Source organism: Ursus maritimus, unplaced genomic scaffold, assembly GCF_017311325.1.
Source record: "Ursus maritimus isolate PB19 unplaced genomic scaffold, ASM1731132v1 scaffold_10, whole genome shotgun sequence".
NCBI classification, from domain to species: domain Eukaryota; kingdom Metazoa; phylum Chordata; class Mammalia; order Carnivora; family Ursidae; genus Ursus; species Ursus maritimus.
Window position 1 is genome coordinate 49,175,206 of NW_024423344.1, and position 72,089 is coordinate 49,247,294.

Genomic DNA, 72,089 nt, shown 5'->3' on the forward strand with positions numbered 1-72,089 from the left:
CTAATAGTTGTATCAATCCATTTTATGTTGAAAGCAACTTATCTTCGATCACATATGAAAACTCTACCCTTTTGCTCCTCCCTTTTATGTTTTTCATGTCACAATTTACCTATTTTTACATTGGGTATTCATTAAGAAATTATACTAGTGAAAGGTAGTTTTAATACTTTAACCTTTATAATATAGTTAGTTAACACATCATCATATTACAGAATTAGTGTTCTGAATCTGACTATATATTTACTTCTACCAATGTGTTGTATATTTTTGTATGTTTTCATGTTACTAATTAGTGTCTTTTCATTTCAGTTTGAAGAACTCCTTTCAGCATTTCTTGTAAGGCAGTTTTGCTCCTGAAGTCCCTCAGCTTTTGTTTGTCCTTTGTTTCTGAAGGATAACTGCCAGATAGACTTTTCTTGGATGGCAGTTTCTTTCCTTCAACACTTTGAATACATCATCCCACTCTCTCCTGACCTTAAGGTTTCTGCTGAGAAATCTGTTGATAGTCTAAGGGGACTTTCTTTGTAGGTTACAGTCTTTTAGGATTCTCTCTTTGTCTTTGATTTTCGACAGTTTAATTCTAATGTGTCTTGGAGAAGATCATTTTGAAATAATGGGTGCTCTTTTAGCTTTGTGAACTTGGATGTCCAAGTCTCTTTCTGGGTTTGGGAAATTCTCAACCATCATTTCTTCCAATAAGCTTTGTGCTTTCTTTTCCCTCTCTTCTACTTCTAGAACTCTGATGATTCTGATATTGCTTCTTTTGATGGTGTTCCATAGATTATTAAGTTTTCTTTGGTTTTTCACATTTTTTTTGTTTGTTTTCCTCTGACTGGGTTATTTCAATGTTCCTATTCTCTAACTTGCTGATTCTGTCTTCTGCCTAATCTATTCTGTTATTGATGTCCTCTGTTACATTCTTCATTTCATTCCTTGATTCTTCAGTTCCAGAATTTCTATTTGGTTCTTTTCTTTATTTCTATCTCTTTGTTCGAGCCCTCATTTTGTTTGTGTATTGTTTTCCCAATTTTATTGACTTGTCTTTCTGTGTTTTATTGTAACTCATTGAATTTCCACAAAACAGCCTATTTTGAGTTCTTTATCAAGTAAATCCCAGATGGCTATTTCTTTGGGTTTGGTGATTGGAGCATTATTATGATCTTTTGTTGATGTCATGTTTCCTTGACTCTTCATGTTCTTTGAAGTTTTGCACTGTTTTCACATTTGAAGCAGCAGTCAGCTGCTCTAATCTTTACTAGCTGCCTTCAGTTGAAAGGTATCTTTTGTTGGTCCTGCTTACATTCTGGGGCTTTCTCTGACCTTGTATGGATACACCTTCACTGTTCTTGCTCCCTCTTATGGCAGAATTTTAAAATGTGCATGTCTTCTCTCAGTTTTACAAGACACCACCAGGCTGGCTGTTGATAACTTCTCTTTTGTTTTCCTAAAAGTGGTGGTACAGCTCAGGATTGTGATTTCTCCCTTGCCTGCAGATCCTGGCTTGTTTTCCATGTGTACTCCTTGTCTAGGAGCTCACACAAGGACCTGGCTGCAGAGTTGAGGGAGGTATAGGTTTGGCACTGAGGGCCTTAGGGGTGTCCATGAATCAACTGGGGAGATCCTTAGGTGAGAGTTTCCTAGCTCATGGGCAGGTTTCCTGCCAGAGTTGAGAATACTTAAGCAGGAACCATGTCCCTTTAATGCCCTTTGATAATCTTATCTACCTACCTTTTTCTCTCTCTCCTCCTTCCTTCCAGTCATGAAGCTCTTACTTTAATGCTCTGTGTGCTTCAGGAAAGGAATGAGTTTCTTTAGTAGCATCCTGCGCGGCTGGGTGCTCACTCACTGTTCTCCCCCGGCCCCTCCCCCCTAGTGTCCTCTAAACTGTGCACCTTTATAGGGAGGGGTGATGTAGGCAAAGTTTCTCTTACCACTTTAATGAACGCAAACCTTTTTTTTTTCCTCTGATGGAGTGTTGAAACTTCTCTAGAAAACTTGGACTTCCACAAATGCGCTCATCTGTCATTATCCACCCAAGTCAATGTTTTCCAGGTGCTTTTGGAGCACAGCTGAGAGGAGCTGGAGCCAGTTCATAGGCTCTGGCTAGTCCAGCCCACACTGGGGTCTGTCTGCCTATTACCCAACTCATAAGTGGGCTAGATGCCTCCTGGGTCCCTTAGTGTATGGTGCTGAATTCCACAGCTCCCATAGAGGCACTTTTGTTTATGCCCAGAGGCTGAATTTTAGGTGTTAAGGGGGGGATGGAAATGAGGGACATCTTATGCCACCGTGATGCTGATATCACCTATCTCCATATTTTTGATTATTGCTTTAAGAAATAATCTAGGGGTGCCTCAGTGGCTGTCAGTTAAGCGTCTGACTCTTGACTTCGGCTCTGATCATGATCTCAGGGTCCCTTTGTTGGGCTCTGCACTCAGCTGGGAGTCTCTTTCTCTCCCTCTGCTTTTCCTCCTGCTCGTGCGTGTTCTCTCTCTCTCAAATAAATTAATTAATTAAAAATAGTCTTAAAAAAGTAAATCTAAAAGTGGGATCATTAAGTCAAAGGGAATGACATATTTTCACTCTTTTGTTTATCTGGTATTTTTACTTTCTAATTAGACTGTGTGTTCTTTGATGATAAGTCCAAGTCTTATTTATGGATAAGTTCTCTTCATCATTGAAAGAATAACTTGCATGTAGCAGGCAGAGGGGCCATTGCTTCAGTTTTCTCCACATCAACTCTACTTCTCCATGGAAGAAATTGATAATTAAATCTCTGTTATCTAGAACAGTGTCTGGTCAATAGTAGATGCTCAAAATCTGTTGAATGAATAATTCTAGCTTAAAATTTTGATCAGGCTATGTTGACTGATGGGCAAGGTTTCTATGTGATCAGAATCATAACCCTACGCCTTTCTTCTCTTCAACATCGTTGCTTCCAGGAGCTAGAGGTGCATATATTAAGCCAGGCAAAACTTTTGGGAATAGGCTAGTTATTTAAATTTCCTCTTTTTTTGATGCTTGCCTCAGTTAATGTCTCATCATCCTGAGTTTATTTATCATGGGACTTGCCAAAGAATTTGGATTCTGACTTAGGATAAGGGAAAGGTCCTATTTTAGACTCTGGCCTGAACCATGAGCACTAAGCTTTTTTTTTTTTTTTTTTTTTTTTTTTTTCTCTTTATTTTTTTTTTTTTTTTTTTTTTTTTTACCATGTAATTCTGTATTAGAGGATTAGGATATGACTCAGATTATGACAAAATGGTGGGGTATTTTTTCCCCATATTGGTCACTGTGTGTGTGTCTGTGTGTGTGTGTTTCCACATGTCTCAGGAACCATGAGAAGGGAAAGTAGGGATTTTGTGGAGAAAGATTCAGGCATTCTTAGGCATTGGCTGCAATACGATAAATTTCATCTTATTTTTAACAGTAATCATGCAAAATCACTTTGACTTTAATACACTTGAATTCTAACAAGTTTAGGATAAGAATAAATTAGACATCACTGTGAATTAGTTTGGAGGGTTATGTAGGGTATATGCAGACCTAAGCAAAAAATTATTTTAGAACCAGTTTAGTCTTAACATGTTTTGGAGAATATCCAAGTTTGACTGAAAAACAAAATGCTGAACTAAATTAGTGCTGAAATTGAATAGTTTGTATGTCAATTACCATCAAAATAATCCTTCAGCCTTTTTCTTTTTAAATTCTTCCATTGGTAGCTTAAAACTTCACATTGTAGATTTCCCCCAGCCGTTCACTTTGAGTAGATCTTGCAAACTTTCGACGGCTTTGTCTTTTCACAAGATTTCAGGCACTATGGAGTCTGCCTTGAACATAGTTGGATATCCCCACCCTTTTTTTTGTTGTTGTTGTTAGTAATGTAAAAGAACATTCCTCTTAGCTTAGAAGGATTGATACTTTTTTGCATTCTACCTTTCTTTACAGAAAGAGTAGATTAGTAAAGATAAAATCAGAGAGAGAAATGAGAGTCTGGCCTATTTCAGCTCCCATGACTTTCTCTTCTGTTTTCTCCATTTCAGCTAGACTCTCAAGTTTAGTGTTTGTCACGCTTGAAGTATGTCAGGCAAGGGCAGGAGGGCTTCAAAAGGTGGTTAACTCAGCAGTTAGCTGGAGCACGCAAGGAGGGGGACTAAAAGATCGGGGAGGAAATGATGTGATGTTCTGAAGGAAAATGCACTTCCCTCTCTCTCTTTTTCCTTTGTGGCCTTGGGTAAGTGGGGTGTGAGAGATTAGAAAATACTGGAACAATAATTTTAATTTTGATTATTAAATTAAAAATTTTGAAAATGATATTACACTGAGAAAAATTCTGATCTAACTTTCTCTACTTTAATGTGGGAATTGTCCTGCTTCCTTTTTTACAATAATAATGTTTCAGGTGCTTATTTTTGACCATTTCTCTGGAAAAGTATTGAAAGTCTTATTCTTTTTTTTTTTTTTTTTCAAGATTTTATTTATTTATTTGACAGAGAGAGACAGCCAGCGAGAGAGGGAACACAAGTAAGGGGAGTGGGAGAGGAAGAAGCAGGCTCCCAGCAGAAGAGCCTGACATGGGGCTCGATCCCAGAACGCTGGGATCACGCCCTGAGCCGGAGGCAGACGCTTAACGACCACGCCACCCAGGCGTCCCTGAAAGTCTTATTCTTACCACTAGTCACAATAAAGATAGGTAGCTTATATGCTTTTGTTCTCAGATATTTTGGTATTATACCAAATTTTGAAACCTGTGATGCTTACCAAACAGGGAACATAAGAACAGAAACAGTTTTCTCATATCATAGTGCTTGATGCACAAGAATTTGGATATAAACATGTAGATCATATTTCAATAGTTGTGCATTTTAGAAGATCATATAGAACAAACCTAACTCTCTTTTGTCATGTAAGCTAAATGACATTTCCAAATTCCAAATCCATTTGGTTTATTTTGAAGATGGACACATCTCATTTTACATAGTAATGAAAAACCAAGAATAGCATATTTGTGTGTGAGTTTGTTACATATTTCATAAATGGGGATACAAAGGTTTTCTGAATTTTACCTTGAGTGCTAACTAGATAAAAATCTAAATGAACTGAGGGGGAAAAAACTAGTATAATTAATCAGGCCCTGAGAAAAAGTTTTATAGAATCCATTTTCCCTCATTTAGCCCAATAAATTTTTGTGCGGTGTACTATGTACAAGGTGCTATGAATAGAAGCTAGGTCACAAATCCAATTCTCAATGTGTTCACTCTTAAATTAGGATCACTGACAAATTTGCATAAAATTAACTTTTCATCTTATTCATTTTTCTTAGAAGGCCTATATAGCATATCTCTATTTATTGAATATTGCTTAGGATATAGTTCAAATATAATACATAATAATAAACAAGATGTATCTTTTTGATTGAATCATTTGGATTGACTGTTCAGTTATTTGGAATTTCCACTGAGAAGTGAAATGTTATACATACCAAAAAAAAAAAAAAAAGCCAAATTAGGCTGTATCAACCTTTTGGATCAATTGTTTTGACTGAATGAAACAAATATTTTTGACTACTTACTTTAGTTAAATTCATCTAGTAACTTGGAATTTATGTATTAAACAAGCATTTTTGAGCACCTATTAAGTGAATAGTAAGGCTAGATGCTGAGGATATAGTTAGAAATGCTTTCAAAAAGAATCCTAGAAAAGTATTTAGTCACCAAAACTTGCTTAAATTTCATATCAAATTTGTCAAGTGTCAGTGAGATTCTAATAATACATGATCATCTAAAGTATTTATGTAGGTTTGTAAATTAGTCCTTTTGAGTAGGTCTAGCCTATGAATAGCCATTACTCATGTTTGTAAATTGAGGGGTTTTGCGGATATCCCCAGTTGTAAATAAATATCTTTGTCACGGCTCTACCAAGGCTCATTGTCCACCATTAAAGTCATATTACTTTGAGTTATTGGTTTAATTTCACACATATTTACTGAACACCAATTATGTACCAGCCACTGTGCTAAATATCTGAGAGTACTCAGAAATTACTTAAGATTATGAGAAAATTATTAAGCTTTGCAAATCCTTGGAGTGAACACACTCTTCACGGGAGGTTGCACTGACTTTTATCTGAGAGCAAGAGGCAGGAAGGAGGTGTGCCACAGATGTTAGGAGGAAGGTGAGATAGTTGAATCAGAAAACTGGAGAGAGGCTTTTAGGATACTAAGCTAAATTTAATATTTGAAAGAAAATATCATGAAGTATCTCATTTCATTTAATAAAGTGATTTCATATATTTATGAAATCAATGATTTGCAAGTTGAAGATTCTGTAAAAAAATTCTCTCCAATCTTTGGTAGTTCTGATATAGCTTATAACGTTTTAGCGCAATCTAATTTTTTAATTGAAAAAGAATGAAGTTGCTTAATATTTAAATAAATAATAATCAAGTAGCTCAATAAGATGTTAACAGAATGAAACTATCTCTTAACAACACGGTGCCACTACTAAACTTCTTTTGCAATAATAGACTATTTAGAGTAAGATTATTCAAATGCATTGAAATTGACATTGAATTTATAGTTGACTTGGAACAGTAAGTCATTTTTACTTCATTTCCATTTGTTTCTATGAACTCTTGTGTTGCATAACTTCTAGTTCATCTTAAAATCATTGGTTTTATATGTTAAAAAAATTGAAAGTCATATATATTTCAGTAGCAGTGCAGTTATATCAGATATCCTGACTTTGGTTGTTTACATTACAAGGAAACCCATCAATTTCTCTGAATTGTCTGAGACAAATTGAAGTCTAAGTGTATTAAAAATGAAAGAAACAAAGACTCCCTGCCCATATTGAAGTTTCTGCTCTCAAATTAATATATTCTGGTTTCTTTTCTTAAAAGCAAAACAAATCTGGATGTATATAAATACATAGATAACTTATCTTCCTGTTGGGTGATTAATGTGCATTTTATTAGCTCTGTAAATATGAATTTACATAATAGTTGCTAATGGTTTCGAAGAAGTTGTTAAGGCCCAACAGGTCAATGATCCATGATTTCTAAATTCTTTAAACACATATTTGCATAATTTACCTTTCAAAAATTTCATAAATGCATATTTATAGGATAGACTAGGGCTTAATATTTATTACCAATTCTGTGCTTCATCGTATAGAAACCACCTTAGTTCATTGGTTCTTGCACATAAGCTCCAGGGACATTTTTGACTGTATTAAAATTTTAATCAATCAGAAGCCAGCTAACTGGAAAACTTCAAATATTTAGATTTTCCCATTTAGGTGCATGTGGTACATAATAATTTTATAAGAGGCGAGTCAGTAAATATGTGTTACATACCTACATACCTGCTATGTACACAGTGTTGGAAACCATGGTTACAAATTGAATAAGGCATTGACTCTTTCTTTGCTGAGCTCTCATTTAGTTGGTTAAGTTAGATAGGTGAACTGATAATATAGTTTCATTTTTCTAAAATTCATTCTAGGAGAAAGAGACATGTATAAATATGTGAGGATAAAGTCTTTATTTAAAAGTTAGTCTCTAAACTATGTTCTAGCGTCACCAAAGCTTTTGTCCTTTCTTGGACACTTCTGGCCTTTCTACCCTACTCCGTTGTGAAAATTACCAGCCAGAACAACGGGATCTCTCTTACTGGTTGCTGTGACCATGGCTCGCCTCATTTTCTTTTTCATATTGTTAAAAATCTCTCATCATTTTCTCATAAAGTCAGAGTTTAAAAGCATTGCTTAATTGCTGGTGATGTCAATTCAGATCACTTCACCCCACTTCAGTTCTGCAGAGTATAGTCTGGTTCTGATTAGTGCAGTTCATATCAACTCCCCAAAGGGTTGACGGTGAGCAGGGCTTGGCTGTCAGTTTTCTTCAGTTTTTCCTCTCTTTATCACAGTGGAAAAGCAGGTAGGAACTAGCATGAAGGTCTGTAAATATATCGTCTTCATGCTATGTGGTATGTTTAACTTACGTTAACGATTGACCTTGTCCTTTTTTACACTGTACAGTTTTTGTGGAATTCTCTTCATTAAGATAGTGTTCTAGAAATTCTTTTTATAACCCTACCTCTTCCTTAAAATTACATATCTATATCTATATAAGCCTTTAAGTATATGTAAATATATTCAAATAGAAACATACTCAAATATATTCACATATCAGGATACACGGACACACACACACACGCACATACATATATCTCAGTCTCTGAACAAAGCACATTATGTTCAACATAATTTAAAAATATATTTTATTCACTGGTTTCTTTATAATCCTTCAACTCCACCGACTTTCAAATACTCCCAATTTCTTTGTCCCCACACTCTCCCTATTACAACCCTAATTTTCATTTATTTTTTAAAAACATATTTATTTATTTGACAGAGAGAGAGGGAGAAAGAACACAAGGAGGGGGAGCAGTAGAGGAAGAGGGAGAAGCAGGCTCCCCGCTGAGCAGGGAGAGGAACTCTGGGGGACTTGGGACTTGATCCCAGGATTCTGAGATCGCAACCTGGGCAGAAGGCAGATGCTTAACCCACTGAGCATCTATCAGGTGCCCATATTACCCTCATTTTCAAATTTTAATTCTTTATGCAGTGGAAACTTCCATTTCTTAATGTTATTGACAAGTTCCTGGTAAATAAATGCTACTGTAAAGCTTTTTATTTCAAAGTTGGTTAAATATGTGCAGTTCAGTTCACCTCAACAAATGTTCTATTGTTTCCTTGTTAGTAAGCAAAATACCATAAATATTGGGTTTTTAAATATGATTTAAATTATTGAGCCTCTGTGTCTTCATCTGTAAAGATGTTTTGAAGAAAGACGCACTAGCAAGATACAGGAAATGTCAGCTCCCTTTCTTCACTGCAGAATTTTAAATCCTGTGCCTGCAAATTTTTGACTTATAAATGACAGGCTGAAACTTTTAGGGTTGGGAAGTCTTTCAGGAAGAATAAAGCATTTGTTTGACAGTGTCATCACAAGTTGTAAATCATAATTTCATGCTCCTTTCCTGGTTTTTGGCAACCTGGATGGAGGGAGAATTAGGATAGGAGAGCTGTCAGCAACATGCAGAACACAGAGCAACAGTCCAGGTTATGATTCCAAGTTTCTTGGTCTAGCCAAGGCCAGGTTAGATTCCCAACGTGGGCCTCCTTCGTTTTCCTGACTGCTCAGAACTGTCATGAAAAGCAGTGTCTGCTTCTATTGAAAGAATCCACGCAAACCTGCTGGCTGAGGTTTTCTTTCTTATTGTATTCTGCAATGTTTACTTTCTATTTTTTCCTTATTGCTTTCACTGTCTAATCTAGAGATGACGAGACATTGGCAGGTGCTGCAGTGACACCTTTTAATCTTCTTCTGTCACTCTTTAAGCTGTTATTTCAAGACTACTTCATTCACCTGCCATTCAGCTTCTCATCTAAATTTCAGCCACGTATTCAGTGCACCATTTTTTGGGGGAAGCATGTATGAGGGATCTTTTCAGATAGCCAACATATGAAATTTCTTTTGAATTGGAACATTTTTTGTTTTCTATCCACCCTTCCCTGAGCAGACTATCAGTGATCAGGAAAGCAGATAAGAGCAAAAGAATAAAGTTAAGGAAAATAAAAATTCTGGACCAAGTATCCAATTGAAGGTAGTCTATTGTAATTAGTTATCATGTTATCTTTTTAGTTTTCTTTAATCTGAAATAGTTTCTTAGTCTTTTTTTTTCATAACCTTGACATTTTAAACAAATACAGGCCAGGTATTTTATAGAATTTTCCTGAAATTGGGTTTGTCTGATGCTTCCTCAATATTAGATTTAGGTTATGTAATTTTGGGGAAGGGTGAGGGGTAATGCAGAAAGATACAATATTGTCTTCCTCACTGCAAGATACCAGCAGGCACATGATGTTGATTTGTTCCACTACTGATGATGTTACGTTAATCTCTTGGTTAGGGTGATGTCGCCAGGTTTCTTCACTGTAAAGTTACTACTTTTCTCTGTGTGATTCTTAAGGATCTTGTAGAGCACACAAAAAATTATGTCAGTGTCCTGCTTGCCATAAAACTTTTACCTACCGGTTTTAGTATCCAAATTCACAAAATTTGAAGACTATTAATTAGGTAATATTATTGTAATGTTAATTTAAGTATACCATGTTTATGTCAGATAATGTGTACATCAGAACTAAACAATGAAACATTTACCATGAAACAGATAAATAATTACTAATATATGAAGGACTTTGAAGGAGGCAAATAGGTTGTAGTGTTGGTGAATAATAAGAAATCTACTTATATAGCATGGTCAGGGAAGGCCTCACTAAGCACATGATATATAAGCCAAGTTCAGTATGATACTGAGTAATTTAGCCAATAAAAAGATTAAACTAATATCATATAAATAATATTTACTGAATTAAATGGCACATTAAAAAATCATTCACTATAAAAGGTTTATCCCAAATGCAATGAAAATTTTCTTTCAGGAAATCTATTAATGTAATTTATTGTATCTATATGTCCATTAAAAACAAAGATATTTGAATAAGGGATATAGCTTTTACAAATGAAGATTCAAATTATTATTTCAATCAGTATGATTATATGTAACTGGAAATTCCAAGAATGAATTAAACTCTTAACAATAATAAAGGCGTTCAAGATAATAGAAAGACACAAGACAAACATAAGAAATATCAATGTCTACACTATTTAGAGGTAATATCCAGCTAAAAGATGAAATGGTAAACATTTCTATGCCAATAACAATGAAAAATCTTAAGTAACTAAAAATTACTCTGGTAAGAAATGTGCAGGAGTTATTGAAATAAAGCATAAAATTTTATTAAGTAAATAAGATTAGAGTAAACAGGTCTGCTGTACTAAAGCAATAGTACTTTATCCTTCAGGCCAGAACTTACAAATTTGGAATTCCTGCAGATAATATTAAAGATTGAAGAGTACAAAGGGAAATAGTTAGCATTCTTTTAAAATTATACTCCCAAGAATCAATAGTCTGAACACCATAATGAACATCTGATTGGGCAGACAAAAGAGAGGGTAAGAAGTATGGCCACACAGAAATACGCATTCTGTGGAAAGGCAGCAGTGTTACTCAGCTCCTGTTGTTTTGATTCCATTTGGGAATTTGGGCACAATTCAAATTTGGTGTTGTCAGATGTTATACATTTTTTTTTTTGAAGAGATTCCACAAATTTAAAATTTTATGTGAAGTGATTTGTGACTTTTGACAACCATTTCAGTTTTTTAAAAGAGCATGTATATATACCAATACTGTGAAGACCAAACAAAATATATCTGAAAACTGGATTTAGATTGAGGAATACAAGTTTGTAGACCTCTTTTAAGCAATGGGAAGAATAAATGTCTAACCAAAAAACTTCATTGATATTCTTTATCTAGTTTGAAGCCCAGCCACTGATCAAAGTGTTGGAATACAATAACATGCAGTTAGTTACTAAACTGTAATATAATGTGAATCCCCTATTACTTTTGATGACTCTGAAGGGGCTCTAATTCTTGGTGAAGCCCCAATTTTGATAACTGAATTTAGTTTTTCTATAGAACAGAAGTGTAGTTGGTCTTATAAAGTGTCAGTAGAATGTGACACATCATATTTTTATTCACTAATTTAAAACAATTTTGAGTACTTACTAAATGCCCCCACTATTTAAGGCACAGGGGATGGAGCATTGACAAGTATAGCAAAAATCTGCCCTCAGGGAGCTTTCCTTTGACAGTAGATGAAGTCATCATTTCTGTACACTAGATCACATTGTCATATGCTTTAGAAATAGTAATGGTCCCTTCAATTATTCCTGTATTGAAAGATAATTACATTCTGTTGGGCTTTCATTAGCTTCTTCTAATGGTGTCATTGGCCCCAATGCTCAATTCATTAGCTTGTGTTAATTAGAATTCCAGAAATATACTTGAAATGCCATAACCTTAATTTTATAAATGAAATTATTGGCTGCATGTTTAAACATTAGATACTACACATAATTTATGAATGGCCCCTGTGAGGTGGCCTATACCTAGATGTGATTGTGGGAATTTATACTATATTTGGCAAACCATTAATACCAACTTAACTTTCTATATATATATTATATATATATAATATATATAATCCTCAAATTAAAAGGTGACTTAAGTTTTTACATTAACTTTTTTTCTTTAATAGGGCTAACATGGATTGGAAACGGAAAATATGTGAAATAATTGCTATTGGGGCATAACAGGAAAAATACTGAACATAGAACAGTGATAGGGAAACATTGCCTCTTTATCTGTTTACAGAAATCTCTTTCACAGTTAAATTTCTTTCAGGTTAGTTAAAGGGGGAAATTCTGTAGAGGTAGTTTGATATTCTTATATTGTACTTTCAGTCTTTAGGGAAGAAAAATGAGTAAAGAGTAATACTCATAGATCTATAAGATATATAAATAATCAAGGCATGTGCCACAGACATGAAACACTGTGAACAAGTAAAATGAATTTAGAACCAGTTTGGATAGATTGGGACCAGAAGTTGTATAAATGGTTAAAAATTTTGATCAGATTTTCTATAGTATCACTTCTCGAATTGGGTCTGGAGAAGGGACACGGGAGCCAAGGGAATTGGCCTGGAGCTAGAGTGTGGTAGCAGTAAATAAGGAAGGAAGGAAGCAAGACAGGAAGGCCAGAGACTTGGCATGAAAATGTAATAGATGAACATACTTTCCCAAATGTTATACAGTAATGAGAGACACAAGGTCTTTGTCTCACCTCTTTCCATTCCTAGTCCTGCTTCCCAGAAGCAGCTATATATACGTAGTTGAATTAGTAACAGCCAATGTTAAATTATGCCTAGATCAGCCGATATGCTGTCAGCTAATTGATTTACTGTGATATTCCATTTTCTATTTTTTTCTTCCTTAGAGTTAATATTAATATTTGCATTTTTCATTTGGATATGTTTCAGTATTCTCTGGTATTAATATATTTTCTTTTGTTTCATTTTAGTTTATGCTTTGAATTCATTTAATCATAATAACCAAAATAATTACAGTAAAAATATAGAGAACTTGTTAATTAACGTGTATGCTTCTACTTCACACATGGAAGAAACTGGTTAAATGCACAACTTCAAAACTTGTAAATTTATAATTTCCAACTTATTGTGTTTGGTTAAAAACATATTGGCAACTTATAGATTTAGCTAATGGAATCAAATGGCCAATCCCCTCAAACCAGTGCTAGTTTCCTAAAGATACCATTTATTCATTATTTTGAAAATAATTACTGTTCCTAAAAATATCAAAGCACATTGTTATTTTTTAAAAATTGAAAATATGAAAAAATGAAACATGCATTTTTATTGTATCATATAAGCCTTTTAAAAATTTAAATTCAATTAAGTAACATATAACATATTTGTTTCACAGGTACAGGTCTGTGATTCATCAGTCTTTTATAACACCCCGTGCTCATTACATCACATGCCTTCCTTAATGTCCATCACCCAGTTCCCCATTCCCCACCTTCCTCTTCTCCAGCAACCCTCAGTTTTTTTCCTATGATTAAGAGTCTTGTATGGTTTGTCTTCTTCTCTGATTTTGTCTTTTTAATTTTTCTGTCCCTTCCCCTATGATCCTCTGTTTTGTTTCTTAAATTCCACATATCAGTGAGATCACATGGTAATTGTCTTTTTCTGATTGACCTATTTCGCTTAGCATAATACCCTCTAGTTTTTATTTTCAAAATGCTCAACAAATGATATGGCCAAGCATAATTATTAGTTGCATTTCTTTCCTGGAAGGCACTGAACCAGCTATCCTTCTATCAAGGTTGGCAGATCCCTTAGTCTGCTAGCCAATAGTACCCTGGTATTCCCTTTCACTATTTCCTGGACCTCATGTCTTTTTCTTTCTTGGTTTTTATCCTTGTTTTGTTGGAGCACATCCTCTTCCAGCTTCCTAAAAAGACTGACATTAATGGAAAGTTTCAGTTTATAGAATGTGGAACAAACTTTTTATTTTATTCATTCATTCATTCATTCATCCAATCATTTATTCATTCACTCATTTATTCATTCGTTTGTTCACTCATCTAACATATCTTTTGAGCACTAGCCATATGCCAAACTTCCAAGCATTTCTCAGGAAAGTTTGTAGTAAGATGTTAACCAGATTATGCCACTTCTGTAAAACTCTTTGGTTGCTTCCTTTTAGCCTTAATATAAATTCCATACTGGCTTCTGAATGATTTGACTCCATTTCATGCCATGTCTCTTGCATCCCATGCACCTGTCACTCTGGTGATCTTTGGTTCCAGGAACACACCTGGCTGTTTAGCAGCATGGCCTCTTGAATTATGTTGCTCTTTCCCTGACTGTTTCTGTGATTGGCTCCTCATCATGCAGAACGTAGCTGAAATGTTATTTCCTAAGAGAGGCCTCTCTGAGCCCTCTCTAAAAAGTCTCCCACACCTTTTCATCTTTATCACAGTTCCTTGTTTATTTCCTTTAGGGCAATAATTAGCATTTTAATAAATTCATTAATTTATTGACTTGCTTATTGCCCACCTCCTTCATTAGAATGTAAACTTGATGAGGGCAGGGACTTCAGCTTATCTTCATTGTATTCTTGCAGACTGGCACAGTGTGGGGAATGAAATAGATTCCAAAGAAATATTTGTTGATGCATTAATCAGTTTGAAAAAATTAACTGAGGAGTGCCTGGGTGGCTCAGTAGGTTAAGCGTCTGACTCTCAGTTTTGTCTCAGGTCATGATCTCATGGGTCATGGGATTGAGCCCCTCCTCAGGCTTCACCCTCAGCAGGGAGTCTGCTTGAAGATTGTCTCCCCCCCCCCCCCCTTTATGAGTCNCTCTCAAATAAATAAATAAATAAATAAATAAATAAATAAATAAATAATTACCAAAAAGAAAAAAGAAAAAAATTAACTGAAACGGCTGGTTCATAGACTACTGTTTAGGGCAAAATGCGGGGAGAAAGGAGCTGCTATATATGTGGTCCTACTCTGATCTCTTCTCTCAGCACTTGGCCCTGTGTGCTCCAGCTGCCCTGAGCTTGCTCCAGTTTCTTCAATAAGCCATATGCTCTCCCGCCTCCCATCAGCAGCACAGTGCTGTATCCTCGATGTGCCTCATGATCTCCACTCTCCTGTGCCCCACTAATCTCCACTTCGTCCCCAGGCATCACATTCTAGACTGAATCGGGTGGTTGTTTCATAAGTGTCTTTACTCTCTATATTAAGCCTTTAATAGCACTTTCATATGATCAGTATTGGCTCTTTTATTTTTCTGTCATTCACATAAGAAATAAACTCCTAAAAGCAGAGAGACTGAGATTTGTTCACTCCTTTCTCAGCGTGTGCAAGGGATGCTTCAAGATAGGTACTCAGTTTATAACTGTTGAAAGAAAAACGTGTAAGTAAGTGAGTACTGATAGAGAAGATACTACAGAGGAAATATCTTTAGAAAAAATGTTTTGGAGATGGAATGGGCAAACAGCAATCTGGAGAGAACATTTTTTTCTTATTTTAATGAGGTGATAGGTCCTAAGAACATAGCCTGAGGGAATGGCAATAATAATTTTGTGTAGACATATCAGAAATGAAGGAATACATAATGCCCAGGCCACTGTAGGAAGAATCTCTTCGTGGGGTGACAGAGTTCTGATTGTAATGCAGAAAGGGATAGTGGCTCTCAAATGAGGAGATTATGTTGATGAATGCAGATATACCTGTACACGCAGTGGGGACAACTAACATACAGTAGGAAACTTGATGCAAATCATTACTATTACTCTAGAATGTGCTGGGTGTTGTATTACTGTGCTTCTGTACATCATCGCCACAGGACAATAACCTATGCTATCTCTACTTTAGAGATAAGACGGTGGGAACCAGGACTTGTTCCCATCTATGGCAGTCTTTAAAACTGGTGTTCTTTCCTTCAGCTCCATGACTTGTCACTGTGAATAAACAAGGAAACAACTTAAGCGAGTTTTAACATTGAAACAATGTGGTTACTTAATGTAACTGTCTGACTTGAAAATATTGAAATGAAACTCCTGATTTATAATCTACTTAGCTGCAGAGAATGATGTGTGGGCTCTGAGTCTTAACTATACACACTCTGATAGAAAATAATATTCATGGAGTTTTAATAGTTTGAATTTTAATATGAAAGTTGGGATTTAAAAAATTGGAAAAACCTGTTCATTGATTTATAGACTGCATACTGAAAAAGTACAGAAATTACAAGAGTGCAACTTGATTAATTTTTACAAATTAAACACATATGTGACTGTCCTAAGAATGTAGGTGTTGGATATAATCAGGTAAAGTCAGGATGGCCATAGGAAGAAGCAAGACAGGGGCTTGGAAGGAAGGCATTTTTCATGCTAACAGGTTCCAGAAGTGGGGGTCACCTTGTGCCATGCAGGTCCACAGGGGAAATACCAAGTAGTAGTCAGGTGACAGAAAACAGGAGCCAGGGGAAAATTTAGAGCCGAGCCTCTACTGGGTTTTTCACAGGAAAGGCAATGCAAGTTGGAGTAAACAGTAAATTTACAGATTTAAAATCCTTAGTGATATATGCCGATGAGATTGTTTCTTCTTGTGTGAGTTTTGGCAGATTGTATCTTTGAGGAACTGCTCCATTGCATTTAGGTTATCAAATTTATTGGCATTGAGTTGTTCATAGTATTCCTTGATTATCCTTTTAATGTAGGTAGGATTAGAGTAATGTACCCTCTTTAATTTTTGATATGAGTAATTTGTGTTCTCCATTTCTTTGTTTTCCTGGCTAGAGGCTTACTGATTTTATTGATCTTTTCAAAGAACTAGATTTTGATTTTGTTGTTTTTCTCTATTTTCTGTTTTTTGATTTCATCGATTTCTGTTCTAGTTTTATTTTTCTTTGCTTCCTTTGGATTTAATTTCCTTTTCATTTTCTAGTGTTCTAAGGTGGCAGTTTAGGTGATTGATTTCAGATCTTTTTAAAAAAATATTTTATTTATTTATTTGAGAGAGAGAGAGATCACAGAGGGAGAGGGAGAAGCAGACGCCCTGCTGAGCAGAGAGCCCCAGGTGGGGCTCAATCCTAGAACCCTGAGATCATGACCTGAGCCAAAGGCAGACACTTAACCGACTGAGCCATCCAGGTGCCCCATTTTTTTCCTTTTTAAATATGTTAATTCAATGCTATAAATTTCCTATTTAGTACAGATTTTACTGTATCCCATAAATTTAATACGTTGTGTTTCCATTTTCATTTAGTTAAAAATATTTTAAATTCTCTTGATTTTTTTCATTGCCTCATGTATTATTTAGAAGTCTGTTGTTTAATCTCCAAGTATTTTGTGATTTTCTACCCATCATTCTGTTACTGATTTCTAGTTTAGTTCCACTGTGGTCCGAGAGCAGACATTGTATGATTTTTTTTTTTTAATTTTGTTAATGTGTGTCTTATGGCCGAAAATGTGGTCTATCTTGGTGAATATTCCCTGATATTTTGAGAAGAATGTGTATTCTGCTGTTGCTGTATCATAGTCTATAGATGTCCATTATATCCAATTGATTTATGGTATTGTTGAGTTCAGATATGTCCTTAATAATTTTATATCTGCTGGATCTGTCTATTTCTGAGAGGGGTATTAAAGTCTACAACTATCTTAGTGGATTCATGTGTTTCTCCCTAGGGTTTTTCAGTTTTTTGCCTCATGCAATTTGTCATGTATTTTGATGCTTTATTGTTAGGCATATACACATTAAGAATCATTATATCTTCTTGGGGAATTGATCCCTTTATCATATATAAAGCCACTTTTTATCCATGATAACTTCCCCTGTAGTAAATATGGCTCTGTCTGAAAGTAATATAGCTATTCCCACTTTCTTTTAATTAGTGTTGGCATGGCATATCTTTCTCCATCCATTCACTTTTATTCTATATATGTCTTTATATTTAAATTTATTTTCTTGTAGAAAACATATGGTTGGGTCTTATTTTTGTTTTTGTTTGTTTTCTTTTTAAAATTTTAATTCCAGTATAGTTATACATAGCGTTATATTAGTTTCAGGTGTACAACATAGTGATTCAACACTTCCATACATCATCTCGTGCTCATCACGACAAATGCACTCCTTAATCCCATCACCTATTTCATCCATCCCCCACCCACCCCTCTGGTAACCATCAGTTTGTTCTCTATAGTTAAGAGTCCACTTCTTGGGGCGCCTGGGTGGCTCAGTCAGTTAAGCATCTGTTTTTGGCTCAGGTCGTGATCCCAAGGTCCTGGGATTGAGTCCCACATCAGATTCCTTGCTTAGTGGGGAACCTGCTTCTCCCTCTGCCTCTGACTGCCGCTCCCCTTGCTTGTGTGCTCCCTTTCTCTCTCGTTCTATGACAAATAAATAAAATCTTAAAAAAAAAAAAAAGAGTCCACTTCTTGGTTTGTCTCTTTCTCTTTTTTTCCCTTTACTTGTTTGTTTTGTTTCTTAAATTCCACACATGAGTGAAATCATATGGTATTTGTCTTCCTCTGACTATTTTGCTTAGCATCATACTCTCTAGCTCCATTCATGTTGTAGCAAACGGTAAGATTTCATTCTTTTTTAAGGCTGAGTAATATTCTATTGTATGTATGTACCACTTTTCTTTATCCATTCATCTACTGAGGGGCACTTCCATAATTTGTCTTTTGTAAATAATGCTGCTATGAACATAGGGATGCATGTATCCCTTTGAATTAGTGCTTTTGTATTTTTTGGGCAAATAGGTTGGGTCTTAATTTCTGATCCACTCTGACAACCTCTGTTGTTCTTCTATACTTTTTCAGTCTTTTGTGCTTTTAATGGAGCATATTATATGATCCCATTTTCTCTCTTTTCTTAGCATTCCAGTTTTACTTTTTTACTTATTTTAGTGGTTTCCCTAGAGTTTGTGATATACATTTATAACTAATGCAAGTCTAATATATAACACTATACTGCTACATGGGAAGTGCAAGTACTTTATAATAACAGAATAATACTAATTCCTCTTTTCTGTCTCTTGTATCATTACTGTCATTCATCTTACTTATAGATAACTACACATAGAGTTGACCCTTGAACAACATGGGGGTTAAGAGGTGCCAACTCCCCTTATAGCTGAAAATCCACATATAACTTTTGACTTCAAAAACTTAACTGTTAATAACCTACTGTTGAAGTCTTACTGGTAACATAAATAGTCAACCAACACATGCTTTGTATGTTACATGCATTATATACTGTATTCTTTCAATAAAGTAAGCTAGAGAAAGGGAAGTGTTATTAAGAAAATCATAAGGAAGAGAAAATATATTTACAGTACTGTACTGTATTTATTGAAAAAAATCTGTGTGTAAGTGGACCTGCACATTACAAACCTATTATATATGAGATAACCATATACATATATACATACATGAGCATATATAATTAACTAGTTGCTATTATTTTGAACAAACTGTTATATATTAGATCAATTAAGAAAAAGAAAAATAAAAGTTTTAATTTTATTTTCACCTATTCCTTCTCCAGTGCTCTTGCCTTCTTAATGTCGATGAGTTTCTTATCTACATTGCTTTCCTTCTCTCTAAACAACTTCTTTTAACATTTCGTGCAAGTCAGGTCTGCTCGCAACAAATTCACTCAATTTTTGTTTGCTGTGAAAGTCATTATTCATCCTTCATGTTTGAAAGATAATTTCAGAGGGTACAGGATTCTAGATTGATGTTTTTACTCTTAACACTTTAAATATTTCAATACATTCTCTTCTTGCTACATGATTTCTGAGAAGTCAGATATAATTCTTATCTTTGCTCCTCTTCTGGTAATGTTTTTGTTTGCTTGTTTTTGTTTTTGTTTTTGTTTTTGTGGGGCCTGAACTCATGACCCTGAGATAAAGACCTGAGCCAAGATTAAGAGCTGGAAGCTCAATTGACTGAGCCACCCAGGCACCCCAGGTAAGGGGTTTTCCCGATTTTTTTTTCAGAATTTTTTCTTTATCTTTGATTTTCTGAAGTTTGAAAATGATATGCTTAAGTGTAGAGTTTTGTTTTGTTTTCTTTTGCTTTGTTTTACATTTATCTTACTTGGCCTTCTTTGAGCTTCATAGATCTGAGGTTTGGTATCAGACATTAGTTTTGGGAAAATTCTCCATCATTATTGTTACAAAAATTTGTTCTGTTCCTCTTTCTTCTCCTTCTGGTATTCCCATTATATATTTATTACATCTTTTATCGTCGTCCCACAGTTCTTGGATATGCTGTTCTGTTTTTTTCAGTCTTTTTTCTCTTTACTTTTTAGTTTTGAATGTTTCCAATAAGATATCCTCAGACTTGGAGATTCTCTCCTCAGCTGTATCCAGTCTAGTAATAAGCCCATGAAAGGCATATTTCATTTTTGTGTTAGTGTTTTTGAGCTCTAGGACTTCTTTTTGTTTCTTAGAATTTCCATCTTTCTGCTCACATTTCCTACCCTATTTTTTTTTTTTGAAGATTTATTTATTTATTTGAGAGAGAGAGCACATGCATGAGCAGGAGGGGCAGAGGGAGAGGGAGAGAGAATCTCAAGGAGACTCTGTGCTGATTGCCAAGCCTGATGCAGGGCTCAGTCCCAGGACCCTGAGATCATGACCTGAGACGAAACCAAGTGTCAGATGCTTAACCAACTCTGATACCCAGGTGCCCCTGCCTATCTCTTCTTGCATGTTGTCTACTTTAACAGAGCCCATAGCATGTTAATCATAGCTGTTTGTTTTGAATTCCTGTTCTGGTAATTCCAGCATCTCTGACATATCTGTGGTTTTAATGCCTGCATTGTCTATTCAAATTGTTTTTTGTCTTTTAGTATGTCTTACATTTTTTTCTTGATAGCCAGGCATGATACACTGGGCAAAAGGAGATGCTGTAAATTGGTAATGTGGTGGTAAGTTGTCAGAGAAAGGAAAACATAGTCCTGTGATGAGGTGTCAGTCTTTGAGTCACCTTGTCCCTCTCGACTGTGAATTTACACGTTTCTCAGTGCCTCCTCCCCACTTAGGTATGAGAGGATGATGGAGGGGGCTGGAGTTGGGTTTTTCCCTTCACCTTGTGGAAAACTATACCCAGCTGGAGTTGGTTATTTCCCTTCTCCAGATTGGTCAGGCTCTGATTAATTAATTAGTTTCTCCTGCCAGTAGACCTTGTTAAGAAGAGATGCTGTAGGCTATTTCAAAATGGTGTCTTTTCCACTCCCTCTACCAGGGGCACAGGGAATTTGTCTCCAGTATTTACTGTGAGATAGAGCTGCTGGAGTTAAAACTCACAAAAATGTAGGGTCCCCTGATGATTGGGTACCCTGGAGTTTTTCTCTCTCAGACTGTTCACTATGAGTTTCCAGGAATTTATGAATTACAGTTCAGGTTTCCTTACCTTGCCCTGGTTCCCTTGGTTTCGGCTCGGGTCATGATCTCAGGGTCCTGTGACTGAGTCCCGCATCAGGCTTGGCACTCAGCACAGAGTCTCCTTGGAGAATAGAAGTTGCTGCTTCTGGATTCCTGTTCAGGTGATTTGGGATTCTCTGAATTCCCCGGTGAGTGTCTTTAATTTTGGTGGTAGCAGTTTGCTCTGTGACCTTCTATTATGGATCTAGGAGGAATTGTTGCTTTTTCAGTTTGTTTAGCTTTTTACTTGTTAGGATGGAGTGGCAACTCCCAATCTGCTTACATGCTGCTGAAAATTCCTCACACAACTTTGATATTAATTTCTCATCAGCTTTTGATATCACAAATGTTTTCTCCCATTTCATTAACTGTCCTTCATTGAACAGAAACTTTAATTTAAAAATTGTGGTACAATACATATAATGTTTACCGTCTTAACCATTTTTAGGTGTGGAGTTCAGTAGTGTTAAGCACATTCATATTATTGTGGATGAAAGAGTTTGTAGAACACTTTCATTTGAAAAGTGGAAACTTCATACCCATAAACAACAGTTCTCAATTCTCCCCTCCCCCAGCTCCTGGAAACCACCATTTCACTTTCTCATTCTGTGAATTTGGTATTTCATATAAGCATAATCATACAGTATTTGTCTTTTTGTGATGGGCTTATTTCATTTAGTTTAATGTCCTTGAATTTCATCCATAGAAACTTCTAATTTTGATGTAATCAAGTTGATCATTGAATTTTGTCTTACTGATTGTATATTTGAAATTTTAAGGGGGCTTTCTCTTCTTTACGTCACAAAAACTCTCCTATACTTCTGAAACTATAAAAGCTACGTATATGTCAATTTTGCAAAGATGCATTATTCGTTTTACATTACATATTTAGATCTTTATTTCAACAGGCATCCAACTTCAAGTGTTTATGTGGTTTTACACAGGTATTTAGTTTTATTTTTCCCAAATAGTGAACCAGTTAATCCAATACTGTCTATTAAACAATTCTTTCTTCTACTAGTGTTTGTAGTCTTCTGTATATCATTTTCTCATATGTGTCATCTGTCTGTAACTTATATTTTGTTCCACTGGGCTATCTGTTGCTATCCCAAAACTATATTGCTTTATTTTGAAATGACTACTCATGTTTCTTTATTGTTCCAAATAAATTTTATAGTGAGTTTATCAAGTTTCTCAAAATAGTCAGAATTTTGCTTAAGATCACTTTTTTTTTTTTTTTTGAGGGGAAGAAGGGGGAGAGGGAGAGAGAATCCCAAGCAGGCTCCACTCCCAGCGCAGAGCCCCATGCAGAGCTTGGTCTCACGACCCTGAGATCATGACCTGAACCGAAATCAAGAGTTGGACACTTAACCGACTGAGCCACACAGGCACCCCTAGGATCACTTTAAATGAATAGATTAATTTGAGTCGTCCTATTCAAGAGCATGGGGTATCTTTCCATCAATTCAGATCATCTTCTGTGTTGATTGCTAGAGTTTTAACATTTTTTTCCATAGAGATTTCATCAATTCTTGTTAGTTCCTAGATATTTTGAAGGTTTTATTGCAAGAGTAATCAATTTTAAATTTTATTTTATAGTTGGAGTATTGTAGATGTATAGAAAATTAATTTTTATGGATTCCACTAACCGTTATGTGTTAAGTCTTTTGCATATATTGTGGCTAACTATCACCTAGAAAACTTTGTGACCAATTGAGCTAAATTAAGGGCTTAAATTGATCAGAGTGTTTTAAAGCAAAGATTATACTGAATTCCTCTTGTGCACTGCCCTGTGTGCTTTCTGCTTCATCTCTGATTTCAGCCAATAGTTCTACACAGGATTTGACCAACTTTATGCTGGTCTTTTGTTTTCTGTCCTGGAGCTTCTCTGGCTTAGGGAATGGAATGATTATGGGAGCACACATGACACTCAGAGTAAATAATAACTCATAACTACTGGTGGAAATTTTTGAGGTGCATTCTACAGTTTCATTGAACACCAGTTATCCACACTGGTTTACAACCTAATAACATGTCTTTACATTGTCTTGTCTCCCTTTTCTTTTTTATCCTATTTCTTTTTTATATAATATTTCTATTAGTCAGGTTCCCCAGAGATTCAGAACCAACTGGTTTTGTGTAAGTATAAATTTATTATAAGAAGTGAGCTCACATGATTCTTCAGCCTGAGTTGGCAGGCATAAGAAACAGAAGTCTATGCTTCAGTTTGAGTCCAAAGGTAGAAAAAAGCCAATATCCCAGTATCGAAGGCCATCAAGAAGGAGGAATTCTCTCCTGGGGGGTCAACCATTTGTTTTATTTGGGCCTTCAACTGTTTGGATAAGGCCCACTCACATTTGGGAGGAGCAATCTGCATTACTCAGTTTACTGACTTACAGGTTAATCTCATCCAAAAGCACCCCCCCATACCCAAAATAGTGTTTGACCAGATATCTGGGCATTCCATGGTTCAGTCAAGTTGACACATAAAATTTACCATCATGTCCTCCTTCCTAGTCCTTCGCTTTTGCTCCCTGGCATTTCCTATGAAGTGATCCACCTGCATACCAATGCTGTCTGGTTTTCAGGTTAAGACCTGAGCTAAGAATGTAGTATTTAGTATGTGGAGTAAGACTTTGATTATGGGTGTTAATACTGGTGCAAGAGATATTTATGATTGTTGTAATTGCTGTCCAAGTAATTGAGCAATAATAAAATGGTATTGTATATGCATATATATTTTCCACTCTTCTTTTGAGTTCCTTTGAGATTTAGAACTGCTTTATGTGAAACATAATTCTAGCATGTTTCCAGGCATTAAAGCTGGGTGCCCGTTTGAACACATGGATACTCTTTTAAAAGGGAAGGATAGCACCCAAGAATGTTTCCAATTTTCTGCAGTCACCCCTTTCACAAAGTAAAGAACAGCAGAGAAGTCATTATAATGTGAGAAGAGGAAGAAAACGTATCAGATTTTTGCTCTAATTTGACATGCTGAGTTTAGCTAAATTTATCCTAAGAATAGCTGCAAAATGTTGGTTGCTAATAAGACCCATCATTACCATTAATGGCTTGAACAGTCAAATTCACTTTTATTTATTGAATGAAAGAAAAAGTGTTAAAACCTTTGAATAACTCATCATGGTCTAAAGATTTAAGAAAATTGTACTACTTGGGGTGCCTGGGTGGCACAGCGGTTAAGTGTCTGCCTTTGGCTCAGGGCGTGATCCCGGCATTCTGGGATCGAGCCCCACATCAGGCTCCTCTGCTATGAGCCTGCTTCTTCCTCTCCCACTCCCCCTGCTTGTGTTCCCTCTCTCGCTGGCTGTCTCTGTCGAATAAATAAATAAAATCTTAAAAAAAAAATTGTGCTAAACATATTTGTACTAGAAAAGAATTTATTTTTCCTGATTGACAGTGTGTGTGTATGTGTGTGTATATATATACACACACACGTAAATATACATATATATACATATTTGTTTTAGCTTCATATGAATTAAAAAAGACCTACTTTTCTGATACTGTATAGCCTTATTACAATAAAGCTTCATAGCAAGTGATATTTATTATATAGTAGAAGTATTGGAATAATGCAAAAGGGATTATATATTGCTTTTGTGTACACTTGACCTTTCAAGCTGCCTATCAATTGGAAAGATTTTTAGCTCTTAGCAATACTGACAGTGCTTTTTTGTAGTTGACTATTGAGAAATGTAGCAAAATCATTGATACCAGTTAACCCCTGATGTTTTCCTTTAAATCATGCAATGTTATTGTCTGTTGAGTGAAGGCAATTCATTTTTATCTTCCGGACTGTTGGTTCTATCCAGCTAATCATGCTGATACAGTGGTATTTAAAATGAAGAGAGGGAAGCTATGATAAGTTCTGCTAAATTTTAGGTTTGCTCTGAAAATTTCTGAAGATATTCTATACAAACCAGTGACTGCTGTGCCACTTAATAGAAGTTTACTCAAAGAGAAGAGAGTGGGGCATCCAGAGGGTGGACAGCCAATTTTCTCTTGCTTTCATGTTGGTGACCCTGAGTATAGAGGATTCTCTTCTTCTGGAAGTTTAGGAGAAAGGCTATCAAGCCTCTGAAATGTCAAATTTACTCTGTAAATGCTCAGAAGCTGACTAGTATGATATAGGTCCAGGTTGGTGTTTTCAGGGAGAATAGAAAAGGAAATAAATCTGTAATTGACTTAGTTTAGTCTTGTTGAAAGCCAGTTTAAAATCTAATCTAGATATAATTAAAAGTAAAAGCAAACAGGGGCTCTTGAGTGGTATAGTCAGTTAAGTGCCTAATTCTTGGTTTTGGCTCAGGTCCTGATCTCAAGGTCATGGGATTGAGCCCTGTGTCAGACTCCATGCTGAGCCTGGAGTCTGTTGGAGATTCTCTCTCCCTTTCCCTCTGCCCCTCCTGCTTGTGAACTCTCTCTCTCTCTCTCTTAAATAAATAGACCAATCTTAAAAAAAAAAAAAAAGTAAATGCAAGCAGTATGATTCCTAAAAAATATGGCATTAACTCAGATGTGTTCACTTTTGATTTATTGCTGGTTGTCTGTTATACAGATGGTAATTATTCAATGTTGTCAAGAATTTTTGTGTTTACTATATGAAAAAATTTTGTTGCTAATGATAGAAGGGTTAGTAGGGTCTGAATTTCCAGGTTCTGGATTCAGTTACATCTGGATTAAAGTTCTGACCCTGTGATTTATCATCTGTATGACCTTGGGTAGATTATTTAATTTACATGAGTTTTAGTTTCTACATCAGTAGAAGGGAATTAAAATACTTACCTCCCAAGATCACTGTGAAGATTAGAAGTAGTATATGCAAAAGAGCTGGCACAAAGTAGGTTCTCAGTTATTAGTAGCCATTCTTAGGTTTATCATCCAAAGATTAGATATTCTGGGTGTCTTGGGGGCCCTGCAGAGCTGAGAAACAGAATGGTCTCCCTACTGCATCTTTGTCATGGATTTCAATTTCATTATTAGCTGTACTCTCTCTAGTTAGGGTCGTGTCTGTACTCAGATGAGGGACATCCACAGATGGGCTTGCAGACAGCAAGTAGGAAGACTGAGCTACCTTTAAACCTGTTCATGGGCATCATTCTAGCAAGTATAAGATCCTTTAATGTTTGGTTTAGAGCTTAAAAGAAAGATTTGAAGATTTTTATCTGCTATCTTTGTAAGTGATCTTCTGTATTAGTCATTATCGAAGTTTTGTTTTTTTATTGACTTTTAGGTTATTTGTATGTTTGTTTATTCTTTGTGAAATAGATCTTACCAGTAAAGGACTATAAAGGATGATTATGAAACACTTCTGTAGCTACCATAGAGCTTAAAAGATATGAAACAGTAACCATGTATCTGAAGTTCCCAATATTCATCCCCAATCTCTCATTCTTTCTTTCTCAGTCTTATTTTTGGATTGATGATTGTGCTTTTCTAAAAATAGTTTTACCACATATAAATAGACCTAGAAACAACATGCAGCTTATTTTTGTAAATTTATTAAAGTTTTATAAAAATAATCACAAATGTGTAGTAACTTTTAGCAAGTGCTTTAAAAAATTCATTGAGATAGTTGAGATAGTACTCCTTTAATTTCTTAATTTGGTGGATTATATTAAAAGATTTTCTAATATTGAACTTGCATGTTTTGATATAAACTCAACTGGTTCATGATATGTTATCTTCTTTTTTTTATTATTAAGTTCAGTTAGCCAACATACAGTCTCTTCTATATGTATTGTTGGGTTTGATTTGTTCATATTTTGTTTAGAATTTCTTTTTAATATTCATGGTTTAGACTGACCCACAATTTTCTTTCTTACACAGTTCTTACCTGTTTTCAAAATCAAGGTCTTATTAGCGTCTTTGAAGGATACAGAGAGGGCTTCTCTTTTCTGTTGTCTGGTATTGTTTGTATAAACTGAATTTTTTTCATTGATATTTGCTACAATTCACCTGCAAAAACCCATTTTGTAGGAGATATGCAATTGCTGATTAAATTACTTTAGTAAATATAGGACTTTTCAGGTGCGTTTAACTTTTCTAGAGACACTTGTATAATATTTTCTGGGAATTTGACCATTTTATCTAAGCTTTCACAGTTACTGTCATAGATTGTTAATAATATTAATATTTGATATGCTCAATCTCTAGTTCTCCTTTCTCCTTTCTAATATTATTGATTTGAAAATTTCATTTATCTTTTATGATGGCTAAAGCAGTTTATGGATTTGTTGAACCTGTCTCCAAATCTTTGTCTTCTATTTTTATTAATTTTGACCCTTATAATTTTTTTCCCTTTGTCTAGTCTATTTGGGTTCATTCTGTCTTTTTTCTCTACTTTTTTTTGAAAGTTATATTTAGTTTACTCATTTCTAACATTTCTCCCTTTCCAATTTACATATTTAAGGCTCCAAAGTTCTCTCTGAAAACCATCCTTTAAGTTTATACATAGTAGTGTCTGTTTTTATTTCTAAGTATTTTCTAATGTCCATGTTAGTTGTTTTATTTTTCTAAATGGAGGAGGTGTTAAGGTTGTGTTTTTCTTATTGGTTTCTAACTTAACTGTACTGAGGTCAGAAAATAGTCTTTAGTACTTTTTGGAATGTTTCTGAGAATTGATTTATGGCATATGGAGTTTTGGTAATGTCATATGTATGATGAAAAGTATGTGATTTTTCCAGTTTTAAAATGCAGCATTCTACATATGTCTCTTGAATTAAACTTGTTAATTTTAGTTTTACTATTTCTTTCCTACTTTATCTATTGATTATTGAATGAAGAATGTAAAAATACTCCACTTTCACAACCGATTTAATAACTTTGCATTTGCTAATTGCATAGAAGTTAGTTTTTTACATGCATATAATTTAGAATTCTATCTTTTTGGAAGATAAAATTTTATTAATACGTAATGACTCTAATCTCTAGCAATATGTATTTTTTTTCTAATGTCTATTTGGTCTGATTTTAATATAGTTCTAGCTTTTGTATAACTAGTATTGGCTTGGCATGTATCTTCTAAATGTTTGCTTTCAATTTAAAAATATTTCATGTTTTAGGTTGGCAAGTTAATTTGAGAGTTTAATCCATTTATATTGATTTGAGTTACTTATTAGTTGTAATTATATTTATTGGATTAATTATTATTTATAATTGTTTACTGTCCTTTTTCGGTAGTTCTCTTTTCACTCCTGATTTTTCTTTTTTTCTGAAGGATTTGTAGTTTTGTTGTTTTTTACTTAGTTCTTTTTCTCCTTTCTTCCCACCAATCCTAGTTTGGATATTACTTTATTTCTGATATTTTAGTACAAACTTTAACATGAATTTTTAAATAGCTTTATTGAGATATAACTCACACCATACAATTCACCCTTTAATATATACAGTGGTTTTTAATATATTCAGAGTTATGCAACCATAATCACAATTTTAAACAATTTTCATTTACCCAAAAAGAAATCCCATATTTATTAGTTGTCACTGCTGACTTCCCCTCCAGCCCTACCAACACTGAGCAACAAATGCTCTACTTTCTTTCTCTTTCGATTTGTCTATTCTGGACAATTAGATGCAATAAATGGAGCACAATATGTTTTCTTTTAAGACTGGTCTCTTTTGGGACACCTGGGTGTATCAGTTGGTTAAGCATCTGACTTAGGCTCAACTCATGATCCCAGCGTTCTGGGATAGAATTCTGAATCGGGCTCCCTGCTCAACAAGGGAGTCTGTTTCTCCCTCCGCACCCCTCCCCCCCCCGGCTCATGCTCTCTCTCACTCGTTCTCTCTCTCTCAAATAAATACATGAAATATTAAAAAAAAAAAAAAGAGTGGTTCTTTAGCTTAACATAGATCACAAGGTTCATCCATGTTGTAGCATTTTGGGCCAAATAACATTCCATTGTATGATTATACCATATTCTGTTTATTCATCAGTTGCTTGACATTTGGGTTGTTTACATTTTTTAGCTGCTATGAATAATGTTGTTATGAATATTCATGTACTAGTTTTCGTGTGGACTTATGTTTTCATTTCTTGTGTATATATACCTAAGGGAGGAATTTTAAGATCATATGGTAATTCTATGTTTACATTTTTGAGAACTGCCACACTGTTTTCCACTTTAGCATTTTCTTAATGGCTATTGATGTTAAACGTCTTTTCCTGTACTTACTGGCCATTTGCATATCTTCTTTGGAGCAATGTCCATTCAGATCCTTTGCCCATTTTTTTTTAAAGATTTTATTTTTATTTATTTGAGAAAGAGCGAGAGCAAGCACAAGTGGGGGTAGGGGCATAGGGAGAGGGAGGAGCAAACTCCCTCTAAGCAGGGAGCCTGACGCAGGGCTTGATCCCAGACCTGAGCTAAAGACAGCCCCCCAACCAACTGAGCCGCACAGGCGCCCCTCCTTTGCCCATTTTTAAATTGTTTTATGTCATTACTGAGTCATAAGTTTTCTTTATGTATGGATACATAGTCCCTTGTGAGATATGTGTTTGCAGATATTTTCTCCTAGCAGGTAGGTTGGCTTTTCATTTTTTGATATTGTCTTTTGATGCACAGTTTTTATTTTGATGAAGTCTAACTTACTCATACTTTCTTTTGGAACATAGAGGAGCTATCTTTTAGCCGCAATAATAGTTGAGTTAGGATAGCTGGAAATTTAGGATTTTCAACAAATCCCTTTTCTTTAAGACACAACTATTAATAGGGATAAATGCAAATAAATATCTCATACTCCTTGCATCTTAGTAGTTTACAGTCTTCCTAGGGAGAAATATAAGTGCAATAAAATTTTGAATAAGATTTATAATTATTTAAGCCTTTAGTATTGGCTCCAGAGTCCTTTGAAAGCTACTCTTTAGAATCCTTCCTGCCACCACCCGCCATAATTAATAGTTTATTTATATCTAATTCAGGACCTGGCTGAACCTTTTTCAGAAGTGTTCTTCCAAATTTAAAAATGCCTACTTCTTAGCTTTTTAATTGGAAAAGGGATGGCAAATAGATTTGCATTACTGAAAAGTTAACATTATCAGTCTTTCTCTGAGTCTGATGGTTTGGTTAAAATAAAAACAAAATTGGCTGATTTTATTATCATTTTTTTAAAGTTTCTGAATTTATTTTGAAAAGCATTCTAATGTCTATCAAGATGCTCAAATTTTGGAGTATCTTAGGGAAGTGAGTCAGAGAGGTGCCTGACCTGGAGAGATAATTATTATCTAAGCAAGCAGCCCAGGGATATTTTTGAAGAACTAAAAAAAAAAAAAAAAAAGCGTTCCTAGGATAGTTCTGTAGAGCATGAAAGTAGGTATTTCCTTTCACCACTTGTGTGTGTGTTTGTGTGTGTGACTTCAAAATTAAATGATTCCCATGGCTGGGTTGGCCTTCCGGAAGATAATCAGGCATTGTTAATCCAGTGTTGACGGAACATGGGATGCTTCTCTGATCACTGTCATGTGTACCTGGTATTTGGCATTTATAGTATTGTGCAGTTCCATTCAACAAGAGTTATTATTAACTATGATAGAGTCCAGGGCATAAAGATAAATAAAACACATTTTCCCACGCTAAGCCGAAAGAGTAGAGCAGAAAAATTAGATGCTTAAAAAACCACCAGTTTATAATTTTTTATTTTGCTTTTTAAAAAAGATTTATTTATTTGAGAGAAAGAGAGAGCAAGCACGTGTGTGGACGAGCAGGGAGGGGGGTGGGTAGAGGAGCAGAGGGAGAGGGAGAGAGAATCTTCAGCGGACTCCCCGCTGAGCGCAGAGCCTGACGATCCCATGACCCTGAGATCATGACCTGAGCCGAAATCAAGAGTTGGATTTAATCAGCTGAGCCACCAGTACCCCCCTGCCCCCAAATGCCTGTTTAACATACTGTGATAAGTACTAGAAGAATCTCTTGAGTCTGCTAACACGTGTTAGCATAATATAAGGTAACCAGGAGAGTGACATCCTATGACCTTTGACAAACTTTATGGTTAGAAGCAACTCATAGCCTGTATTTAACAAGAGAAGATTATTCAAAAGCATGTCCCTCTATGGTTTTTAGTGTTTTTAGTGTTCTAGGCCCTGCAATATATTGGAAGAGACGTTGAGAAAGCCAGTCTGTTGTACCTACGCCATTATGTTTCTGGGCAGGAAAGTGCTCCATTGTGGCTGGAGCCTAGGACCCTGGAAACAGTTCAGTAGATGAAACTGGAGAGACAGGTGATCCCAAGTTATAAAGGGTCTGGTATGTTATACTGGGAGTAAGGAGAGTTCATTTCCTTTCTACAAGAAGGACTTTAAAGCCTTCAAGCTAGGAAATGATATAATCAAATCAGAATTTTAGAAAGGTTTAAACAAATCTAAATTTAAACTTAAACTTCAATTTAATTTTAAAGAGACTATTAGGCTTTTGTTGCTATGTAATAAATGAAATAAATTAGTAATAAATGTAATAAATGAAATAAATTTTATTGCTCTGTAACACGAACTTAATAACTTAAAACAAAGTACATTTACTAGCACACAGTTTTGTAGGACAGAAGTATGGGTGTGCTACCTGGTTGAGTTCTCTGCCTAGGGTCTCATAAGGCCAAAATCAAGATCAAGATGTTGATGGGGCTGGATTCTTAACTGGAAGCCCTAGGGAAAAAATCCACTTCCAAGCTTTGGGTTGTTGGCTGTATTCAGTTTCTTGTGGTTGTTAGGTCTCTGGTCCCCATTTTCTTACTGGTTGTCAGTAGGGGTCTGGCTCAAGACCTTACATAGGGTCCCTTTCATCTCAACAATGGAAACATCTCCCTTCTGTCAAATCTCTCTCATGCTTTGAGTCTCTGAAATACCCTCTGCTACCAGCTGGAAAAATCTTTTTGCTTTTTAAGGATTCATGTGATTAAATTAGTCCCGCCTAGATAATCTCCCTAACTTCAGGTCAATAAATTAGCAACCTTAATTACATCTACAAGATCCCTTTGTTAAATTAGGAAACATGATTATTGGGGTGATATTTCATCATATTTATAGGTTCTGCACATACTAGAGAAGGGATTATATAAGGATGAGGATCACTGGGGTCATTCTAAGAATTCCACCTACCACATATGGGCAGTAAAAAGGGATTGGAAGCTGCTGGCCAGTTATGGCTGCCTCCACCCACTGGAGTCTTAAGTAACAGGCTGGTTATCAGGGTTCTTTTAGATTCATGTTTCAGCATAGAATGATAGCTGACGGGGATTCTTTGGATTTCAGGAAGACAGTGCAACAGAAGAAAATTTCTGCACATTTCTGAGCTCAAGCTCCATAATGAGGATTCATATACAACTTTCTGCAAATGATATGCAATATATTTCTGTATTACTTTCTAATTCAGTGTCACTAAGTATTTGGAGACTACTATCTGTGTAGCTGAGGAAACAGTCCTTGATCTGGCTTTGAATTGTGAGTCCCCATTGCTCCTCTGCTCCTCCATTCAGCTGTTTTTTCCGGATGGCTAGATTCTGTGTCTGGGCCCTCACTACCAAATCATGGGCTTTACTTCTGCATTTGCTCAGAATACCATCTTTAAGCATTGTATCTTATGGATTTCTTTGCTGTATTAAATATGCTCTGCAAAGTTGTAGCTGCCTCTTTATATCCTAAAAACAAAAACAAAAACCCCCCAAAACCAGAAAAATACTTCTTTATTGCACCCAATAGTGATGGTTTAAAAAAATAAAACACCTGAAAATATACACTAAAGAGAAATGAGCCAGACAATGAGATAAGAGATAGAAAAATAACTTCAACAAATATATATTTTATTTCCAGAAGTCCTTTATTTATTTTTTTTTAATTGGTTCTTTATCCTGGATAGTCTCCTTTTGTGTGCTCAGCATTGTGATTGTTTCCCTTATTTATTTATATTGCATACACGGCCCTTCTGTAGACCTTGGAGATCTGCTTGTTGCTTCTATCAACTGTGGTTCATAGAGGATTGTACTGTGACCTTGTTTTTAATAGTGAACTCATACCTTCTGTGGGCCTGACTCAAGGAAGCTTTTGTTTAATTTGTATGTTGTTCTGTTACAGATGGCCACCAACCTATACCTGCATTTGTCCACCTCAAGGATATTGACTCAATAGGGGACACCTAGTGTCACTATTTTACCTTAGTTCCCTCCATTCAGACCCTAGCTCAGTTTTCTTTGCTCTTTTGAAGGAATGGGAGAGGGAGTCCTTTGAGAGTCCCCTCCGCTCTAGTATTAGTGTAGTGAAAGCTTTGGTTGCTATACATCAGAAGGACATCCTAGCACTTTGCTGGCTGTAATGCTGCATCAGAATCACATGTTGAATTGTTCAGACACAAGGTTAAGATTACACTTGATTTGTGATGCTATTAAAATTTTTTTTCCCTGGCTACAACAACTCAATTCTTTTGCTTATTTCTCACTTCATTCCCATTGATTTTTAGGTAATGAGGCAGAGATTTATGATTACTAAGGGAATGTTGATCAAGCCATTGAGGTTAGTGGGGCTTCTTGAAATAAAGTTGGATGTATATTTCGTTTTACTTTTAATAAGAAATAGAATAGCAGTTTAGAATGGAAACACTTCATATTTTTTAGTAACAAAGGCTTTTATTCATGGCAAATTACATTTTTAGAAAAGTATTTCATTAGGAATAATTATTTTGACTCTGTCTTGTAGAATCAGAGCGATATGATGAATAGTACTTCATATTTGATATTTAAAATCTTCCTTAATGATCTACTTATGTGCACCTTACATATTGAGGCTGGAATTTGATTTCCCATGTTTTGCGATTATCTCAGCACCTTGTGCATTCTTAAAGTAATTGTATACGAGTCTGTCTCCCAAACTGAAGAATCATCTCTGAAGGCATGGGCTATATTTTATTCATCTGCATGTCCCCAGAACTTTTGTATCCCTTGATCACAATGCGTGGCATACGATATGTTATGCAATAGTTGTTTAAATAAAAAGCGAAAGAAATATCTCATTAGAAAAATTTTTTGGAAAAAACACAAAGTTTATTATTAAAAATGAAGGAATTTATTAGTATAAGACACATTTTTAAAATAACAGTTATCTATCTTTTTACTACTTCTTGCCTATTTTCACTCATTATAGTTCTGATTATGACTGTAAGAATGAATTTCAGCAGATGTTTAATCATTAGGGAATAGACATGTTCTGAGGAGAAGTAAAAAAAAATTTTAAAGTTCAACTACAGTTGTATGAATAAATAATTAAGTAAATAAAAACAAAAAAAATGCTGATATAATTTTGATATTTTTTTCTTAACGTAAGTTTTAGTTACCTCATTAAAAAGTTGTGGCCAGTGGAGGGAGAACCAAGAGCTGAACCAAATATCAGTTGTGGAACTTTAATCATATCTCAGAAATCAAGACTTTTGTTTTTATAATTATTAGGGACCCCGTGAAGCATTTTTAAAATTCCTGGGGTGTTCACAGTCTTGCTATTTTCTGGTTTTGTGTCAATGGAAAAGTCTCTCAAATTTTCCACTGTGAAGAAAATTTACCCAGTTGCTGTCAATCTTCTGTATTTTTGCTCCTCATTTTTAGCTACACATCCTCAAGCATGCAATCTGAGCTCCAAAGTCCTCCTTTTGTGTGTTTGCAGGACATGCTTTCTGCAAAAAGAATTTAATTTCAGAGACTCTCTTGGTAGAGCAGAATGATATCCAGGGTGGGGAAAATGGTTGAAAGTGGTTTTGGTTTTGAAGAAACACCAGTTGTTAGGCAGGTGTATAGCTGCTGCTATAGTTAAGTAACTAGAACAATTGCAAAAATGATTAATTCCTTATCTTCTTAAGCTACGTAACAAAAACAAATTTCTTGGTGTATTGTTTCGATGGTAGCTGGAGTTATGTATACTTTGTACAAAATTCACCCTATCTGAAACCCTTTAGGATTCTATTTCACAAGACAGTGCTGTGGTTAATTTTATTTCCCAAGCATTAACTACTCTGCTTGATAAATGATCTTGGTCAAATATGATTTCTTTTTTGTCTCTTTAGACTCTTTTGCCATTTTCCTTATTTATTCATTGAATCCAAGAGTTGGAAGGCATATTATCTGAATGATCATACTATCCAGATTCTCAGGAAATGCGAACTTTACTCTATCACAGCTCTGACAACCTTTGCTTTACACAATAATAAAAATAATGTCTACCCTTAATCTATTCTATAAAAAGGTTACCATTAATAATTAAAATATATCTAAGTATTAACTGTAACTTACCCTTCCCAGCTCTCACTTATTTATTCTATTTGTGCTTTGTATTCTGAAGCTATTTGTGAAGTTTCTCTTTGATAGCTTTATATAATCATCTCATTTTACCCCTCATTCCCCAACATTCACATATTGTTGGTTGTACTGACAGTTCTCATAAAATATGTAAGCCGAGGTGGTGTGTCAGCTGTAAAGTGATCTTTGAATGGAAGTTATTGTTCATCCACATTATATTAATAAGCTATCATCTCTTCAGTCTTGAGATTTATACTTTCTATGAGCTTTTGGTCTCCCTGCTCTTTAACTTCCTAGTTATTAGAAACAGATGAACAGTTATTACTTTTGCTGTATGTCTTTAAGATCAAAGGACTTCAAAGGACTCTTGTTGGTCGGAAGTAAAAAATTTAGTAGGGTATTAGTTTTATGCACCTAAGGTATATTTATGCAAATATAAGCATAGTATTAGCATATTGTAGGTCTTTTCCCCCAGTTTTTTTTCAATTTATATTTTACTTATTTGCCACCTCAAAAAAAATTGAAGAAAGGAAAATTGGGACACAAAAAAAAATCATTATTTTTATTTCTCAGAACAACATTAAGTAGATTTTTTTAAATTTCCATTTTATAGAAGAGGAATCCGATTTTCAGGCAAGGTACTAAATTTGCCCAAGTTTACAACTAATAAGTGGCCTTAAGAAAAAAAGAAAGCAACTTACACATAGAAAAAGGAACAGTGATACAACTAGAAAGCCTATAAAACAACACAAAATAATACACTCAGGCCTCATATTTTAATAGATCTTGGGGAAAGAGGCAAATCTAGGATAAAGTAAAAGAAAGAAATATTCAAGAATATTTCAAGATTGTAGAGCTATAATGCATAATTATTCAGGTAAAAATAAATCAATAATTATTTCCAGAAGATTCCAGAAAAGACAAATATTAAGAAGAGGTAGTGGAACACCATCTTGAGTGTTGAGCCTTATGAAATGACTTAGGTAAGATAGATAGATATTAAGAGTGATACTTAATAAATAGTAATATAACACTAATAAATACTGATACTAATATAAATATATATAAAGAACATACCTAATATCTGTATCTTGTTTTATAATTTATAAATTTATTTCTCACGAATTATCTCATTTATTGATCAAGGTAATCATCCCAAAGAAACATGAGAACTTAAAGTGGATGAAGCAAAGTTAGTCAAGTACTTCCTGTGTCACTCTGGATTTAGAGATGTGTGTCCAGAGTCCTCTTCCCATGACCCATGGGGTGGACATTCTGATGACTGATGGCAAGTGTAGAAATAGAAAATAATTCAAGATAATATTTAAAGAGATTTAAGAGAGTCTGATATATTCTCTTTATTTTTTTATAATAAAAATTAACATGTCTATCATATCATAACAATAGAAAGAACCTTCATGAATTTGAAGTCAAGGAGGTTTGGCTTCTGATCTTAATTCTTTAAATGATGGAAACTATCAATTGAATTCTTTGGTCTTTATAGATATTTGGTCTTTATTTCTTTATCTGTTAAAGAAGAGGTTTGAATAAAATCAGCAGTTCTCAGTTAGGAGTGAACTGTCCTCCTCAAGGTGTTTTAGGAACTGTGGGCCTTTTCCTATAGAAGGCTGTCAAGCAGTCAGTCTGTGGCATGGTGAAGTGCTGGCTATGTAAATGCACCATAGGGCTCTTTCTGTGATTCAGTCTACTCACATCCACTTCTTCAGAAGTTATTCATCTTTACTTATTCACTTACCGAAGGAGGACACCACAGAGCAGGTTTTAGTCAGGAAAAGATTAATTTCTCTTCTCTTCCCTCCCCTCCCCTCCCTTCCCCTCCCCTCCCCTTCCCTTCCCCCTTCCCTTCCCTTCCCTTCCCTTCCCTTCCCTTCTCTGCTCTTTTCTTCTCATTTTTTTCCTAAATTTAAGAAAAGCTAGGCCTATTGCTTTAAGGAAATACTTTAAATATTCAGATGCTTCACCAAAGGGAAGATATTCTATAGCTACACTGTGAGACATTCCAGTGACTGGAAAGAAAGAATCTAACACAATAGAACCAGGCCACTAAATCAGTGCCACCTGAATAATCTTGAAAGAATAATCCAAGATACCTGGCCATAGCATCAGTTTTCTGTTGTTATTTTGTTTTATCAATTTTCATTTAAGATTACTAAACCAAACCATTCAGCCTTGACATAACCTGCCTTAGGAGAAACTCAAAAATATTTTCAAGCGCCATTGACTTTTACTTGAGTTTTTCAAGCAAAACTGTTTACCAAGAGTTAAACACTTTATTTATACTCTCAGTGGATAGTTTGGCTTCAACTGAAGATGCTGGAAAATTCTCAGGAAGTGAGGCGTGCCTCATAAAATGAGATATTTTTCTCTATTTTAGGATTATTGCTGAAGTCACAAAGCTTCGTAGTTCTTGAGTTTGGAATGTTTCCTGTGCTTTTATCCTTTCTGAAGTACATCAAACAGAAATGATAAAGGTACTCTAGCATTGCTCTGACCTGCTGCAATATCTCTGGAGAAATTTTCATTGCGAAAGATTGCTTCTCCAGCTTTGGAAAAGAAAAAGTTAATTTGGGATAAGTCAGGATAAGCATCTAGCCTTGGTAGAAGTCTATGTGACCTCAAAATATCAACTTTTAGGAACCTTACCCTTTGCTAATCTTAGCCAGCAGATTTCTCCAAGGTCGATATAGCTCAGTGGAGCAGCAGCCATTGAGTCCGTGAGACCCGAGAAAAGACAGTTTCATAGATTTAAAGTGATTTGTTGCGGTGGAGTGTAAAGTATCTAAAAGAAAAAGTGAAATTTAAAAAAGTCTGCACCCTCCTAGATTTTGCATAATGAGGATTTTGAGAGCAATAGGTAATCACCGTGTAATTGATTTCATTCTTAGGGAACTTGAAATACCAGTAGGAAAAACACACTTACCTTTATTTTTAGAAGTGAATGTTTCTTGCAATGGTTTGAAGAGGTTTCTTATAGATTGGATGCAAATTATATCTGCAAAATGTGATGAAAACAGTGATTTAGCAGCAATGTTCTTCCTAGCTGCACCTGTGCTCAGTCATAAACAGCATAAAGGACCCCAGGAAGTACCATCTACTTACCACCACAGTGGAAGGTAAACAGGGCAGGCCTTAGGGAAAATTATAAGACACAGCAAGTAAGATTTTAGAAAATCTTAAAGTTCTTTGGATATATTGGGAGGACCTCTTTATAAAACAACATTCTTTCCATCATCAAGTCTCCCTCTCCTTAAAAAATACCCAGAGGTGTCCTTATATCTGCTATTTTCTCCTAATTTGCTATTTTTAATTTAATGTAAATGAGTGTGAGTTTCTCTTACTGGATAGTGTATTCGTATTTGTAACTATTTCTCTAAACCTTTGTTTTCTCATTAGAATATAACCACCGTTAAGATAAGTGGTATTTTTTAGGTTTTGTTCTGCCGATGTATTCCCCAGAGCTGTGCACACAGTTGGTGCTCAGAAGCATCTACGGAGTTGATTTGAGTTTACGATTAAATTGTTCAGAGGTAGAATGACTGACTTCGTCTGTAATTTAGTTTGACCACTTTAGGTTGGGGTGAGGCACAGAAAAATTGAAGTGGGCCATCTTAGATAACTTTGCAACTGCATAAAGCAATATCAGCTTCATTACGTTACATGTGGAATTGCTCTGCCACACAGCCTTGGTTTCTTGAGATGGGAAAGAAAAGCTGTGGGCGCCATCTGGTGGTATAAGTACCCTCAAGGCCTCTGTCACGTGGCCGAGGGCCTTTGACACAGGCCACTAGAGAGCAGAATATTGAGATATACAACACCTGACCTGTTTTGGTGACTGGCTTTCCACCTCACTCCTGAAACCAGGAGGTGCACTAGGTGAGAAATTCCCCACAGCCGCTCATTCTAGGCCCCTTGCACACTGCTTTGCATGTTCTCCACTCCCATTTACATTCTTTTTCCTGCTCTTGCAAGGATCTTGCCTTCTGGCCACATGTCTCTCCTTCCTTTCTTTGGCTACAAGGCGCCCAGGGCTGGGAAACAAGAATATGATCTCATTGTCAGCTATATATTGAATAATCTATATCTTTCTATAGTAACATAGGCCTCAAACCTTTCAGCACTGTCTATAGCATATGGTGAAATTTATGGTAACGTCTGTGCCTTGAACATCGACTTTACGAGAAATACGATGAGTTTCATCCTCGAAACACACTCGCAAGATCAACATTTTTATTAACAGTTGAGGAAATTTGGAGAGAAGTTGCTGGTTATAATCTAAATTCCTTAGAGGTGACATGAGTATTCAGAGTTATTTCTTGTCTAGCAGTTTGCTTAGTCCTTGAACCGAATAGAAGGAACATTGTTAAGAACAGTTTTTTAAAAATGTGTAAGAGAATTGGTTTGATTTCTTATAAAGAGTTCACTCTGGGGATGCTTGGGTGGCTCAGTCAGTTAGGCATCTGCCCTCCGCTTGGGTCATGATTCCAGGGTCCTGAGATGGAGTCCTGCATCGGGTTCCTTGCTCAGTGGGGAGCCTGCTTCTCCCTCTGCCTGCTGCTCTCTGTACTTGTGCTTTCCCCCTCTCTCTCTCTCTGACAAATAAATAACTCTTAAAAAAAAAAGAGTTCACTCTGCAGATCAAAGTAACTACCATACTCAAATTGGACTTATTAAGTTTAGAATATATATAAAAGGCAGGAATTCTTTCTGCTTAGAAACTTATAATTAATCATAAAGAGGAGTGATTGACTCGTATCTCTTTCAGCTTCCCTTTTCCATCCCTTTTCCTATGTTCCTGTTCTGGGCCAGCTCATGTGTTTGGAATATCGCTCATTCAGTGAGGCAGGGTTTCCGTGTCAGCACCACACTGCTCTGTTGTCACAGTCTAAATTCCTGCCTGTTCATTCATTCCATTACTTCATTCCACAGGGGACTTGTTGAAGTAGTGGAAACCAGAGATTCCAAACTGGTGGCCAAGGGGGTGCATCTGGCCCTCAGATGTATTTTATTTGACCCACATATCACTTTATTTTTTAAAAAAACGAGCCAGCATTTATATGTTAGGAGAGTTCTCATAAAAATCCTGCTTTCTAGATTCTTAAAAAAAACAAAACAAAACAAAACTAGGCACACTAGGACAATTAGCTGGAAATGAGTATCTGCTGACCTGTTTATTTAGGCATGTTCTTTCCAGTCAGCCAGAGTCTCTGTCACTCTGTATGGTGTTCCTGACCCTGAGACTGAAGTATTCATTTGCAGTATTGAAGAGTGAATACATGACACCGTAATGTTATAATTCTTACGATAGGTCCACTTTATTCCATTCCACCTATTACCCTATAGAAACCAAGGTCTGTAAACTGTTGTAACAATCTCTACCTCTGGAAAGTGGTTCATTGGTGTAGTGCTTGTCCTTTATTAACCCAAGAACTCCTGAAATGCAGTCTTACCCTTAGGTGGTGCAGTAATCTGGTGACCTTCACTAAGAGAAAAGGCATTCTCGCAAGTAGGATTTGAAACCACTCTCTATTCCAGTGATGCAAGAGCAAATCTCTAAAAGAGCAGGATTTGCCTTAGAGATATGAATTCCATCTATTTCCCACGGTCTCTAGGTCTCAGGACCCTCAGATGTTGGTTCAGGATGGTGTTCAAGGTTCTTCATACTTAGAGTTAAGAACCTTGCTCTAGGTCACACAGTTAAGAGGAAGAACCAGTATTCAAAGTCAGGTCACCAATGCTCTAAATCATTGTGCCCAGAGCTCCAGAAATATTTGTCAAATGCACAAATGAACCTGTAAGATAATACATAACATTATCCATATCGTGCAATTATAAAGATGAACTTAGAACCCCAGAAATTGGAGAACTACCTTGATTTCTCTCTCTTCTTAACACCCCTGACTGATTGATTTTGTTTTCACGATGCATCTCAGATCCATGCATTCCTTCCATCCGCACGTTCACCCCCTGAGTCCAAGCAGTTGCTGTCTCTGTTGGCCTGGTACAAAGGTGCTTCCACTGTTGTGCCCTCTGTCATCTCTTCCCCATGTTGCAGCTACAGTGCACTTCGCACTAATTCTTAGGGCTCCCAGGAAAAATTTCAGAATCCTTAATGTGGCCCGCAAGGCCCTGCCTGGCCTGCCTCGGCCTGGTCTCCATCCTCACCTTGCATGGCACTGCACGTCCCCTAGAGCAGCTCATTCTGCTTCAGGGCCTTCCTAGATACTGCCTGGAATAGTCTTTTATTTTTTCTTTCTTCAAGTTTTTATTTAAATTCCAGTTAGTGAACATACCATATAATATTTTTTAAAGATTTTATTATTTGTTTGACAGAGCGAGAACATAAGCAGGGGGAGCGGCAGATAGAGGGAGAGGGAGAAGCAGGCTCCCTGCTGAGCAAGGAGCCCAATGTGGGACTCTATCCCAGGACCCTGGGATCATGACCTGAGCCAAAGGCAGACCTTTAACTGACTGAGCCACCCAGGAGTCCCCATACCATATAATATTAGTCTTAGCTATTTAGTAACTTTAGTTATTTAGTAACTTAGTTATTTAGTAACTTTAGTAATTCCTCACTTATGTACAACACCCAGCACTCATCATTGCCTGGGATATAGTTATCCCCCCCACTTTTTTTTTTTGCTTACTTAGCCCAAATTGATCCTTTACAAAATTCCTTAGAGTGATTCTTCATCACTCTACTTTAGTTCTTTGATGCATGTGTATATACACCCCCCCACACACACACATTTCCTCACTATGCTTTGCTTTTACTTCATATTACTTCTCACTCTTTGTAGCTATATAATTAATTAATTGTGTCACTGTTTGATTGTCAAACTCCTGAACAGGGACATGCCTCTGTTGCTATTAGTGCCCCAGCACTGAGCACAGGTATTTGTTCAATTGAATTATATAAGGTACGTGCAGGGACATGGGCTTTCCAGAAAGCTGAAGAGGAAGAGGTAGAGACATAGTGTACCCTGGTGCAGACTGATTCTCCTTGCTCCAGGTAGGGATATGGCCTTGCTGATTCTGAATTACGTTTCCTTTAATGGAAGTACTTGATAATTAGTACAGAGAGTCTCCCAGAAGAATATAAGCTCTGACTGGAAAAGACTGGCCCAGCAAAATTGGACAATTTCTTGGATCACACAGGTGTCCTTGCATATGGAGGAAGTGGAAAAATTTGAGGAAATACAACTGGATTAATGTGGGATTAGTTGTAGGATTGATAGTGCTAATCAAAGTTGACTCTCTTGTTTATGGTTTTCTCAGGTCATTTTCATACTTCCCTGGTGTAGGGAACATTATCCTCACTTTGCAGTACAGATACAATTCAGGTATCCCTGGCAGCCTTACTTTCCATTGGAGAACTAGTAGTTGGGGAAGACCTCACTGAGCTGGGTTCTTTCTGCTCTGTGTGCTCAACTCACTTCTGAGAAGTTTATGTTTTCTTGGCTAATTAGGGTGAAAACTTAATTTAACCTACAGGGCATATGAGAGCTAGGTAGAAGAGTGGGATTGTCTTCTCCAGCTCTTCTGTAACTTGTGGAAACACTGAGGTACAAAAAAAAAAAAAAAAAAAAAAAACCCAAAACCAAAAACAGTTGTTTCAGATAGAGTAGAAGTTTAAAATGTGACTATAATTATTAAGTTGTACACTTCTCAGAGTAATAGTACTTCACTCTTAGAAAGTATTTGCTAAAATACACATATCTTGAAATTTTTTTTCATTATCCTGGTACATAGAGCTGTGAGGTATTAGGTGGCTTTGAAGACTGACATTTCCCTTCTTGTTGTACTGGCACATTATAATTTAACCTGTTGCCAAATTATTACCAGTTAATCTTGGTTGTGTGCATACCAGGAAGTAAACAGAAATTTGAGGCTTAATCTCTTCTGAATTCTTATGGATTCCATGAGGTTCCTGGTAAGTTTCTTGATTTGTTTGAGAGTCTTTAAGACTAAATGTGTAGTCTGAGTTAAGAATAACACACATCACCAGACTGGTGATGGGTAGTAAGGAGGGCATGTATTGCATGGTGCACTGGGTGTTATACGCAACTAATGAATCATCAAACTTTACATCAGAAACCAGGGATGTACTGTATGGTGACTAACATAATATAATAAAAAAACATTAAAATATAAAAAAAAAAAGAAAAAAAGAACACACAAAGTTAAGAATAGTTGAAGATGCGATTGTTAACTGCTAAGAAAAACTAGATTTTGCAACAGTGGAATGAGCAGGTTCATAAATAGTTACCTGTGACCATGTGTGGTAAACCCAGCTACTGAGAGTGTAGTAAAGAAAGACTTTCCTTCATAGGTATTTATGAATGAAACAGAAGCTTTCTGGTCATGTCATTTCTGCATGTACATGGAATTTCTGAAATGATCTTCTTCATATTAGAAATTAGAGTCTGTGAGTCCTTGAAAAAATTTTATATACTTAGTACACACACACACACACACACACACGCTGAGTTGACTGACATTCTGTCAAGATAGCTCGCATATATGGTGACACAACCTGCATCTCAGTCTTCAGTGGGCTTTGCCAGCATTGCTGATCTTTTTCATTGAGCCGTGCGCATGTAGCCCACAGATACAAGAAGCACCAGCACTGTCTTCACTTAGCCATCTAGGGGCATAAAAGTCATGAATATTCAGGGTGCAAATTTTCTCATGATTATTCTTAAGGAAACATATTGTGGATGATAATCAAAACTAAGTGAAGCAGAAATGATAGACGTTTCTTTTTTTAAAAAAGGATTCATTCAAACAGTGGCAAAATTGGCTCAATCCTTATGTTTTTTCCCCATTGAAAGCTTCTCTTAGTGAGGGGGATTGTGAGGTTTTACATGGTGTTCGTGGAAAGCTATGATCATTTTTTTATTAAAAAAAATAACAGGATGAAATGGAAAGTTGGAAAATAATGATGTTAGAAGAAAAACGTAAGGAAAACAGATGAACAAGACAACCACTTGTTCTGAAGATGGTTATTTAGCTACTGATCAAAAGGGCTCCTTAAAAAATATTGAGTAACCCTTTACTCATGGGTCCACTTCAATTCCTCCTGAATCAGCCACAAAAAAGAAGTGAACTTTTATGTAATGGTGTCTATGGTATATGATCTTGCTTTATCATGAAAACAAAACAAAACAAAATAAAAAAACCACCCTTTAAAATCTACAGGTCCATCGTTTGAATTTTAACCCTGATCTGCTGAACCTATAGAATATCCTGGCCTTGGCCACCTGGGAATTAGAATTATGTTGTGATCATCTGAGAGCACAGTTGCGTGGAGTATGCTGTGGGAGGTAGAAAAGAAATAGATGTGGCCCTTGTTCTCAAGAGGTTCATAATTTAATTTGAGAGAAATTGCCTCATCCTTGCATACACATGCTCTTGAGCTATCCTTGAGATAGGAATTAATTATTTATCTAGGGTTTACTAAGAAAGAAAAAACTTCTTACACATTGCTATATTCTGAAAATCCAACAAATCAAGGAATTATAGAATGTAGGAAGCAGGAAGGTACATTAAGAATCATTCTGGTCTATCCCCTTGAAGTGCCAACTGGGGCAATCATTCCTTTGAAACATCGTGAAGGAAAATTTTAGAGCATTTTTTGCAACAGAAATTAGCATGTTACCTAGTTATTGATCAATTTTACTTGAGCAAGTTTGAAGTGACCCAAATGTTTAGGCCAATCTAAATGCCAAGGACAAGCAGAGATTTTTAATCAAGGGAGCTTACATCTTGAACCTTATTTTTTTGAGCACAAGAGAGGAAACTAGAGAATTAGCCGTAGAGTAACATGAGTAGGAATTACATATGTACATTTTTCTAAGAATTTTAGTCCATAAAATTTGACTGAAGAACTGACATAATCAATGCTTTAAATTAGGAGATTATAAAAGAACTTGTATTCCATTTTGTATATGAATTCAGAAAACACTGTCCTTTCCTGGAATGAAAACTTTTAACAACCCAGGGGTGTGATGTGCACACCAGTCCTGTAACGTACTGTTATCATTGTGTTAATGAGGACAAGGAATCTCACAGAGGGTAAATAATTCTGAAGGTTACAGAACTTCTGAGTGGCACAGCTACCATTTGAAACTCAATCTGTGTGATCACCAGAGCCAGGGTTCAGGGTACCGACTGTAGCCAGCTTGTTCCTACCAGCTAAGGGGTAACATCCGAAAATGGCCTTGGACACCCAAATTTACTGGAAAAAAGGCAGAGGACTTCTCCCCCTACTTCTGTGTGGCAGGAGACCACATTAGTTGTCCACTTCAGGGTCTCAGGCCACCCTGAATCCTGGCTGTGAATATCAGGAGAAAAAAAAACGATCAGCTCATCACAGGTTTGGCAATGCTTTGAATGTTGATGTTCCTTCCCAATCCACCTGCTATTCTTTTTAGAGCCCCCAACACCTGTTCCACTTGTTACACCATAGCTGCATTCAGTGAGACAGAGAAGATGGAGTGGGTCCATCTTACCCAGAAGCAGACCTTCTTACACAAATTAGAGATATATATTATTTATAGAAGGGGAAAGACTTGGGAAATAGTATGGTCCATTATCTGTCTTTTAAAAATTTTTTAAATTTTATTTAAATTCAATTCATTAACATATAGTGTATCATTAGTTTCAGAGGTAGAGTTCAGTTATTCATCAGTTGCATATAACACCCAGTGCTCATTCCATGCCGTGCCCTCCTTAATGCCCATCACCCAGTTACCCCATCCCCCTAACCCCCTCCCTTCCAACAACCCTCAGTTTGTTTCCTATAATTAAGAGTCTCTTATGGTTTGTCTGCCCCTCTGATTTCATCTTATTTTATTTTTCCCTCCATTCCCCTATGATCTTCTGTTTTGTTTCTTAAATTCCACATATGAGTGAAATCATGTCACACACACACATACATACACACTACATCTTCTTTATCCATTCATCTGTTGATGGACATCTGGGCTCTTTCCATAGTTTGGCTATTGTGTGGACATTGCTTCTGTAAACACTGGGGTGCAGGTGCCCCTTTGGAGCCATCTGTCTTTATATCACAAAATCACAAGACTTCCAGACCGGGAACTTCTTTCTTCTTAGCAATCTATAGAGAAGGACTTTTTATGTCAACCTTTCCTAGCTCCTTCCAGTGTTGGATCACCCTGTTGGTCAGAAAATTTCAAAGATAAGGATGGAAACTTCTTAATTAATAAAGGAAATCGAACATTTCACTTAGTAAAATTCACCAAATTTTGAGTGCCTACGATAGTTGGACATTTGGTGCTTTGAGAAATGAGCATTCTGGTTGTCAGCCTCCTTCTGCTGTTCCCCAGTAAGTATCACCACTTATTCCTTAGTATTAGGCTAGGCCATCTAATTTGGCTTTTCTTTGGAGAATTTTCTCTTGTAACGTAGTTCCTGAAGAGAAGTTTCCTCACCTGTCCTTAGCACTGAGCAGGACAACAACCTAATAAGTGCTCATAAATGTAAGATGAACGGTCTTGAGGCTGAAGACTTTAAAAGTGAGGCACTAAATTTAAAGAAACTTAGGTAATATTAACATTTTTAAAGAAAGAACAAAGGGGAGCTTTTTCAGTATCTTTCCAGATACAGACTCCACTCTAAAAACTTAGCCTGTTCATCAGAAGTCCCCTCACTCTAATTTTTGGAAGGCACAGATATTTTGTGTTTCCATGTTTCACTGCAAATGTTGTCCCTTGGGCCCTGCATTCTTTACTATTAGGAAAAGTCTGTAGATGGACTGAACTATTAATTTTCAGCTATACTTACAGCTCTGAAAAGTTCCAGCTTCTTTCTTTCTCACAACCTAGTTCAATAATGCTTAGCAATGTCAGGGTTAATAATGTCAGTCCAGGCTTACTTGTTAACATGGAGAGAATAACAGGGACACAAAAATGATGTGATTGGGTGTGACAATGTGGGGAAATAATTTCAGATTCCATCGATGTGCTGTTTACAATCTAATTCAGTCTTGTCCTCTTTCTTGTTCCTATTCTTTCCCACATCTTTCATCTTTTTGCCCGAGTGGGGAGAAGTACCTCCCATCTACCTATATGTATGGGAATGGTTTTGCATTTAAAGTCTCTGATTTTTTTCAATGATCAAGGCAAAAGCATACATTCTGTTCTTTAGTTATACAATCTAAATGTAAGCATAAAGAGAGCAAAACCAGTGCAGACCGTGGCGACGCAGCGCTGCTGAACTGCTCTTTGTGAGCTTTTTCCAGAACAACGTGTAAAATCTGGAAATTGCCTGTCAGTTATTTGTTCTACTTGGACGTTGCATGCAGACTTTAATATTTAAACTGTACTTCACTTTCATTTACTCCGAAGTCTTAGGTGAAAATAAAACTGTAGGTTAGATTGTCAGGGATAAGGAACCACCTCCTCTTTAAAGAATGACAAGAAAAGTCAGCCATTGATGGGTCAAAATTTATTTCTTAAGATCTTAAACCAAATTTTATATTTGCACGTGGCAAAGTCTTTTTCTTTCTGCTCAATTAAAGAAAGCCTACTCGAATTGCCAGCTAAGTAATGTTGAGACACTGGATTCATTTACTACCAACCTGAAAGCTAAACTGGGGGAAAATAAAGACTCCTGCAACGAATAGCCAGGTGGTAAACTTGTCAAAGCACTGTATAATTATGGCACTCAGACAGAAAATAATTCTCAAATTTGTCCTCAAGTATCTGGCCTTAGGTAAAGGGGTCTGATAAGAGGTCCAGTGAGTACTATGGCTTTATGAACAAGGACTAATACCTTGCTTTTAGATGCGCCATTTGGCAATTGGGCATAAGTGCATAAAAATTTGCACAATGTGAAGCCTCTTGACAAAGTAGTGACAGCTCACATGTCTAGAAATGATGCAACATGTCATGAAATTAATTGCATGAGAAGGTGAATGTTATGGGTTGAATGTTTGTGTCCCCCAAGAATTCATTGGTTACAGCCCTAACCTCCCAGTGCAGTCGTATTTGTAGGGGGTGTCTTTAGGAGATAATTTGGTTATACGTGGTCATGAGGAATGGGATAATAAGAGAAGGAAAGAGAGCAGATCTTTCTCTTTCTGTCATATAAGGATACAGCAAGCCAGGAAGAGAGTCCTCACCAGGAACAGAATCAGTTAGCACCTTGATCTTAGAATTCCTGGCCTCCACAACTGTGAGACAGAAATTCCTGTTGCTTTTGCCACCCAGTTGATGGATTTTGTTATGGCAGCTTAAGCTAACTAATCCAGTGAGCTACAGAAGTGAAAATATAATAAGAACATTTGAAATCACCACACTTTCATTAGTTCCTGGCTTCATTAGAGTGTTATGTAGAAAGAAAGAAAATTTTAAGCTTTTGAAGATGCTTAAATTGAATCTTAATAATTCTGAGGAAAAATAGCTGATAGATGTTGAATTGTATATCATTACTGGCAACTGTTAAGCTTTTGACTTTCAAATAAAGTCTCAGATAGACTAAAACCTCAAAGCAATATAGCCTAAATTAATTTTCAGATTTCATTTTTTTTCTTCAGAGTTTTGTGTATTTTTATAACATTTGGTAATTTTCCAATCACTTTGATACAGACTGTTAGAAGTTGTTATTTCAACTAAAAGTAAAAAGGGGAGCGTAACATTGAAGAAATAACACAAAAATCTTCTTTATTCCAAACTATAGTAATGTATTTTACATAAGTATAGTTCACACAAAGAATAGATAGTAAAATGTGTGGCGTTGGAAACTCAGAGGTTCAATCTTACATTGCACTGATATCTGAAAAATTTAAGATTTTCCAAAATGAGAAATTAAAATATTTCTTAAATCAGTGTTGAGTATGCTCAAGGACATTTCCTTCCAATTTTTTTTCATGAGAAATCTTCTCAAGCCTCCAAAAATTGCATCAAATTTTAATTCAGCTCTTATAACTCTGCCTAGAGAACTATGAGTTGTGTGTGCCTGTGTTTTTTTCTTACAGTTATAGAGCAACCGATTTGAAGGACTCCTTTTTTGAAAGCTTGGATAAGTTCCCTAGGCTCACCTGGCTTAAGCACTGCAGATATGAGTAAGACACTGACTTCAGGTGTGAGTGGGAGTGTGTAATTCCAAACATGTGGGGCACCTTATATAGCTGCACATGTTCTAAGACCCAACTAGCCATCTTATTATCTGAAAACTAAAAACAACAAACCCCAAAACAAACAAACCAAAAGCCACAAAATAAAATAACAGTTCTATAAAAGCTGAAATAGGGATCTAAAGCATACAGGCTAAAATAGAAGAACTGCCCTGCCCCTACGTGGGGCCAAATGCTTCCTCATGGCCTGGATCCTAGTCGCTCTTTGCCTACTTGACTTCCATAATTTTGCTTTCTCTCTCTTACATCATCAGTTTCTTCTCTAATGAAATATTTCTATAACTTAAAAATGCCATACTTCCCAACTTTGAAAAAAGTTTTTTTTCCTTTTCTTTCTTTTCAGCCATTGATTCCTTTTTCTGTTCTCTTTTATAAGAAAACTCCTGAGAGAGCTCCCTAGACTCACCACCTCGACTTCTCCATCCTTTTTCTCTCTTCATACCATTTCTTTCAGACATGCGTCTCTATCACTCGCTCCACTGAAACTTCTCTTGTCACGGTCACTACCAATCTCCACATTGCCAAACCTTTGATCAATTCTCAGCCCTTACTTAGCTGATTTCTCAGAAACTTCTTCTTTTTTTTTTTTTTTTAAGATTTTATTTATTTATTTGACAGAGACAGCCAGCGAGAGAGGGAACACAAGCAGGGGGAGTGGGAGAGGAAGAAGCAGGCTCCCAGAGGAGGAGCCCGATGTGGGACTCGATCCCGGAACGCCGGGATCACGCCCTGAGCCGAAGGCAGACGCTTAACGACTGTGCTACCCAGGCGCCCTGATTTCTCAGAAACTTCTGATATAGATATTTTTTTCCTTCTCAGAATATTTAGGTGGCTTTTAGAACAAGATCTTCTGGGTTCCTTTTCTCTTACTGGCTACTCATTCTCAGTCTCCTGTGTTGGTTCTTTCTATTCCTCCTAATTTCTAATCGATGGAATTTCTCAGGGTTTAGTTCTTCACCCTTTCTTCCCTAACCATTCTTACTCCTTAGGCAATCTTATCAATTTCCATGGCCTTGGATAATAGCCATTAGCTTCCAACTTCCAGATTTTTATCTCCAGATCTGATTTCTCCCCAGAGCTCAGACTTGCATGGTCAACTTGCTATTCCACACCTCTCATAGAAATTTTAATTCTAATTTGCACAAAGATAACCCCTAATATTTCTTTTCCAGCCTGCTCCTCCTCTGTCTTCCCAAACCTAGTATTTAGCACATGATTTTTCTATTGCTCAGGCCATTTAGGCATCTTGACTACCCTTTCTTCCCAATATATTTTCAAGACCTATCGACTCTTTCAAAATATATCTTGACCCCAACCTGTTTCACTTATTTATCTTTGTGCAACATTATCCCAGATTCATTAAGATAGTTTATATTCTTAGAGTTTTAATTTTTCCTTTTAATTTAGGTCTTTGGGACTTCTGAAATTTGTGTATATAGTGTGAGGTTGGATTCTATTTTTTTCCCTCTCTCTCTTTGCAGTTAACAAGTGTTCTGTTGCTTTCAATCTGCCTCTGGGGGACTAGTCCATGACCTATTTTAGAATGATATTTTGCTTTTGTTCCATGATGAACATCAGGAATCTAGTCACAGAGCCAGCAATTGGCTTCTCTCAGTTTCTGGTTGTGAGGCTGTGTCTGTGTCACCCTACCTCCTGAGGTTCAGAACTTCCAGTAAAATAATTGCTCCAGGATGATAAATGATCAGCCTCTCTTTATGAAGGAGAGTCTTATGTGAGCCCTGGTTTTAGGTAGTTAGCATGAATCTTGTCCCCTGTCTCATATAGAAATCTTTTAGTCCCATCATCCCCCAGAAAATCAGCTCCTCTTTATTAACACCTGCTTCCTGTCCAGTAGTCCATGAAGCTTGGATTTAAGGTCCACTGTTTTTGTTTTATATTTGATCCACTGATAGGTTAAACATTTGGAGCCTAATTTTGTCTCATTATTTTTATCTGTTAATATTTGTCTGTCTTTATTTCAAGCAGGAGAGTTGGGTTAAGGCAGGAACTCAGAGCTATGTGGATTGGAAATCAAGGATTCACCTTTGGTGATAACCTTTAACTGCAATGCTTCAATCCAAACAAGTAGTTCCAAAGATGGCATTTAAGTCTCCATGGTAGACTGATAGAGAAGATATTTTGAGCCAGGAGTAGCTTTACATCCTTCATATCACATCATGTAGGCATCTGCCAGTATCATCAAGAGAGCTTGGGAGCAGTTGCCTGACTTGAGAGAGGGAAGCAGAGGATATTTTCTTCTACAATTACATGTCTTTGAAAATATTATTAATGATAGAAAAACAACTTCAGGATGAGCAACTTCAGATTGAGTACTACCACATTATTGCTTTAGCGTAGTAGCAGAGTTTTGACCCCCTTCCCCCAGTTATTTCTAAAATATCAATCAAAATGTATGACACTTGTGTGTCAGTAACTCAGTGCACCAGATGTTTTCATATATTACATATTTGTATCCTCATTTTAAAAATGGAATCTCAAAGGGTTATATTACTTACCCAGGTGTGGAGTAGTCTGGATGTGAATTCCAGATTCCAATCCATTTTGTATTGCTAAAATTTTTTTTTTTAAGATTTATTTATTTACTTGAGAGAGAGAGAAAGAGAGAAAGAGAGAACTGAGCGAGGAGCCCCATGCAGGGTTTGTCGCAGGACTTGACACGGTGCTCAAGAACCCTGGGATCATGACTTGAGCCAAAGGCAGACACTTAACAGACTGAGCCACCCAGCTGCCCCACATGTTGCTATACTTCTGTAGATGAGGTGAGAAGCAGTGGGCCCCACAAGAAACGATGACTAATGAAACTGATAATAATCTCTTTCATTTAATTTAGTTCTCACTTATAAATCTTGGCTGCTACCATTCCAACATTCCTCATTCATTTAATATTCTGTGTGTCTGCAGTGTGCTAGACATGGTTCTACAAAGACAAGACATAGTCATTTACTGTCACTTAATAGAAATACTCATTCTTCCCATTTATCATCCCCAATAACTGAAATATTTTATATCTGGCAATAAAAATGTGTACATATTTTCATTCTTGAATCATTTACAAAATATATCCACTGTTTTTTATATAACTAGCTAATGACTTAATGAACAGATAAAAACCTCTTTTAGACATATACTTTACAAAGGAACTATTTCTCTAAGAAAACAACTTGTTAAGTGACATTGAAGGTCCACATTAAGCATATTTTAATGATCTGGTCAGAATAAAATTCCGCACTTCTAAATAAGGCATTATAATATTATTCAAAATTCGCTACCCCAATATACATAGCACAATACTGAATACTAAAATAAATAGCATAGCTCCTGTGCACACAAATTTGTGACATTTTCCCACTACTACTTGTGGGTGCCTTTAAGGCATGGAGTATGTCTCACCTGTCATTTTTTTCACTGGCAACTTGGCACCTAGTAGATGCTCAAAACATATTTGTACAATACGTTGTTTGTTGAATGGATATTCAGTGTCAGTTAAATGGCTGGACTGTAAGGAAGAATGGATGCATGAATTGATGGCTGTATTTACATGCAACACTCTGTAAGATATTTGATACTTCACCATGTGTCTTTAGAAAAAGAAAGCCTGATAGTTTTGGGGGGCTCATGTATTTCATATTTGGCTTTTATTCCCTGGTTTCAGAAGGATGGGGCTACAATAAATGCCGACTTCCTCTTTTAGATCTCACTGTCAGACAATTTGTTATTACAAATTTGAAAGGATCATCCATACTCTTTATTTTTTCTGTATTTATCTACCTAACTTGTTGCTTAGATATATAGATTGTCAATAAGAGCTTGATATTATTTTCTTGAACATAGAATTTCATTCCAGTGGTACTTGTGATAATGAGCTATTCTGTGATAGAGTAAGTCGTTCTTAATTGTTGGATGAATTTAAGAAATAAAGAGATGCCATATAGCTTTCTACTTTATGAAGATTTTTTTCATTATATTTGTATATATCACTTAAACCTCACAATAACCCCAAAGAAGCTATTTTTTTGTTTTAATTTACATATGGGAAAATGAAACTCCGGGAAGTGAAATGACTTCTTTACTATCATTTATTTCACAGTCATGCCAGATTCTCTTCTGGGTAGAAAGAGACAATCATTGCCTGAAAAGAACTTACAGTCCTGAGTGGGTGGGAGGACAAATAAAAAGAAAATTACAGTACAGTGAAAGGAATTGTACGTAATGCATGTGCAGGGTGCTGTGAATACATGTGGGATGTGTATTTCTATCAGTTGTGCAGAAGTCTGTGGAACTTCAGCTACGTGGATGGTTCCAAGTACAAGGCTCGTTCTACCATAGCCAGCCTTTATCTCCTTTATCTTTGATTCAATCTTACACCTGGTGGAAGTTCGTTCACAAAGGTTAATATGACATATGAGAAATTAAACTTAAGAAAAGAGCTGGGTCTCGACAATGTTGCGTTTTGGTGTTTTAGGGACTTCTACAAAAGGCTACAAAAGGTTACCAAATGAAATGGGGGAGTGGGCAAGGGGGACAAGAGAACAGGACCCCTTAGCAGCAATACTAGTAAACAATTGACTTCAAATTCTAGGCCTCGTTGTCTTCGTCACCTGCTCAGGGAAACCCACCCAGTCTTCCAACACACACACACACACACACACACACACACACACACACACACACACAAGATTTTGTGACTAAGAAAGGGTGAGGTGCATACTTAATAGTTCCTTAAAACTAAGTAACTGATTCCGAAGGTTTTTTTTTTTTTTCTACTTCTTAATTCATGGCAACTCCTGATTGAATAGAGAGGCCTTTGCTTTCCAGGATGTCTTGACTGGGAATAGAACATTCATGATAATGAAATTCTAGACAACAGAAAATGGATGTACTGTGGAGTTCTTTGGTAATGAGATTTGAAAATAGAATTTTAACTGGAGACTAATATTAGAATATCACTGCGTAATATCTGACCTTTGTGGCTTGGAGCACCAGAACTTCCTTCTTTTGTATATTTCCATTTCTAATATCCTGAAGTCATTTCCTGTGTGTCAATTTCATCACTGCTCCACTGTGTAACTGTTCTGCCCATACACTCCCTCCAATGTGTGTTCTTTTACCAGTAATTTAGGACTGCAGAATTGAAGTCAATTTCAGGGTAATTTAAATTCCAATGATCAGACGATCAAATTTTCTGATTTCCTGGCCACTAGCCTTTCTTTCCTCATTTCCTCTCTTCCTTTTTTTTTTTAAGGAGCTAAAAATTTCTTGGTATATAAATATTCTCAGCTCCACTCTGTTTATCTTGTGCCTAATTCCCCATATGGGGATGCTGCAGTGATTGTTTCCTCTTTCCATTATCTCCTGTTAAGTCATGGCTGAAGTGTTATCTCTTTATGTTATTCCTGTCTTAAGAATATGGATTTTCAGCAAAATTGACAAATATCATATAAGATTTCCAACTTCCACCAAATATTTACTATTTCATTTGGGAGTCTGTGGATTGTTTCTGCATGATGTAAAGTTCATCTTTCCTCATCAAAGTTATAATTTCTTAATTTGTTAAAATCTATAAAACATACAAAAATATTTGGTTTCTGGGGGACCTGGCTTAAAGCTGAAGACTTTTTTAGTATAATATATATTTAAAAATATTTTTATTGAAGTTTAAGTTACATATTGTAAAATACACACATTTTAAGAATAGAGTCAGTGGGTTTTGGTAAATATATAAAGTCATGCAATTACTACCACAGTCAAGATTTAGAACACATTCATCACCCCCTAAAGCAGTCCCTTTTCCCTTTGCAACCAAAGTTCACCCCGATGCACAAACCCTGGAACCTCTGATCTACCGTTTTTTTTTCAGTATAATTTTATCTTTTCTATAGTGTCATATAACTAGAGTCATATAGCTCCGTCACCGTTCTAGCATGGTTTCCAAGGTTTCATTTCCCTAGTATCTCCATTTTACAGATAAATACCTTGGAGAAAAGTAGTATAAATAATACTACAGGAAATTTTGCTGAAGATACTGTTTTTATATAAGTCAATACATGTTTATGTAAGGATCTGTATATACAAATATATGGAACATATATAGACCTGGAAGTAGGGACAATATTGACTCACACATGTACTTGATTTATTCTTGGAACAGTCTTGTCAGCTCATTTCAGCAAAAGCTGGTGGGTGCAAAGCACTGTTCTAGTTTTGTATAGAATTAAAATAGTAATAAAATGCAATATTTGTTCCTATAAAAATTTTGGTATAAATGTAATTCTATAGGGCGAATGGGGTGGGTATAATGAGGTAATATAAAGGAAGTGCTTTGGGTACTTAAAAGAGGTGGAGGAATTTGTTTGAAGTATTAGCACAGGTTTCATTAAAATGATGGTCTCTGGGTAGATGACTTTGGTGGGCGAATAGAAGTTTGATGGGTAAAGATGGTGAAGATTGAAATGCAGGCAGAGAGAACTACACAAGTAAAGCCAGGGAGGAATTAGAAGAGCAGTGGTGACAAGCTTGGCTCAATAAATATTTGTTGAGTGAATGAAAATTTAATATCCTATTTATAAAGTAAGTGCTAATAAACCACAATTTAAATGGGTCTGTTATTAATAATCTATGTTGGGGGAGTGTGTTGAAATACAATTATAAGAAACCGCACTTCACAGCCTGCAGATGCAGATTCTTGCTTGAATCAGAAGGGCCTCCCTGACCCATGCCTCCCAACTTGCCTTATAGCCTCTTATTTATCCTTCAAGGTTGAGTTTTGTTTCTGTCTTCCCAAGAAGCCTCCCTTGACTTTTCTCCCCAGTCAGCTGTTCCATCTTTTTATCATAGTACTTAAATTAAAAACATTGAATTATGTGTTGATCTCCACCACTTAACTAGGAGAAACTCAAGAGCAGAAATTCTGTTTCACTTGTCTATGCATAAGTAGTTCTTGGATCTATCTAGAAGGGGCTCAGCACAGTCTATCTGCAGGACTGAGACGTGCTAAACTGAGCATTGAGTTGATCGCTTTCTCTCCTGCCTTAATCTTATTCCTTCTTTCAGTCTCCGTATAGAATTCTTAGTCTTTAGCTGGGCACCGAACTGCCTGAACACAATTCACAACTCTGTGCTTTTCTGTGTCCTCTCAGCCTGTGATGGCCTTAGCCTATGTCTCCACAGACCCAAATTCTGAACAGCTCTTTAGTTCAAGCTCAAAGGCCTCTTTGTCAGAGTGTGTCTCTGATACCCCCATCAGGGAGTGTTCTGCCTACTCTGAATTTACATGATAAATTTCTATACCATTTTCTTGATATTTTTGTATTTTCTAGACCTGATCTAGAGATGGAACTTGCATTTCATATATTTTCTGTCTCCAAAGGGCTACGGGATGACCTCAAAATAGACACATATTCTAGTTGCATTCAGTGTTTTTTTTTAATTTTTTTATTGAGCGCTATTTGTCAGACACTATGTTGGCTGCTAGCTATTCAATAAATATTTACTAAACAAATGGTTCACTCATCACTTGCTTTGGGGGAAAACTGCAGAGCAACAAGTATAAATGAAAATGTAATTTGGAAGCAGAAAAATAAAAAGGAACAAATCAGAAATATATCCTCTAGCAAATCATAGAATTTCATAAAACCATTTGAAACCTTGCTTTGTTTATGAAAATCTCCATGAAAATCTAGCAAGCCTGAAAGCAGTTTGAAAAAATGATACCCTGGAAGAAATAAATGTTTTCTCGGCATGGAAGGAGTTTTAGAGAGTTTTGTAGTTTCCTTTATGGCTATGAACATGTCTTTTGAGTAATTACATAGTGACTAATTTTATATTAAAGCTAACCACTTAACTTTAAATGTATTTGATTCTATAGAACAAGTATAGACTAAGAAGCTTTGAATAGAAAGCTAAGTGTGGGTTATAACAGTAAGAAAAAGAATGAAATCTACTTGACGTTCTTTCCTTTTATCTAAACAAACAATCAGCTTTTATGATTTTAGTGGCATTCATTCTTTTTTCTTTCCTTACAAAAGTATTCACTCTGGTCACAGTTTTCTGTTTTCTCTCTTGATTGTCTTGGAGACTCAAGCTAACACACCAGCTCTGACTCTCATGAACTCTTCCTGTTTCTCTTTCCCTGCAAAGCTGAATGTGGTCGAGGACCTTATTGTAGCACATCCAAAAGGGTTCTGCTTCATAGTAAAGGGCTTTCATGTTAAAATTCACCAGGATTTTAAAAAATGAAATATAAGTATTTCATTTTAAAATTATTAAATGTTACCTGAATGTTTTGAGAAATAACATCATCTAGTTTGCCCCAGGGTGTCTCAGCCACCCTGAAGTGTGCAGGCTACCCACCCGTCAGGTTAGGGCACCTGAGTTGAAGCTACTCCCAGGATGAATAAGCAAGGCTCTGGAGAAACTGATCAGTTTGGGGCCAGTTCAGTTTGGTACAGCAACAATGATGCTTTTATCCATAGTTGTTGAAGGACTGGAGACACTTGGCTGGCAGAGTCTTCACTTACCGACTTATTTCCTCTTCTTTTCTAGGAGACACTGCAAAAGTTCAGACTGTTTGTATTAATGCTTCCCCAGGGACAGTGAGTAGATTCATTACTATTTTCTCATTAACTTGTCTAATATTTTTTGTCCCTTTTGCCAATGTCTACTTCCTCTGCTTTACTGACTGAGGCCTCTTTCTTCCACCATTCCTCTCAAAAATAGAAGAAGTTTCCTATGTCAAATATCTACTATTTTCCTTTTTTTTTTTTTTTTTATTGCGCATGTTTGCTTTACTCTCTAAGCTCATTTTTAAAAGGCAGAGAACATGGGAAATGTTCTTTGAGCTCTTCAATATTGACCAATTCAGCACTTTGTAAATAGCTTTATCTTATGTACATTTGGAAAACTTCAGCTCAGATATAGGAGCCCATTACATGCCCTGGGAAAATTCCAGAAAGAGCTTGCCTTGTGCACTGGATGTGCTTCCTAGAATGCAGGTGCCCAAACGGGAATGATCAGGGAAGTTTTGTTGAATGAATGAATGAGTGAATAAAGAATGAGAATGAGAGCTAGCCCTGCTGAACACACAGGAAGGCCATTCATGTTTTTTAACAAAATCTAGGATTGTAAATACTATTATCATCTGGCAGGCTATGTCCTGATTATGTTAATATAGTTATAGCAGCAGTGGTTTGAAGATAGAGCTTGCTCTGAACATGTGTTCAGCTGGGAATATGATTCTCAGTGAAAGGCTATTCTGTGAGTTTTGGTTCTCCTCTACAGTCTTCCTTTAAAGCAATTCTATTTTATGTGTTTTATTATTGTAAATGTCTTTATTTTTTTCATAAGTAGGTTAGAAATATACTGTAAATAAAGACACAGGAAGACTAAAGAAACATTGCCTTTTACATAGTGAAATGATTACTACAGTCAAGCTAATTAATATACCAACTCTTGACTTTAGATACCATTTTTTTGTGTTATGAGAGCATCTGAAATCTATTAGCAGATTTTCAATATTTAATAAGTATTATTAACTGTAGTCCTCGTGCTGTGTATTGAATCTCTACACTTACTCATCCTGTATAGCTGCAGCTTTGACCAACATCTCCCCATCTCCCCCACCTCTCCTCTCTCTGGTAACCATAGTTCTACTCTCTGCTTCCATGTATTCAACTTTTTCAGATTCCACATATAAGTGAGATCAAGTAGTTGTTTTGGTTTTTTTTTTTCTTTCTGTGGCTTATTTCACTTGCACACTGTAGTAATCATTTCACTTGCATGTATGTGTGTGTGCTCACCATGTTGTATGACTTAAAAATATGCAATTTTTATTTTAAAAAGGTGTATTTTATGATTCCATTTATATAAAAAACTAGAAAAGGTAAAACTATGACAGAAAGCAGATCGCTGGTCATCGGGGCCAAGAAGTGAAGGAAGGGACTACAAAGTGTATGAATGAACTTTTGGGGTGATGGAAATGTTTGATACTATGATTGTGGTGGTGGTGACACCATGCATATTTAAGGCTGTACAAATAAAGTTAGTGAGTTTTATTATATATTATCTCACCCCAACACAGCTGATTAAAAAAGTAAAAGAGCAAATAAATAAATACATCTTTGTTATTTGGAAAAAAAATAAGAAAAAATAAACACTGACTTTGGAGGTTGACACTGGAGGAGAATCTCATGGTATGGTTGCACTCTGAGGCTGTCACCATCCCCTTGGGATTACTTGCTATCTCCATGATAGCCTCCAGGGGCACATTTTGTCCTTCAACTTTCTGGTCCCAGTTTAGAGAAAGGACCTTGCTCTTGCTTTACTATGGCTTAACCGAGACATGACAGATTATGAAAAAATCAAGAATAAAAAGGAAAATAATCTTAGAACAACACTATGAATCTTCTAGATAACAACATGTTGCATCTTCTTCTCTACATTAAAGATTAACACACGTTTTCTTTAAAGGACTAGGTAGTGAATACATTAGGCTTGTCGTCCCTACTGTCTCTTTTGCAACTGCTCAACTTTGCAGTTGTAGTGAAAGCAGCTATAGACAATGTATCAATAAACGGACTGTGTTCCAACAAGGTATTAGGAAATCGGGCAGGGCCAAATTTTGCCTTCAGGCTGTAGTTTGCTGACCCCTGCTCTAGATTGTTAGACCTGGTCCATTCCCATGAACAAAATAAGCTCTTGACAAGTTCTCCACCTCACTAGCTCCATCCCACGAGAGTTCCCCTTTAGACAGTTGCATTCCTCAACTTCCAGATGGGTGAGAGAGGATAAGGATGATGATCTCTTGATTGATTGACTGATTGATTGATTTATCTGAGGTTCTGTCTCTTCCATTGTTCAATGACATTAAACATTCAGGGGCTACTCACTCTTTACAGTCTGAAGTGGGCCCTACCTAAAAAAAATATATAATCTTGTGAAAATATGATGTGAGGATTGCAACATCATTGTAAGATGCAAACACATCTAGTTAAGAACCAGAGACTCATTTCCTCATGAAATTTTTAGAAACATAATACAATTATTCTTGTTACTATTAGATCTGTTGTTTATTCAAGGCAGAGCATGCACATATGGGCACATATTTGCTTTGGGTTTCTCAGTGAATCTTGCATAATGTAGAAGTATTTACTGCTGAGGTGAGAAGCATGTATGGTACGGAGGGCTGAAAGGGGCCGGATTAAGGTTTGGGGAATGGGGGTTTATACATCACCTCTATATGTATTCCACTTACATTTCCCACATTGCCTGTTATTGGGACTTTTCTCCACAAAGTTAGTCCTAAGAAGATGACTTCTTTGGTAGAACAAACCAGGAAGCCAATTTGCCTCTGCTATCACTCTGAGCTGTCACTCCAAGTCAAAAGCTTGGGTCAACTTGGGATAAAAGTCTCTGACTCCTCTCTGTGCTTTTTGAAGTTAAAACCGACTTAACAATGGTGGCGTCCTGACAGATTTCAGGACAGTTCCTGCAGCTGGTGCATGTGCCATCTTATTCCAGACAGGCAGTCGTTGAGTTAGCTCACTGGAGGTTGTGTGCCACTTCATTTCTTAGATCTGCACGTCAGGTGTGGTCTCATGGATCTGTATGTCCTCTCATCTCCTGGTTCTGCTCGTCCGATGCCCCCATGTCTCCCTTCGACATATCTCCATCATTGTGATTATTGTTATTTGGGGGGAGGGCACCTTCTTACTCTCTGGCACTATAAGATGGCTTCAGGCTCATCTTGTATATTTACTGTCCCAGGCCCTGAAAAAGTTATTTCCTTTCCATTCCAAGGAATGCTGGTTCCTTGCGTTGGAGAATGCGGATGCATTTCACAAGCTCTGGATGCAAGGTGTGACAAATAGTTTTCACATAGGATTAAAAAATGGAGGGGGGGTGCTCTCTCCTGAAACTTTCTGTTGAGCACTGTCTTTCCAATACCTTTGTTTAGGGTGGAGGTTGGTGGTAGGAGGAAGATATGTACTCACAAGTTTTAAGGAGTTTTCCGAGAGGCACCACTGGTGTTGAGGAAAGGCCTTGACATTTGAAATTTCTCATTGCTGTCTGTAAATGAAAAAGAAGGAAGGACAGTAACCCTGCAATCTCTGCCCTCTGCTCTTTCCACTGACCTCTGAGTTTAGTAAGATCACAGGTGTGGCAGTGGATGATGAGTTTCATGAGATCACTTGGACTCAGAGTCTTTAAACTGAGATGCTGAGTGCAGCCAGCTAGGATTTTATATATGAGTATCTGTCCTGTACATTTTGTACTCGAGAGGGTGTAGATTGGATTCAGCTTCCTGATTTGGTGTTTAGTGTTGTGATTCCTTACAGGAATAAGGAGTGTAATAATATCATGGAAAAGGACTTAATGACTTGGTATGTGGGGTAAATGGAAAAGGAAACAATGAAAAACAGAGGTTTTCTGGCTAAATGTGGTTAGTGATACTTCAGTAAAAAGGGAGACCTTAGGCATTGATGCAAGTGTCTATAAGAAGGTTGGAATGTGCATATGAAACTCAGAAGAGATCTGGGTGAATGGATTCAGGAGGCATTTTTTACAGGCATCATAAGGAATTATTTTTTTCTAGGGATCTGACATGTGCCTTGAAAATTTTAGTATGTGTGCTGGAAATAGTAATATATGGATGGATTTTACTTCAAAAGGGATACATGAGTTGAATATGAAGATACCTTAAAGAATAAAACTCAATTTATTCACTCATGTCCTTTTAGAATATATGAGTGTTAAAATCAAGATGTAAATTGCAACAACAACAAAAAGATTGGTTCAATGAACTGCCAGACTATAAAGTTATGAGCATGTGCTCTATGCTCATGTGAGAATTGCTGTGATTATAGGAGCTGTTAGTAAATTGCAAATTTTAAAAAGTACAAATTACTTTTTCTTGATAAATGTGAAAGTTATTTCAGGGTTATATTTGTATTTCACTTATAAGTTATTTTTCTTGAGAAATATAACTCTTATTTTGGGGTTTTATTTTTGTTTCATTTAACAGATAGTAATAGTTAACAGTTTATAACTATTAGTGCTTCTGGTAAGTGGAATGGATTACCTGCTGTATTTACACCTATGCTGATTGTTCATCGCAGTTGAACTCACTATGAACTGGAGAGGACCAAGAAAAGCCTTTCTGGCATCATATGTACAAAATGTTGGGAGACAGTTTTGACATAAATCTATAAAGGAAATAACTAAAAAGTTAAATTAGAAATTGTACTTCTTTTAAAGGGGATTTAAAAATAAGTCCTATATTCCTGGGAAGGAAGCTTCAAGATGGCTTTTATTTTTCTGTAAGGTGTCCCTGAACAGCTTCAGGATGTGGTGTGTAGTTCACTAAGCCTACTACACCCACAATGCAGGGAAACTGGTTGGTCTCTACTTTTTTTGTGTCCATCAACACCATTTCCTGATATTGGTGATGGCACAGAGATGTGACCAATGTGTGGCTATTGCTCTCCTCTCCTGGACAGATGGCAGACATAGCTTAATGATCATTGTAACTCTGATGTTTCCTATTGCTGACTCAGAATTCTTCTATGTAGAGAGATTAAGATGATTTGAGTTGAAACATATAATATAACCTATTAGCTATCTCTGTGCAAGAAAAAACACAAACTCATAAGAATACCAGTAGCTTTGGAAACCATCGTTGAATTTATCAAAACAGGAATATTCAAGAACCAGGTAAGTTTCCAGTGCAAGCATTTGCTGATTGTGCCCTTGATTCAATTATTATAATTTATCTCTCTGCTATTAAGTACTCCACTTTAAATATCACCTCATTAGAATTGAAAGTTCATTGGGGTTTTGCCAGAACCTTTTTGATCAGCTTTGTATCATCACCATTTTCGGCAGTGTCCCATTCAAATCAGTTTCTATCATGCTGCCTTCTGGTGCAGTGAGTTGGCCAAATCTTAAGCCCTAGGACAAAATCAACCAGAATCTCTCAGTACATTATACTTTGCACATCAATGAAGTCTTAAATGCAAAGAAGAGGGGAAAAAATGTGTTCTCTACTCAATGGATTCAACATCCTTTTCCGCACCCTACCCAAACCAACAATATTCTCTGGCCCTTGACTGGGACAGGCCTGAGGCACAGTGCCAAAGGGATCTAGAAGATTCTGTCTTTCCAAATGTGAGTTAATATTAATCTGAGTCCAGTAGCCTGGGTTTCAGTCTTTAGTTTTGGTCATACCATCAACCAGCTTTTACATGCCTGAATTTATTTATCTATTAAAAAAAAAGAATATTATAAAAAAGTATCTTAAAAATGTAATTTTACTTGTGAGTTCCTTTTAGCTTCCTTCTCTCTTTTAAATAGAACATAAGCTCTGAACTACACAGAAATCCTTAGGCTTTAAACTGAGGGAGGGTATGAAGCCTCTCCATGCCCTTCCTTTATGTTCATTGCAATATAACTGACATTGTTTTTATTTTTTCCCACGTTTAAGCAGTACAGAAAAAGCTAAATACTCATAGGTAAAGAAAAGACAAACATGAGAAAGCAAATTTTCTAAAGACTAAGGAAAGGGCATGAACAAAAACATTTATAGAAGAATAAATATACGTGGGCAGACAGGTGGGAATGTGTTAAAGCTCAGTGGTAATACCAATTCATAAAATAAGTTTTCAAGCATCAAAGTAACATGCATTTTAAAAAAGAACAGTATGCTTAATGCTGATGAGATGGGGTGAGATTTATATTGCCAGTCAGGGTAGTTTATTAGAATCCATATGGAAAATAATTTAGTAATATGTAACAAAGGTCTCTTGGGCCCATTGTTTTTCCCATTTAGGATTTATATTAAGAGTCCATTCAGAAAGCTGAATGAATATTTCTGTAAAAATATGTTATTAGTAAGAGTGAAATACTGAAAGCAACATAAATAGGCAGCAACAGAGAGAGTTAAAGAAATTGTATCAATGGGATACCATACAACATGGTCATTTGAAATGACATTAAAGATCAGTAATGTTAACTGAATAAAATAGTTATGTAGTAGAGTCCATCAAAAGCATATCATGATTTTAATTATATATATAAAAATATATATAAAATATATATAAATGGAAGATAATACATCAACATCAATCACTGTTAAGTGATTTTCTCTGAGGAGTGGATGTAGAAATGTTTCACATTTCTCCTTTAACTTCATTCTGTGTTCTTTAGTGTAGAAATAAAAATGAACTTCTTCAATAAGAATGCTAAAATACACTAAAAAGTAGTAATTAGAATTTTTAAATATGATTTTTAAATTCATAATATGTCAAATTATGGCGTCCCTAATAATTTCACTAAACATATTCTGTCAGATGATTTCCCAAATTCAAACTGCACTGACACAGAATGTGGTTTGTTGCCACCAATTATAATGAGTTAAGAAAAGATATTCTGGGGAAAGGAGGAAATTTAAAATGTAAACAAAAAAATTGCTATTTCTACTCAGAAAACAAATGAAAAGATCACAAAAAGATTCTTTGTGTATTTTCCCAGTTATGGTTTTCTCTCTGGGAGTGAATGAATCATTTTATCAGCAGTCATTAATTCTCTAAATCAGTTGGGATGACCTTTCGTTGTCCTTTAGTGAAATACTGGTCCAGTGATCTAAAAGAGATAAAGTAGCATCCACTGTGCCTGTGATACTCACTAAGAAGCTTTGATATTCCATTATATAGTTTTTTAGGAGGAGCAGGAATATTATTTTGGGCCTGTCAACTTTTCCTTATTGCATGTTATTTTTTTAAAGATTTTATTTATTTGAGAGAAAGGGAGACAGAGAGAGAGAGAGAGCATGAGCTGGAGGGGCAGAGGGAGAGGGAGAACTAGGCTCCCTGCCAAGCAGACAACCTGATATAGGGCTCCATCCCAGGACCCTGGGATCATGACCTGAACAGAAGGCAGATGCTTAACCCACTGAGCCACCCAGGAGCCCCTGCATGTTATTTTTTTAAAAGTTTTATTTATTTAACTAATCTGTACCCCCAACATGGGGCTCAAACTCATGACCATGAGATTAAGAGTTGCACACTCTTCTGACTGAGCCAGCCAGGTGACCCAGCTTTTCCTTATTTTTAAAAGCCAAATATTTAAATAAATTTTAAGTATTTTTAAACTAATATTTTCAATCAAAGCTGCCCCAATTTTGTAAAATTTCACAAGTAGTCAAATTCTTAAAGCAAAAGGTTTATCACTTTGTGTTGATTTCCAATTAAGCTCGTATTTGAAATGTAAATGTTGTTTTTAAGGACATTACAAGTTAATTGAGGGTTTTTACCTCACATCCCTTTCAATCATATGGAGTTGCTGCTTCTGGTTTTACAGTGACTCATTTTAACTCACAACTAAATAAAACCAAGAACACTGTAGATCTGAACTATTGCAACCTAATCTTGAGATTATTAAAAATACATGAACCAGATGGCAACCCTCCAGGGTACATCATCTGACGCAGATATCAGATTAGAAGTTTTCTTTCATAAGCAGACTGTTTAATACCATGCTTTATTTAGACCTGCATTAAAAAACTGCATTGCATGTGAAATTGTCTAGGGGCCAATTTCTTAAGGTCCTGACCCAAAGTCTAGGAAATAAAAAATGTATTAGCCAATCTGTAACAAACAGAAGTGCTCATTAAATTAATATTAGTGCAAAACAATGTACACTACCACCCATGAAATATGCATTGGCTTATGAAGACATCATTTCACCTCAGTGGAAGACTTTTAATCACAATGCATTTTGAGCAGTTGTATTTGGATGTGAATGTTTCAGCCTAACAAGCTTATTAAGGCTCTCATGTGTTGTAACCAATCCGTAAGGTAGCTAGAGGATATTTCAAGAAATTTGGGCTCTGTTTAAGTAGTTTTGTGGGGTTGAGGAGGGAGAGGGATCCAGGGCTGCAAACTGTGTCCTTTGCAAAAATCAACACAGATCATAGCACAATGGCATGAAAACTTATCTCCTGACTTAATTCTTTTCTAACGCACTAAATTATCCCATCTAAAACTCAGGTTCCTCTTTGTGAATGAGCAGCAGTCATGTTATCAGGGAGCCTGGGATTCAATCTGAGGATTATTTGTTCTACCTCATGTTTGTTAGTCTGCTTCCCATTGTGGGTCTGTTGTGACTCAGTAGGTTTCTTTTGGCCCTAATATAAAGAACTGTGACTGAAACTACTTGTCTTCTGTCTGTTACTGCTGCCAGAACACAATGAGGAAACGTAGCCTTCCTTTCACTCACTGCCCAGACATTTAAAAAAAAAAAAAAAATCAATTTGAACTGCATCAGTGATGTCAGGCTTACATACATTTAAGAGAAGCAAAGGCTTGCTCAAATTTCTCTAATTTTTACAGTTGGCTAGAAAATACCTTTTCAGTTCGTAATCGAGTTCTTTAATATTTTATAAAATGAATGTTTATTGTAAAAAACTTGAAAAAGTCCATGTCACACCATTGTTAACCCTTTGATAAATTTCATTTCATCCTTTAAGTATGTATATGTACTTATTGACCTGGTTTATTCAGTGACTAAAAAACATGTATTAATCATGGACAACGTGCTATTATACATTTTGAAAAAGACTGAATAATATGTATGTGTGAGTCTGTATGTGCGCTATGCTCAGGTGACTTACAGTTTGGTGCAGAGATATAGTGCAGAAAATTCTATTTGGGGGGCGCCTGGCTGGCTCAGTCTGTTAAGCACACGACTTGACCTTGGGGTTGTGAGTTTGTGCCCCACGTTGGGCATATAGATTGCTTAAAAATAAAATCTTTAAAAAAAAAAGGAAAAAAATTCTATTTGAGTAATAACGCTATATATATTTAATATATAGTTTATATAATAGATATATATCTTATATATAGATATATAGAGATATTTATATAAATATATAGATATATAAATACATATTTGTATAATAGATATATATCTTACTTTCTTAGTTCACAATACAACACAACGAGCATTTTCCCCACTTCATTAAAATTTTTGTGACACTATCGTTTAAAGGTTCATAATATTTCAGGGGCATCTGGGTGGCTCATTCGGTTAAGCATCTGACTTCAGCTTACGTTATGATCTCAGGGCTCAGGATTGAGCCCCACGTGGGGTTCCACACTCAGTGGGGATTCTGCTTGTTCCTCTGCCCCTCCCCCTGCTTGTGCTCTCTTTCTGTCTCAAATAGGTAAAATCTTTTTAAAGAAGGTTTATAATATTTCTATATTACTAATATTACTATAATAATAGTATAGTATAATATACTATGGGTATTCTTTGTTTTAGTTAGACATTTCCTGATAATAAATATATGGGTTCTTTATTTTTATTTTTAGTAATTATTAAACTTAAATTTGGTAGTTATATTGTTCTTTTATCTGTATTTTAGGATAAATTTCTAAAGGGGAACTTTATGGATCAAAGCTCAGAAAATTTCAAGATTTAACACAACTAATTATTTTCCAGAAAGACTGTGAAAACTTACACTGTCGTCACAGAGTATATCAGAGGGACAGTCATACTACTCCCCCACCAACTTTGTTATTTAAAAAAAATATTGCTAACATTTTTTGTTGAAAATAGTAAAACTTTGGGGTGCCTCAGTGGCTTAGTCAGTAAAGCATCTGCCTTTGGCTCAGGTCATGATCCTAGAGTCCTGGGATCGAGCCCCGCATCTAGCTCCCTGCTCCGCCTGAAGTCGGCCTCTCCCTCTCCCTCTGCCCCTCTGCCTGCTTGGGTACACACACTCTCTCTCTCAAATAAATAAATAAAATCTTAAAAAAAAGAGAAAATAGTAAATCCTTATAATAATTCTTTATAATAATTTACTTACTTAAAAGTAAGTTTATTTAAAATGTGAACATACATATGTAAGTATGTAAATTTACTTTTTGCATATATGTGTATATAAAATTTGTGTTAAATTTTAGGAAATTATTAGTTGTTGCTTTTGCTTAATATTTTTTGGAATCCTGACATTGCAAAATTTCATTCTTTTTTTATGGCTGAATAATATTACAATATATCTCTTCTTTAGCCATTCATCAATTGATGAAAACTTGGCCTACTTCCATAGTTTGGCTATTGTAAATAATGCTGCTATAAACATAAGGGTGTGTGGATCTCTTTGAATTAGTGTTTTTGTATTCTTTGGTTAACTACCCAGTAGTGTGATTGCTGGATGGCAGGTTAGTTTTATTTTAACTTTCTGAGGAACCTCCATACCGTTTTCCAGTGTGGCTGCATCAGTTTGCATTCCCACCAACAGTACAGGAAGGTTGTTTTTTCTCCACACTTGCCAACCAACACCTGTTGTTTCTTGTGTTTTTGATTTTAGCCATTCTGACAAGTATGAGGTGATATCTCATTGTAGTTTTGATTTGCATTTCCCTGATGATAAGTGACGATGAGCATCTTTTCATGAGTCTGTTGGCCATCTGGATGCCTTCTCTGGAGAAACGTATGTTCATGTCTTCTGCACATTTTTAAAATTGGATTACTTAGGGTTTTTTTCTGGTGTTGCGTTTTGTAAGTTCTTTATATATTTTGGATACTAACTTTTTATTGGATATGCCATTTGCATATATCTTCTCCCATTCCATATATTGCCTTTTAGTTTTGTTGATAATTTCCTTTGCTGTGCAGAAGCTTTTTATTTTGATGAAGTCCTAATAGTGTATTTTTGCTTTTTGTTTCCTTGCCTTGAGACAAATCTAGAAAGAGGTTGCTATAGCCAATGTCAAAGAAGTTACTGCCTATGCTCTCTTCTAGGATTTTTATGGTTTCAGGTCTCAAATTTAGGTCTTTCATCCATTTTGAATTTATTTTTGTGTATGGTGTAAGAAAGTGGTCCAGTTTCATTCTTTTACATGTTGCTATCCAGTTTTTCCAACATCATTTATTGAAGAGACTGGCTTTTTTTCTACTGGATATTCTTTCCTGCTTTGTCAAGGATTAATTGACCATATAATTGTGGGTTTATTTCTGCATTTTCTATGCTTTTGCATTGATCTATGTGACCATTTTTGTGCCGATACTGTACTGTTTTGATGACTACAGCTTTTAATATAACTTGGAAGTCCAGAATTGTGATGCCTCCAGCTTTCCTTTTCTTTTTCAAGATTGCTTTGGCTCTTTGGGGTCATTTAGGATTGTTCTAGCTCTGTGAAAACTGCTGTTAGTATTTTGATAGGGATTGCATTATAAATGTGCAGATTGCTTTAGGTAGTATAGGCATTTTAACAGTGTTTGTTCTCCTAATCCATGAGCATGGAATATCTTTCCATTTCTTTGTATTGTCTTCAATTTCTTTCATCAGTGTTTTATAGTTTTCAGAGTAAGATCTCTCACCTCTTTGGTTAGGTTTATTCCTAGGTATTTTATTATTTTTGGATGGAATTATAAATGTAGAGGCTGCTTTTATGCAATCAACTTGAACAATGGAAACCTGAGTCAGGTAGAAGATCCCACAGCAACGCCCTGGTTCAATACAAATAGGCCCATTAGGCAACCCACATCGAAATATCCATAAGCCCTAACTGACCAATGGGTCACTTACACCCAGATACAGGGTACTAGAAAAGGAAAATCCCATATGTTCTCATACTTCCTCACCTTCCCCCTTTTAACTACAGCCCCCCACCAGTGTCTCATGGCAGACAGTCTCAGCTTTCCTGTCCTGCCTGCTGCTTCCTTGTAGTGTATTCAATGAACTTCTGTCTCCTTTGTCTGCCTTGGGTGAATTCTTTTTTTATATAATAATTTTTTATTATATTATGTTAGTCACCATACAGTACATCCCTAGTTTTTGATGTAATGTTCCATGATTCATTACTTGCGTATAGCACCCAGTGCACCATGCAACATGTGCCCTCCTTAATACCCATCACCGGCCTATCCCAATCCCCCACCCTTCTCCACTCTGAAGCCCTCAGTTTGTTTCCCAGAGTCCATAGTCTCTCATGTTTCATTCCCCCTTCTGTTTATCCCCCCTTCATTCTTCCCTTTCTTCTCCTACTGATCTTCCTATTTCTTATGTTCCATAAAAGAGTGAAACCATATGATAATTGTCTTTCTCTGCTTGACTTATTTCACTTAGCATTATCTCCTCCAGTCCTGTCCATGTTGCTGCAAATGTTGTGAAATCATTCTTTTTGATGGCTGAGTAATATTCCATTGTATATATGGACCACAACTTCTTAATCCAGTCATCTGTTGAAGGGCATCTCGGCTCCTTCCACAATTTAGCTATTGTGGACAATGCTGCTATGAACATTGGGGTGCATATGGCCCTTCTCTTCACTACGTCTGTATCTTTGGGGTAAATACCCAGTAGTGCAATTGCTGGATCATAGGGTATCTCAATTTTTAACTTTTTAAGGGACCTCCACACTGTTTTCCAAAGTGGCTGTACCAACTTGCATTCCCAACAACAGTGTAAGAGGGATCCCCTTTCTCCACATCCTCTCCAACATTTGTTGTTTCCTGCCTTGTCAGTTTTTGCTATTCTAACTGGAGTTAAGGTGGTATCTCAATGTGGTTTTGATTTGAATTTCCCTGATGGCTAATGATTTTGAACATTTTTTCAGGTGTCTGTTAGCCATTTGTATGTCTTCATTGGAAAAGTGTCTGTTCATATCTTCTGCCCATTTTTTGATTTGATTATTTGTTTCCTGTGTATTGAGTTTGAGAAGTTCTTTGTAGATCTTGGATACCAGTCTTTTATCTGAAAAACTTGCTGTGGCCGATGTCAAAGAGATTGCAGCCTATGTTCTTCTCTAGGATTTTGATGGATTCCTGTCTCACATCGAGGTCTTTCTTCCATTTGGAGTTTATCTTTGTGTATGGTGTGAGAGAGTGGGTCAAGTTTCATTCTTTTGCATATAGCTGTCCAGTTTTCCCAGCACCATTTATTGAAGAGACTGTCTTTTTCCCACTGGATGTTTTTTCCTGCTTTGTCAAAGATGAGTTGCCCAAAGAGCCGAGGGTCCATTTCTGGGGTCTCTATTCTGTTCCATTGGTCTATGTGTCTGTTTTTGTGCCAGTACCATGCTGTCTTTGTGATCACA